We start from the raw sequence: 72,089 nt of genomic DNA, 5'->3' as shown, positions 1-72,089 counted from the left end.
CAATGAATATAAAAATAAGTAGAGAGGGAGTGATATGTGTTTCCTATTCCAGGAAATTAAATTATGAGTTTTTACCACACTTAGCCTACCTGTATGTCCTCTCATCGCTTTACATGTGTAGTCAACTGAAGGCCGTCCAGATATCTTTTTATGCTCAAGATTAGAGCGGTGCAGATAGTACTTTTTCCATGTCTGCATTCCTGGGATCACTGAGATATTGCAGAAGGCCCATCGTCTCAGACACATATTTCTATAAATTTAAAGAGTGGCAGATTTATATTGAAATTTTAAAATCCTTCCTCCAGAGCAGTTTCACTGAATGAGGCAGAAATGAATGACAACCATCATCTGCCGTCATTAGATAAAAAGCAATTGGCTGCAAAGTCTTCAGCTGGATTTCATTCATTTACATATTTTTACAATGTACGGCATTGCAAAAATCTGCTCCTTCCTCCCCATCGCCTCTCATCTAAAATTCTGATTCCAGCCTTCCTCATTTTGAGCTTTCCTACATCCTCTCCAGTCCTTTCTCCTCAATACAGAATTCTGCTGCCAAATAATTTATCTCTTTCATATCTAGCACAAACTCTTGTCTGCAAGTTTAACGCAGTGGCAGAGAACCTCAGGTGGGGGATCAAATGCAGCCCTCCAAGCCTCCCCAGACCTACCCACCCCTCTCCCCAAGCCCGATCCCTCACTGACCCTGCTATGTATCTTGTCCTTCCTTCTCCCAACCCATGTTTTCTGTAGCTATGTACACACTATACATTTAAAGCACATTTTAAGTGTGTCCCCATCCCAAGAATCATGGCTGAAGCTTTGGGAGGGGCAAGCTGTAGTTTCCAAGATTGAGGAGTGTGTGTGTTCTTTGAATGTGCATTAAATGCATGGTGTGTATTACGCATCATTCTCAGCTGTAATGAAGTTCCTCACATCCATTGCTTGCCACCCTTGTTTTGACTTTCCCCCAGATCTCTTTCTGTCTTCTAGCCATGTCCGTTGCGATCACCAGAGGGGACTTGGCTATGTTGTCCTTAACAAACTCTGCTGTTCCATGTTCGCGAATGGTGCTGTGTTCTCAGTAATAAGTAAGCTGAATGCACCAAACCCAAATATTAAAATAGATAAGAAGTGTACTAACCTCCAAAGAGAAGAGGTCTCTGCAGCTTCATTCCATGTCTAAAACGGGAAAGCAGGACAGGTTTTAGAGGAAGTTCTTCAAGATTCAGGTGACTGAGTCACATAGCAGTGCACTTGAGCACAGTGCTTGCAATTTCATTTATTCATTCAGCCAGTCTGTTATTTGTCTTACCTCAAAGTCCCAGGGTGACTTACAATAAAAGTAATAAAATACCCAACACACCACAGTAACAAGCAATAAATATAAAACAGAGCAATGAGGCTTACTAGGCCTCAGACTGCAGCCTTAGGCACGTCTTACTTCAAAGTACTAAGTTGGACATTTAAGCGTTTGTACAAAAAAGAAAAGAAAAAAGAGTTCTGTTTCAAGCAATCATAAAAGTGATATTCATTCAACAGGTGATGTTTTTCCTGTCATGCAAATACAATGATGGGGAAAACTTTTGTCAGCTTAACGTCTGCTTGTCACACAGGTGGCAAGAGGCCCCGAAGCATCGCTAGGGAAGTTTGCAATCCTGGAAGCTTCCCATTAACATCTGCAGAAACAGAAGCGCCAGAAGGACCATCGCTTGGATCAGCGGTTTGCGGTCTTACTGACTGCATTGCCAGCACTGCAGAAACATCGAGGGTGGGGCCGGCTTGAAAACAGAAAGCAAAGTTTCCAGGAAGAGCGCAGGCGCCTGTCTTGTTCGGGGGATTTCCACGGTGGCCAGGGATACTGTTGCGCGCTTTACTGAATCCAGTGTGTTGCTGCAGGATCTTCTCCCCCCTTTTAATAACTACTGTGTCACGACGCTGGACGAGGACACGCTGTCAGAATGGGACGTCCGGAATCCGGATCTCGCCCTCTTAAGTTCGCTCGTTAATAAAAGCAAGGGGGGGCGGGCAAAATTGTACAACGGGGAAGAAGAAGAAGAGGAAGCTGGGGAGAGAAGGCTTGCAGTGATTTGGGACGTTATACATCTATTAAAACAGGAAGATCGCGCTCCACGTATCTGAAGAGGTCGAGAGAAACTTGGAGCAAGCGCGCCTGCTACTGGCGCATTTGGCTTGGAGAGGTCGTTAAGGGAAGCCCTCTTTCCCCACTTCCCGCGATCGAAGTGGAGAAAGATGTTCTCTCCACCAGTGGCGCACGGGCGAATTTGGGGGCACTTGCAACCGGCGCTGCAACGCACCTTATTCACTTGGGCTGCTCTGAGTAGATCCGGTGGCTCCAGGTATGAGAACAGGTGGATGATGCAGTCCAGGGTCAGCGTCTCAGCGCTCATCTTCCCTCCGAGATCCCCCGCCGCGCACAAGCGGAGTCCGGACGCTCCTCTTCCCTCCCCGCCCCTGCCTGGTCAGCCTGGTAGCGAAGGCGGGGCGAGGGCGTCACGTTCTGTCGCTGCTGGCCTGGCGGGGCTGCTTGTCAATACTTAAAAGCTGGCAGGTCTCAACGCTGCTCTGCTGTTTTTGTCCCGGATCAAGAGGCATTTGTTGATTCTGGGCAATAGAACCCCTGGCATCCGCGCGCACGTCAAGGAAGCAAGCATCAGTTTTTTTAAAATCCTTGGAATTTATTGTATAGTGAACGTGCAATGTTAATACTCGAGGAGCTTTATCTCCTACATATACACGAAGCCAGCAAGCCCAACGGGCAGGGATAATGGGAATTGTAGCCCAACATTATCCCAGGGTCCCTATGTCTGCTCTACACACTTCTCTGGGAATAAAGCCAATTTTTAAAAAGTGGGACTGTACATTTCATAGAACTCAGAAGCTCCCAGTCTTTTCTAGATCGCGTTGGATCAACTTCCTATGAATGGTTAATTAGAAGCAAGTCTCACTCTGCAGGGGAGAGACTATACAATTCACTGTAACTGCCTCGCACAATAATAAAAAAGCTTGAACTTAGTTGGTGATTTAAACCAATCAGAGATAAATATGTTGATGTGTTCGTTCAGAGGGTTTTACATTCGTAGACATTCTCTGTTCCAGGTATCTTCAACCTTTTCAGACCTAGGCACTATTTTTAACCCAAACATGCATTTGGGGACTTTATTTCTTAATCTTTTACCACGTGTTTGCTCTTGTGGCGATCCACCTTGGATCAGGCCGCAACCCACTAGTGGGCCCCGCCCCAGCAGCTGAAGACGATCGCTCTACACACTATGCAGAACATCATTGTTTGAGACTCTGTCCTGCCACCTGATGCTCCCAAATCTTCCTGATGCAGCACACTTTACGCTTTTCTATACAGCTACTACGGCGGTAAACAAAAGGCATGAGATACAATTAATGATGCCCAAAATACCGCACTGCAGGGGTTGGATCAGATGAGCTCTTTGGGATCGTTTCCAACTCTACGATTCTAATACAACAAAGCAGCACCATAAAGGACCAAGAAGCAGCTTAGAACCAGCACGGGAGATTTAGCGATCATCTGAACTCTGGGCAATGTCCCGAGTAAACAAGGGGGATCACCCCGCCTCCCCTGCGCTCTTTCGCCCCGCGCGCAGAGAAGCTTGCGAACTGCACCCGGGAACCGGAAGCGTCGCAACACAAGCATTGAGGCGGCGCCTCTGCATTTGCGCCTCTACGCGCCCTCCCTTTCCTCTCCCCGGCAGACAAGGGATTAGCGTCTCTTTCGACTTTTCGAATCACCGAGGCCCGACGAGCATTCTCCGTGTTCGCAGAGCATCATGGGAAGTGTAGTTCTTTGCCGAGTCGTGGCGCTGCTTCCCTCACCGAGATGTTGGGATCCTACATATGGAATTACTGTAAACATTTCGCTCTTGGGGAGCCTTGAGTGTTTGCTTGGGTGCTTCGACGACCTGATCCCCTTTCTCGGTAGCTTTCAGAGCTAGGTGCCAGTAAGCTATTTTAATATAAGGCATCCCTGGCAATGGAGTTACACATGGAACAATTTTGCATCCCCACCTAGTGCTGTATTTCCACTTAGAACTGACACGTGCCAGTGATTTTTTTGTACGGCTCTATATTTAATTACAGGAAAGAGCCATTGTCTTTTTCCTGAATGGCACGCAATCTGCTAACTTTGGCTACAAACTGACGAGAAAAGTAATATTTTAAAGATTTCCCCCCCGTCCAGTTTGGCCCCGGAGGTGGGACACCACACGTGTGTAAATTGCTTAGTGGTGGGTCGTTTCAGAGTCACAGATGCTGGACCTTGTCCTTTTTGCCAAACTCCACACTGGAGAACAATTTAATGTTATCAAAGTTATAATTAACTATCGATTTTATTTTTTTTAGGTTGCAATATAACCCCGCTCACTAGGGAATAAATTTGACTGAACTTAGTGAGAATTACTTCTGAGTAAACACATGTATGATTGCCCTGTAAAGTATGCAACCCTATTCACTGTATTAAAGGCTATAACATTAAAACCTGTGTTATTTTTTCCCTTTCTGTAGTGATATGTGATGGAAACAGGAACAGAATCAAGGTCTTTTATTGCACTTAGTCATCCTCTTTGTCAGTGTAAGTTTTATTTGAGCTATATTTTTGCAAAGTCTTGAAGGTGTGTCTCAGTCTGAATGTTTTGGGGGGCGGGAATCTGAAAGTTCTTGGCATCCCAGCATAAAGTTTCCTTAAATAACTGCAACTCTCTGGAAGTACCTTAGTGCTTATTGTGCATTTCTAAGCCAGTGCTAGACAATAATAAATGAGGCAAATTACATGCCAGGATGTGTTAGTGATAACTGTTTTCCACTAGAGACAGAAACAGTGAAATTTTCCAGCACAACAGCAGTACTATTTTCCCCTCTCCTCCCTCAGTGAGACAACAGTAAACTCTGCCTGGCACAGACAATCAGCTGCACGCCTGAGAATATTCACTGAATCTGATAACATCCTATTAGTAGCCCTTGAAATGACCCAGCAGCTGAAGTGGGGGAGGTTCACCTAGGGAGGTCTAAGCATTTCACTTAATCTTTTCTTGTCTCTGTGTCCAAAAGGAAATCACATGTGTGGCATGAGCCTGACCCAGAAATTATTGCTGGGTGTAGGATATTTTGTGCAAATAAGGAAGGGCAGGGTCTGTAAGATGAATCACCAAAACAGCCATTATCCTGAGGAAAAACCTTTTGTGGGTGGATTTACGGTGATAAGTGCCCTTACAAGGTAACAGCGTGATCTGTCAACTCCCTTGAACTGCTGGAAAGCCAAAATTCATGTGCTACTGTAGATATTAATGGGAGGGTATTTAAAAGTAGAGCAGTTCTCTGGAAGCCCTCATAATTCATATAAAGTTAAGAAGTGATTGCTGCTTGGAATTGTGTACAGAAAGCTAAAAGAGTATTTTTAGGACCTTGCACAGAGCAAAAATAAATAAGAGAGGCACTTGCTATAATGGCAGGAAATAAGCTATTACCACTATTTAACTTTTGGCAAAGCAAAGCTGTTGAGAATTCCTGAATGTGCATGATGGTCTTAGATAAGGTCGAATCTCAAGGATGATTTCTCTTCCACCTGCCCCCGCTGAAAGCATGCGTAGGGGAGTCTTAGGAGTGAAGTAACTTAACAACCAAACACTTGCATTTCAAGTTCTTTAAGGCCAAGTCAGGATTTCAAAGCTGAGGCATGCAATAACTGGGAGATAGGCTGGCAGCATTTTGTTGTTGCTCCCCCCCTCTATTAGATAAAATAACAAATATTGCAATTTATGTGTATCCCCAACAGCATTACAATAATAATGTAAGATCAAGTTGTGAATATAACAAATACAAAGTAAAAGTCCAACAGAATTAGTCAACTGTAGCTACCATTAATGCAATGATTAATATGACTAAGATAAGGTAAGACAGGAGGATATATCAGGGTATTACAGCAGTTCTCATAATTTTCATTAAAAATACTGTGTCGAGTCTTGAAAATTAAATTTCATCCACAAGAATGTAATTTAATTTATCTTGCACTATGTTATTCCAAGAGACGTCATTTTTCTTTCCAGTGCAGTTATTGTCCTGTTGTCTGCCTTCTCCCAGCTTTGTCAGAAAAGGAACAACAGAAATAAGAGGCTAAGCATCTCCAAATTTTTGTATGCTTAAATGCTGATCCTGCTAGAGTTTAGGTCAGCATTTAGGCATACCAAAATTTGAAACTCTGTACCGCTTGTTTCTGGTCTTGTCCTAGGCATAGATGTCAAAATGGGCTATCCTAGCCAGTCACCTGCTTTGGCTTCCATGATGAAGTCAGACGAACAGCTACTACAGTGGTACCTCGGGTTAAGTACTTAATTCATTCTGGAGGTCCGTTCTTAACCTGAAACTGTTCTTAACTTGAAGCACCACTTTAGCTAATGGGGCCTCCAGCTGCTGCTGCGCCGCCGGAGCACAATTTCTGTTCTCTTTTTTAAAAAAAAATAATTTTTACTAACCGACCAATCAAATCAAATCAAATCACATCACATAAATTCCGAATTACAAAGCCGAATTTTAAATTTTTGTTGTTTTTTTAAAAAATATTTATTGAAATTTTCAAAAAATAAAAGAAAACCATAAAAAAAACATAAAAGAAAAACAACAATTAAAAACACTTAAAATTCACATCTTACTTTCAATGACCAATTTCCTTGACTTCCCCACACCTCCCCTTCTTGTATTGCAGTTTAAATTTTAGCTCAGCAAGTTCTTGTCCCCAAACTTTACCATATTTTCTCTATTCATTTTAGTTATCCAATTTTAACTTATAAACCTCAGTCTTTGTACATCAATACTTATTCTTAAAAATCTTTTTCTAAGTTCACCCCATCAATTTAATTAACCAACTTTAACTTAAGAACCTCAATCTTTATACGTCAATACTTATTCTTAAAAGTCTTTTTCTAAGGTCGGCCCCAATTCCCTTCCCTAAAATCCCCATTTTTATGTTAGTGGCAAAACCAAATTAATTAAAACAATATATAGTTATACACCCTTTGGATTCCCAGGACCCCACCACCCCCTTTTCCCGGTTTCGAACCCCATCAAAAAATCCATCAGTCCATCTGCAGTCAGCCTGGCGACCTCACATCCGAGGCTCTCAATTCTCTCTCAGTTCCTCTCTGCCGGTTTTTTTGATAGTCCTTTATATTAAACACCAAATCTCGAAGAAGCTCTGTCCCAATAATGTCCATGTTTCTTCCAGCCAGGCCTCCATATTTAAAAGTGGAGCCAAAATCTTGTTTCTTGCTTCTCTTAAGTCCAAATGTCCCAAAAGCTCCAGTTTCCACTTTAGCCAGGTTTGTATTCCATATATCTTCAGATCTCCACATAGGGAGATCTCTCCATTTCACATTCTTCAATTCAAACCAAATTTCCATCATCCTGATCTTATTTTCCTTTATATCCATCTTGGCCTGCCTCTGGCTCTCCTCAACCATCTGTGGCATTATAGCTCCTCCTTCTTTTTCCTTCAAATCATCATGTTCCTCTTCCATCACATTCTCAGATTTCTCAAATTTCTTTTCTTGTTCGGCTGCTGAAATTTTAAGGTCAACTGCAAGACTTTCTTGTTCATCTGCAAAAACTTGAGTCAAGTCCCTCCCAGGATCAGCAACTTTGTTTACTGTTCCCTTCAGTATTGTGACGTTATTAGTCAAAACATCACTCTGTTTCTGTAACTCTCCCAAGAGAAAAAAAGACCTCTCCAGTTCAGCCAGTATTTTTCCACTTTTATACCACCAGTATTTTTGCCATTTTTGTAATGTCCTAAATCCCCTCTAGAGGGATTCTAGTTTGTTGTTATCTTCCAGTTCCAACCCAAAAGTCAAATTAGTCTTTTCTCTTTATTTTTAACAGTTTGTTACCAAATTGTAGCAAAAATAACCAGCAAAGATAGCAAAAACAAAGTTCTCTTTTCCCCCCCAACTTTGACAGCTAGTTTGACAGCTGTCAAAGTCTTTATTTCTCTTCCGCAGGCTCTCCCATCGATCGCTCCCGGGTCTTGGGGGGGGGGGGGATGAATTCCGTTTTCAATGTTAGCTCTTATCCTCCAGCACAATCACTTAAATTGCCCCAACGTAGAGTTAATTGCTTTTCTCCACAAAGAAGAAATGTATTCTCACAACCTTAGTAATAAAATCCTTGCTTTACGATGTTTACAAGGCGGGTGGGCGGACCTCCTTTTTACACCTCACCCGATCGTGCCTAATTCCCAAAGACAATTTCCCTTTTAAGTCCAATTTCCGTATTACTCACGGGTTGTTACTTTTAGTCCAAATGTTCAAAGAAAGAAGTCAGCGCTCTCCGTCCATGGCATGCGGCTTCACTCAGCAGGAGAAGCAGTCGACTCACAGCACCACGCCACTCTCCGTCCCCCGTTCCGGAGCCTTTAAAAAGGCTCCTTTGCGGGTCGGGGGGGGCGCAAATGGTGCCCGCCGAGTCACCAGGTCCACAGGCTTCAACGCCTGTGGTTTATGAGGGTCCCCGCGTCGCCGCTGCGGCAGGACCCAACCCCTGCTGAGCCGATTCCCTCCGGAGCTCGGAGGGAATCCGCCATTGGGCGATGGCGCTAACCCGGAAGTCCGAATTTTAAATTTTTGTTGGGGGTACCCATATTTCAAGTTCCGAAGGGGATTCCGATCATCTTCTTGCTGCTGCATTAATGTCCACAAATCTGTCCAAATAATGTTCATAATTCTATCCAGTCCTATCTTGCTGTTTCCACATCTCATCTTATTCATATATTTTTCTTTTTTCTTTGTGATCTCTTCTAATAATCTCCTTAAACAGGTAAACACCAGTTGTGATCCTGTGTGAATTTTTCCGTTTGTCCAATCACCATATCGAGATGGTTTCCATATGTCATCACTTCCATAAATAAAAGCACTCACTTCCATAAATAAAAGCACATCATTAAACTTCGCAAATCTGTCGCCTTCTTTAGTCCTCTGTGGAGGCTTGCCCGCAATATGAAAACAGATCCATTCCTCCTCCCAGACATAAATCTTTTGACAGAACTTGCCAAAATGGCGATGCTATTTTTTACTGCGTCATCCCAAAGCTCTTATACTTTCCACGATCTCCTTAAAACATGCTTTTGGTTAGAAATTATCTCCACACAGTCTTAAATCATCCACCTTAAGTCATTTAATCGGCATTACTGACTTGTGGGGGAGATTCTTGGTTAATCACATAGAAAAAAGAAAGGAAAGTCCCCCCCATCCAGTCCCGTTGCCGACATACCGAGCCTTGGTGTGTCTTCTCATGATATATTCCTGTTTATCCGACCCGTCTTCTTTCTCAGAGATCTCTTCAATTAGCAGTCTTTACTCCCCATTCTTCCTTGAAATATGTGCATTTGCTTCATTCCTAATTGTTTCTTTTGAAGTTGCTGCAGCTAGCGGCGCGAGTCAGAGACAGTGTCCAGGAGAGCCGAAGTCCACACAAGGGCTTTCTGCCTAGTGCCCCCACCCCCTCAAATTCGGGGGTGGTATAGGGCACAGCAGGCAAGGGCAGTCCCCCCCATTCCCTTGGGGGGGCAGGGAGACTGCTTACTCCCATCACAGCCTCTTAATTACCTCGTGTGGGTCGGAGAGATGTTATTGTCGGCCATCTTCCAATGCGCCCCTAGTGGCCCCCCACGATTTCTGTTCTCATCCTGAAGCAAAGTCCTTAACCCGAGGTACTATTTCTGGGTTAGCGGAGTCTGTAACCTGAAGCGTATGTAACCCGAGGTACCACTGTATATCAGTGCAAATGCTTGCGTCTTAAAATCCTTCCAACTATTAGCTCCCTTTAAATGCAGAGCATTGTCAGGAGGTAGGTGCATTTTTTGCCACAATGAAGTACCTTGAAAAATCAAATCAATAAAGGCCTCCAGAAGCCCTTGTCGGAGGCTGTCCTCTTTAGATTCTTTCCTGGTTTCCTTCCAATCAGCTTCCCCTGGATGAGTAATTTTGTTGTGTCTGGATCATTCAGTGACTTGTGCAGAGATTGTGGCAGAATTACCTGCCCTTAGCGGGATTGCACCCATAAATGATTCATGCAGGAGCACTGTGGGTAGATTCCTCAGGCATGAGGTAGAAAAGCTTTATTTATTATGATTTAAGAGAAAACTGCCTCTGTGAGAGACAGTGTGAGGTAGGGGTTAGGCACAGGAAGATCCAGGTTCATATCCCTATTCAGCTATACTGACTGTCACCAGACTGACTTCCTTCCTCCTGGTTTGCCTCATGGGATTTTTCAGATGCTAAGAGAGGTGGAAGAAACATATGGGCCACCTTAAACTTCTTGGAAGAAGGACAGGATATATAAATTGGTTAAGCAGCCGAAAGCTGAGGGCAGGAATACTTGGACAGTTTTCTGAATGGAAGGTTGTAGAAAGTGGAGTCCTCCCTGCCCCCTGGCCCCAGAATCAGTATTCGGACCTGTTCATAAATGATCTAGAGTTAGGGGTGAGTAGTAAAGTGGCTAAGTTTGTACTATGGTATATTTTGCTATTTATTTTTAGAGTCACTTTAACAGGTTGGTTATTCGAGGCATCCGGCACATCATAAATACACACACTCCAAATTTTGAATTACCAACATGGTAAAACTCAGGCCAATCAAAACAGCTATTATACTATCAATCTCAGTAGAAATAAAAAAGTTACCCATTATAAAAATGGTGCTCTAAAAACAATACTAGTACTAGTAATAGTTTCCAGAGGATAGCTATGCTTACAGAATGTCTTAGAAGGTTGAAATGTTCTCCCTACTTGCTTTTGAACATTACTGTTTCTAATGCCAGAATTGTACATCCATTTTATTCTTTTAGGTAAGGACTGACCTGCTTCTCCTATGCAGAATGCAGGAAGGGAATGCTGGCAGATGATTGCATGAACGGCATTGGAAGGTGATCAGGTGATAAAAGCCTGATGTTGCCCAAAGCACTTAATATACATAAGAACATAAGAAGAGTCTGCAGATTCAGACATATTCCACCCTGCCCCTGCCCCTGCCCCTCTGCCACATGACCCTGCAGGAGAGCGAGTAGCCAAATGTGTAGATCCGGCCCTGATGTTGTCTAGCCTGTTTGCAAACAAATCAGAGTGAGCGCTCATGAAATAGCCGTAATCTAGCTTCCCTGAAAACAAATCAGGACGAATGCTCAGTAAACATGCTGTTGAGAAGTGCCTTAAGTATCCCCTCCTCAGTGAGAGATGGATTCCAGAGCAAACACTATAGTTTGGTTTAGGCGGGTGTGGTAGTGTAAACCAGAAATCTTTGCAAGCGAAAGCCCAGATTGTTCTTGAGATGTATGGGAAAAAGCAACATTATTTAAAGTGATCAGAGGAGGAATAAATAAATTGAAACACTAGCCCCCAAGTCTCCTCATTCATCCTATCCCGTTTCCCCTTTGTTCTTTTCATTTCCTTTCTCTAAATATTCCAATTTCTTCAGACTTTTTGGTGTCTGCCCAGGATGTGTCTTTGCTGTAAAGAAGTATTGCATAGGCTTCATGAGAAGCTTTTCCTGTGTAATATGTTTCACAGGCATAGTTTCACTGACATGAAGGAAAGCTCTCCAGTGTTGAAGTTAGAGGCTGTCTGCCAGTATTTTGCTGTTTGACAGTCTTGACATGAGGCATCAAAATATGACACCTTTGTATCCTGATAACTAGTTAACCTTCCTTGCTTTCTCTGAACTTAAAATGTTCTCTGAACCACAAAGGGGACATGCCAGTACTTGGTCTATTTTCTAAATATGGCATTAAACTTGACAGCGTTCACAATGATAGGTGTGATGCCTTTCCTTTCATTTACTCCTAAATTATAGTTTGGAAATATGCCTTTTGCAAACAGATGCAAACTAAGTGTCTACACAAGTCACACTTGGCATAAACAAAAATTAGCTTCATAGCTTCGTCCAGAAGTTCCAAGACACACATACTTCGATGACTCAGCAAGACTTGCTTCCATTAAAGCAAGATGCTCATTTTCCTTACATCATGGCATAAGCGTTCAATTATACAAAAATACAGAGTGCTCCTTTTATACCAGACATACGGATAAAAACTTATTTTGATTGTCTCTAGTGGCTGGTAGAGCTAGATCACTTAGAACTCAACTGCATGTGCATCTTTGTACCATATGTCCAAATATTTGGAAGAAAGAATTATATGGGAGCTGGATCTTTGGCCCGGGCCAACAATTTTTCATGGATGAACATCAGCTTATTGGGTGATATCCAAAGATGTCTGCCTACTTGCACAACATGATTTCTGGTTTCACTTCTCATCTCTCCAATCTCCCATGCACCCTCTCCAAAATCAGTGCCAAAGCATTGGGGGACCTTCCAGAGCGGATTTTTTTAGGGGGGAGGGGGATGAAGAAGAAGCAGAAGCCTTGTTATGCCAGCTCATGTTATATTAGATCTCTCATTTTTATTTGCTACACTTATGCCCACTTTTCCTTTTTTTTTAAATGTCCAAAGCAGCTAGCAGCAATAACACAAATGTAATGTGACAATACCTCTAATGATTAAATGGCAGTAAGTATGTACATGTGTGAAGACTTTTGGAATATTTTTTCTGCAAAAAGTATTTACATATACTGCACTATTTGGAATAAGTTTTACAAAACGCTCCCCTTTCTTCTATGGTATTGTGGCAATTTACTTTCTATATCAGGGCTGGGATCCTAGCAGTCAGCTTATCTCCTCATTCCCCCTGGCCCATGTTTCGCAGGTGGGTGCGGCCACCCACCTGTCAGTCACCTGACATCACAATGACATCAGATGACCAGTTTTTGCCTGGGTAGGTTGAACTCAAAGCAGTGCAGGTTAAAGCACAGCAATCTGCAAGCCCCAGCAATCAGCTGATCACCGGACCCTGCAAGGCACCATGCACAATGATAAGACCCAACACCAGGTATTGGGCAGGTGGCTGTGGCATGACCAGATTGGCCTCATGCGCTGATTCGGCCCACAGGCCAGTTTTCCCATCGCTGGTTTACAGTTAGGCCTTTCAAGATACATTTCTGATCAGCTTCCCTCCTGTCACGCTCTGGAGCTCCACCTCTAGATTTCATTCTATCTTCTCATGGATTACTGACCTTTCCCACTTTTCCTTCTGTCCTGCAATGAGGAAAGTTTGGCTTGATCTAGTCTCTTCAGAGCTATGTTACAGAGACATTAACAGACCTGTAAGATTTTTTTAAAATAAAAATGATTTTTAATTTCAAGTAACAAAACATATCCATACAAGGAAAAGACCCATCAGATTTGTTCTTCTCATTTGCATTTCAAAAATCTCAAAACCGGACTGGGCGTTCTTCGGAGAGCACACACGCACTTATGCAAATCACGGTGCAGCTTCCCTGAGTTTTGGTTCTTGCATTTTGCTGGTATAGAATCAAATATGGAATTGAATCTCTGTTTGAAAGTATGTAATTTGGGTTTAGATAGGTATTCGTGGTGAAATGGTTCAAACACTGATATCTTCTCAAATCCTGCCATTGAAAAGACTTTCAAGGGTGGCTGTTGAGGTGTTTTGACAACAAAACAGAGCACCTATGATTAGCTTGATAAAAGGGAGGGCTATTAATGGCATGTATGTCTAGGATCTAGTTACAAAATGGGCTTTTAACATTTGAATTCAAATTGCGAGAGGCTAGCGTTCCTGAAGCCTTGTTTTGGGATGGGGGGGTTGGTGTTGTTGCTATTGCTTGAGTAACCCTTTATACATATGAAAAATGAGACATTAATAACCCTGACCAGAGCCAACCATTGTGTGTGGAGGCATTGTGTAAGTTTCCTTGCTTCGTGCTACCAGTGGATTTGAATCTTGACACTGAAAGCAAAACTGACTCTCAGTGAAAGTGGAGCGGCAGACCGTCTCTTGCAGGCTAGTTTTCCGGTTCTGAAGTGGACTTTGCGGAGACCTCTTTTGTATCTTCCAATATATAACTCATAATTAAACCGCATCATTCAATGCTGACCTAACCGGGCACTAAACTGTTGCCCAGCCTTGCTGCAAAGACAACCCTGATAGACAATTAACAATAGGAATACAAATGTGGAAACAAATGACAAATGGCTTTTTGGGTGTAGCTTCAGCCTGCTATCTTTGTTCAGGAGAAGATTGCTGCTGCTAAATAAAGAGATGGAAAGGCAGCCTTCTCCGGTTAGCATCTGGTGAGAATGAATATCTCACATTGGGAAGAAACTGTTGCTCTCCTTTGCAGCCCATCTGCTTTTTAAGACGAATAAACATATGGGAGGGCAAAACAAATGAATTGCCCTTGTGTTCTACATTGCTGGCTCTTTCAGTGGTCTTGGGCAAAATTTCCTAACAACCTGATCTTCAAAATTTTCTCTCAGCAAATGCTCCCCACCCCCCGCCATAAATAGGTACAAGACCACCACCATGGCAGGGATGGGAAGCATATGGTCATTTGGAGGCTGCTGGGCTCCAAATCCCATCAGCCCCAGTCAGCGTGGCCGATAGTCGGGGATAATGGGAGTTGTAGTCTGGCAGCATCTTAAGGGCCACAGGTTCCCCAGCTGAGTTTTAAGTCCTTGTGATTTCCATGGGTTAAATATGTGTTTAACTTTGAACGGGATCAGACACAGTGAGATTTGCACCACTGTAAGAACCTGAAGCCTCTGACAGTATGACTGGGAGTGGGCACCAAGACTATATAGCAGCAGTCCCGAAAGACCAGCATTGGCTCCCAGTACATTTTTGAGCACAATGCAAAATGTTGGTGCTGACCTTTAACACCCTAAATGGCCTTGGCTCAGTATACCTGAAGGAGCTTCTCCACCCCCATCGTCCAGCCCGGATACTGAGGTCCAGCTCTGAGGACCTTCTGGCGGTTCCCTCCTTGCAAGAAGTGAGGTTACAGGGAACCAGGAAGAGGGCCTTCTCGGTAGTGGCACCTGCCCTGTGGAATGCCCTTCCATCAGATGTCAAGGAAATAAATAAATCTGACTTTTAGAAGACATCTGAAGGCAGCCCTGTTTAGGGAAGTTTTTAATGTTTGAAGTTTTATTCTGTTTTTAGTCCTCTGTTGGGAGCTGCCCAGAGTGGTTGGGGAAACCCAGCCAGATGGGCGGGGTATAGATAATAAACGATGATGATGATGATTGCATCCTCTTCCACTGTTACATGTTCTGGATTATGATTCTAAGTCGTTATTAGATTTCCAGATATTGGGGCCTTGGGCAATACTGACCAGGAAGTTCTCTGGTGCAAGTACCCTTGAAATGAACACATGCTTCTGGAAGGCCATAGCCCAGCGGCAAAGCTTTGTGCTCAAGTCCAGCTTGCAGGCTTCCCATCAGCATCTGGGTGGCTGTGTGAACTAGAGGGGCCAGTAGCATGAATTGACAGGGCTTGTCTTAGGTTTGTATGCATGTTTAATTCAGGTAGGGCTGGACAAAAAAAGGCTCTTGTCTGGAACTCTGGAAAAACACTGGTGGTTATGACGACATTGAGCTAGAAGATGGGCCAATGATTCTACTCAGTATAAAGCAGTTTCCTTTGAGAGTGCCATTTGAATTCCAAAATGCTTTGTGTCCTCCTAATTCTCTCTTGAATCCTTTCCAACAAGGCAACATCCTCTTTGGACTATGATGCCCAGAGATGAACGCATAACTCAAGGTGGGATTCCCACCCCCTTCTCCACGGTGCTAAGCAGAGCAGTGCTACAACCTCCCAAGAGCGGAGTCATCGGGGCAAGACTTTGGGGCAGGCGCACAGAGCCCCATTCACAGCCTGAGCAGGAGGGCCCCGAAATGCAGCAGGCCTGCCTTACTACATCTGGAACTAAGTGGCGTAATACTACTACCTAAAGAGCCCCCTCCAAAGACCATTAAGTCCAGAGTCTAAAATTACCTTATTGCATCGCTGCTTCGCAGGCTGTGGAAACAACCCTTCCATTGATGCAACCTAAAATGGTGGCTCCATTAGCTTTTTGGACCGCAAGATCACGTTTTACTTCATTATCCACCCGGACCTCCCCCTCCCAGCACTGCTATCTAGCCTAGTATTTCCCATCTTATATTTAAGCATTTTCTGCCCTTGTCTTAAGCAGACTATCTTCCCTCCGGTTACTTTTCTGCTTCCTTCTGTGTAAACTACAGCTTTTAAAAATCCTCTTCAAGTGAGCTTTTAACTGGGGGTGGGGGGAGGGAGAGGAAGGACAACAGCCAGATGGACGGTGTATAACTAATAAATTATTATTATTATTACTACTACTGCTATCTAGTTTACCTTTCTATTAACCATGGCTCGAAACAGACAATTAAATGTTTCCCAAAACAGGCACAAAAAACCAGAGTTCTACGTGCTAAGGGTTTATAATTCGAGGCATGAGCTCATCCAACCAACCAATCCACCCTCTTTTCTATGATGACGGCGTTCACCCAAAGGTCAATTCGACCATTATTAGTTCATCCCCCGTTTACTGCCGTGGATCTCGCCTACCACTAGATGGCGCATTGACAAAGAAAACAGAGCAAACTTTCGGGCGCCTGATCTGCCCCTTCCTGGACTACCTGGCCAGTTTTTGTTTTGTTTTAATCCCACGTGGGATTTCTCTTCGGTGGCGGAAGGCGTGATCGCCCCACACCTCACACTCTCCGGCAAAATGTGGGGTTTGGATTGTCGCCTGAAATAAATTTGTATTGGGAGAGGGGGAGGGGGTAGAATAAATTTATACCCTCCGGCGCGCATAAGATATATAAATATATATTGGACAGCGTTTAATGCACGTGGGACGAGCGGGTCGTGGTCGCCCACTGTCCCCTTCCGAAGGAGGTGGCTCCTTTCCGAGGAGACGGGAGCGCGGGGCGGGCGGGGGACCGACCTGCCGTTTCATAAGCCTCCTGTTTTGGAATGTGGATTTCTACTGTAGTAAACAGCTCGTATTGCCCTCGAGGGATACAGCACCGCGCTCGGGCGTTTTGTCAGATCAGTGGAATTAAAAGTATTTGCAAATTGCTTTTCTACTCATAACTCTGTCAAATGTGCTAAGTGATATTTCGGATCACCTGTTTGTGCAGGGCACATGAGACAACAGCAGCAGCGCTCTTTTTTTCATGCCTTTTACGTTTATTATGATTGTTCTAGTATCACCGGCACCATCACGGTGATGATTATTATTGAAACCCAAAGCTGCTGCCGCCGCGCCGTTTCCAGCACCGCCACCACACCCCTGCTGTTATCAGTGGACGAGTCCTCCCTTGTGCGAGTGTGATAAGGGGATCATAATAAAACCGTCACCCCACCCCCGGCCCCCCAGCAGTGTCAAGTCCCGCTGTTAGGATCACACAAAAGCCCTCTGCAACAAAGCTGGCGTGTGTGTAAGGGGGAAATCCCACGAGGCAGGTGCTCAAGGCACCAACTGGGCGAAGGCTGCCAGGCCATGGGTGGGGGGCAAGGGAGAGGGGCAAGATCCAGGGTGAAGGCGGAGGAGAGATCCCGCAGCACATGGAATCCGGAGCAGAAGGTGCCCTCGCTCGGAATCGTCTCTCCCTCCAGACCTTCGCTCGGCACTTTCTCTCGACCGGGAAGGGGAGAGGTGGAGGATGAAGCAACCAAGCAACTCAAAAGCACCCAGCAACAATCCCCCCCGCCCGCTTGCCTCCCCCGGGCCTTGCCACACACAACGCCCCCCCACCCCCGTTGAAGCTGCAGGGCACCTGCCTGAGCACGGGGTGAGCAGCTCGGCCTCCTCCCGCCCCTCTTTCGTCCCGGAATAAATCGATCCGAAAGAAGTGGCGGCGCGAGCGAGGAGGGGCGCGGGGTGGAAGGCAAGCCAAGCATATAGGCAAAAGTGGCGAGGCAACAATGGTCTTTTTCTTTCGGGGGCTGCTGTCTGAGAGTCTAGCCTCGCCGTCAATAGCGGCCGATAGGATCTAAATTGTCCTGGGCTCGAGGCTTTCGCTACTGGTGCTGAACAAAACAGAGATCTATTTCCTCGGCAGCCTCTTGCTGCCCCTGCCGCCGATGGAGCGTCCGCTCCCTCCCTCCCTCCCTCCTCGCTATCCCGTTTAGCTGGGAGATGTTGCTCCGGTGGGGCGGAGAGGCGAGGGTGGTGGCTTCTGCGTCTGGGGCAGTCGGCTCATCCCGAGGCAGACACAAAACACAAACACGCCGGGGGGCTGGATGGAAGGAAAGGAAGTTGGGTGGGCACCTCAGAAAACCCCTCTGGAGAATAAGAGGGGAATCAGCTGAATAGCTCAGTTGGCTAGAGCGTGGCACTGATAACACTGGGGTTGCAGGTTCGATCCCCGCAAGGGACAGTTGCATATTCCTGCGTTGCAGGGGGTTGGACTAGATGATCCTCAGGGTCCCTTCCAACTGGGTGATTCTGTGAGTCTTATTTAGGGATCGGTGTGTCAAGCACCCTGTCAGACCCAAGGGGAACGTAGGCTCCGATCCTGCCCCCTCCGTCCCCCTTGACTTGGGAACCAGCCCCACGGAACTGCGCGGGACCTGCTTTGGGCTAGACAGGTGTGGGGCACCGAGGTGTGTGCTGCGAGCCAAGCGCGCTCCTGCGCGCACGACCCCTCCCCACGCGCGCCCGCAGGAAAGTTCCGCTCCCTCCCTGAGAGCGCGCGAAATCATCGATCAGGTTTGGGGACGGGGGAGGCGGAAAAAAACCACACACGCCGACCTGAACGGGCAGAGAGGAAAAACAGGAGCAACGAGGGAAGCGGAGCGTCAGAACAGGGAGACGAGGGAACCGAGTCAGAGGCGGCGGCTGCCCTGGCGAGCCTCTCCGTCAAGGGAGCCTTCCCAATCGAACCAAGTGGGAATTGATCAGGAATTGATCCTGCGCTCCGGACTGCCATTCAAATCGCGGGAGGTTTGCCTGCTGTAAACCCTCCTTCTATCAGCGGGGTGGGGGAGAAGCCAGTCAGCTCCTGGGGGGATTTCTTCGCCTCCTCCTTCTCTCTTTTGGCAAACAGGTGATCTCTTTCTGCGTGCGATTCTTTATTCCCACCCCCTCCTCCCGCCGTCCCGTTTCGCCCCATCCCAAACCGTACACTTCTTTCCCTTCCCACCCCCCACCCGGGCTGGACTACTCCCTCCTTTGGAGAACACGCCCAAGTAGGCTGAAGAAGAGAGAGAGAAAGAGAGATACACACACAGAGAGAGATAGTAACATTGAACCTGAGGGGAAATCCTCCAGAGCTGCTGCGCGCTGCGAGAGGGAGAGAGATTATTGGAGCCTATACATGTGGTGTGGGGTGTTCTCTCCCCCCACCTCTCCCCTTCTTCTCTCCCCCCAGCGCGCTCTAAAGTGTTACGTGTGACAGGCATACAAATCCGGGATAGAGAAGGAGTGAAGGGAGAGAGAGAGAGAGAGAGACCCAGCGGAGAGGGCGATGGTGATTGTCTCTTGGGATTTACAAACACCCACCGCTCGCTCCGGGTGGCTCCGATCTCAGGAGGGCTGGACTGTTTTGTCTGCACTACTTTGACCTGGCGTTGCACTGTCTGAGGCACCGAGAAGTTAACCAGCGCGCAAAGAGTGTGAGGGAGGAATTACTACTACTATTACTACTGCTGCTGCTGCTGCTGCTTTTATTATTATTATTATAAGGGGGGGAAAAGAAATAATTTCGCATGTTGATCTGAAACCCAACAACCAACGAGGAATATGAACAGGAAAACCAGGCGCTGGATATTCCACATCTTTCTGAGCCTAGGGATTGTCTATATCAAAATTGGGTAAGTCGCCGCCCCCCCGTCTTCCCCCCTTAAATGCAAACACATCGTGCCAAACCTGCCCGGACCTGTTAGCATTCAACTGGCGGGGGGGGGGAAGGTTGTGTCTGCAAGCGGTTATTCCCTTTTATTTAAAGCCAGGGTAAGAATATGATTTCTGCTGCTGTTGTTCCCACATTATATTCTAAGTGTGTGGCTCGCGGGGGGGGGGGCGTGTTGGGGAGAGAGAAAACACTTGCTGTGGATGTGCGAGAGGCATGACCAGAATGGCAAGAGGCGGCGGGGAGATCTCCGCTGCTGCCGAGGGCTGGATCTCCGCTGCCCGCTGAAATCCATCCAGGCTTTGCTTTCTAATGCGCGGCGAGGAGCGCTTGAATGAGCTCAGGCGAGACAGGCAGAGAGAGCGCGCGCTACCTGCTTCAACCTCCCTCTTTTCTTGGGCAGACCCAGCCTTTCTCAGAGCAAATTTATTTAAAGTGTTTATATTTGGGGTGGGGGCTAGGGTGAGTTGGCTGGGTTCAAAAACTCCGCCTGATCCCGGATCGATGGGTTACGTGGGGAAAGGAAGCAAACGCGCTCTGCACATGCTCGGCAGCACAATATCTTCCAGGGCTGGAAGACAAGTTCCAGAGCTAACTTTGCGAACTTCGTCCGCGTTTTGGGATTCCCTTGAGCTCCTAAATCCCTCCGGCCCAGGACAAACTCCGGTCCCACAAACTCTTTGTTCAGCCCTTTCTCGGGACCACTGGCTTGTGGGATCTCAGACACCCCAACTCCTCCGTCAACACCATCGTCAGCGCAAAAAGTCGGCGCTGCTGCAGCCAGCCGCTTGGTACCGCGTAGAAAGTGATGCCTAGGACGACGCGCGATCCTAAGCAGACGGACCTGCAGACGGGTCTCATTCATTACATCGGAACTTGCTTCCGAATGATGAGGGCTCTTAGCGCGCAGGTTGACGCAGGGCAGTCGCGTTCCCCCAATCCGGACAGCGCGCCTGAGATATGGTATTTGTATTCAAAGAACCACGGAAATGACGTACAGTTCAGATCTGGCTTATGAGCTGGTGAGAGTTAGCCCATTACTGGATTCTCAGGTAGGTTTGGCCCTACTTGGAAACTAGTAGGTGCTTTATACCCGTGAGTGTCTAACTGCACGTGAGTGCGCGCGTGCGCGCGCCAAGCTACACACGACCAGGCTCCCCAACGCAGCGCTCACGGGCACTTTGCGAGATGATGTTGGAAGGCGTGTGCGAGCAAGGCCGCTCGGGTGGGGAGCTTAGTTTCTAGACAGAAACGCACCGTTTCAAACGGTGAAAGCTTCTTGATCCCGAGTCTGTGCGCTTTAATTTATATATCAGGAAGTTGGATTGCGCTCTGGGAAAAGCCCACGTGCTCCTCCTTATCCCTGTTTAACACTCTTATCTCCCGAGATCTCGATCTAATTATTGACCCAAATCGCTCCTTTGACTCTTTTCACCCGCAGGCTCCCCGGGGGACTGCTGGGGCGGGCAAGGCAAGCCGAGCCGCGTCGGGCTTGTCTTGGCCACGGGCTGGTTGAGCAAAATGATGTTTTCGGTTCTGCTCGAGTATGTGCCGCAACCTGCCAGTTGACATTAGCAAACAGCACCCGGAAGGGTTGGAGCGAAAATGCTACGTGAAAATGCCTGGGAGAGAGAAAAGGGAGACGGGCAGGTTCGCTCTGGTTCGACGCCCCTTACTTAACCCGTGTGTGTATGTGTTGGTTTTGGGGGGCTGGAGGCGGAAGGAGAGGGAATCGTACTAACCAAACTGCTGAGCGTTTAGCTTGGTGAAAAGTTAACACTGTGTAGCATCAGCTGCTGCCACGTTTTGAAGGGCAGATCAGGGGCTGAAGAGGGCTTTAAAGGCATCCACGTAGTACTTAGAAGCTGGAAAGACCTGCCACATCTAGCTCCCCCAGAAGGCGTGTTTAAACGATCGACTGTGACACAGACCTGGTGCTGCTGCTGCCGAGCTCCTTCCAGCCTCCACCTTCTCTCTCTCCTTTTCTCGTCCTAGGGGCTTCTCCTCCGTCGTGGCTCTGGGGGCCAGCATCATCTGCAACAAGATCCCGGGCCTAGCTCCTCGACAGAGGGCGATCTGTCAGAGCAGGCCTGATGCCATCATAGTGATCGGAGAAGGCTCCCAAATGGGCATCAACGAGTGCCAGTTTCAGTTTCGCAATGGACGGTGGAATTGCTCCGCCCTGGGCGAAAGGACGGTCTTTGGAAAAGAGCTGAAAGTGGGTATGTTACCGCTTTACTATAAAAGCTGTGGCAAGGTGGAGCCTCGAGTCCACCGAAGAGTTACCAAAAGAAATGTGTGTGTGTGATAGGCAAAGGGTGTGATGGCATCTGCAGGAGGCTGCTTAGGAGAACTGGCTTCAGCAGGGATATGCAAAGCCCTGATGTAGACTCATCCTCACTAGGTATGTAGCCGTTACTCCACTCATAGGCCTACTCCCCTGTGGGAGGCAGTATGCCTCTGCCTACCAGTTGCTGCAAATCACAAGTGGGGAGAGAGGGTGCTGTTGCACTCAGGTCCTGCTTGCAGAGGTGGATTTAGGGGAACGCGGCCGGTTCGCTTGCACCGGATGTGGAGCTTCTGGGGCGCTCCAGGGGATGCCACAACTATGATTTAGAATGGAGCATGAGAGGCGGGGAGGGGCACTGAATTTTGGCGCTGCTGAAATCTTGAGACCCCAAGGTCCACCACTGCTGCTTGAAGGCTTCTCATATGCCTTTGGTTGGCCACAATGAGAACAGGATGTCAGACAGCAGTGGATTGCATGGTGGGGCAATGCCAAATACTTGACCTCTAGTCAGCTGCATCATTGCTGTTTACTGGGTGGTAGAGGGCAAGGCAGTGGTGAGGTCAGCAGGGTGCAAATGGAGCAGCAGAGCCAATCCAGCCCTCCTATTGGTGCATTTGCACTGCACCAAACTCCCTGCCGCCTCACCCCTCCCACTCTAAATCCCAGTAAGCAGCAGTGAGTGACCTACTGGAGGTCAGGTGAGTAATAGCACCTCACCCTCTGTCTGTCTGTGGTTGTTGGATTATATAAAACTCTGGCCTGATCGAGTGGGGCTTTCGTTATGTTTTTATGTTATCCACGCCCCCCCCAACCCCCACGCATACCACAACTGTTTCTACTGTAAGGCTGCAACCCTCAATACACTTCCTAAGAAATGTCTAATTGAAATCCAGATTTGTTTAGGGTTGGGTTTCAAGTCTAAACCCAGTTACTAGGGAATAGGTTTCCCTGGACTCAGTGGGGCTTCTGAGTTAAGATGCCCAACAGCATGCTATTTAGGCCTTTCAACCCATAGCACAAGAATATGCTCTTAAGTCTGTTTCACAGTTTATTGTGCAATGTGCAAATATGGTGCTTGTGGGATGGAAAGCCATTTTTAAAAGCTGAGGTGGTTTCCAGTGTGTGTCTAGGTTTTACAATCATGTTTCAGAGCAGTTTAAGGTGGCGGTAGGAAAGGTGTAAGCTCTGGATGTGAAAACGCAAGAAAACACTCTTGCACGTGACCTGTCAGAGAACCTCCCATGCACTACTGTATATGGGAGAATGTTGATGAAATGTGGGGGATAACTCTTTTAAAATCAAACGTTCATTCTAGCCAATACAGCTTTTACATTTGCATTACCAAAACTGGTTTAAGAGTGAGGTGTGGAAATGCTCTAAACCCCATGATCATGTAAAGTGGATTAACTGCTTTTTGACACTCTTTAAAACAACTTGTTTTAGTCGGAGGCAAGGTGGTTATAGAGTGACAAAAGTGTGGATTGTCTTGGCAGAACTGATTTTGGTCTAATTAGCACATTGTACAGTAGTGTGGTCTAAGACAGGTCCTACACATCTGAGAAGCTCACTTAGCTTCTTAACTATTCCACTTTTCTGGGTTTACAAAGACATCTGTTCCTATTCTTCCAGCTCAGAAGTCTTTTAGATTAGCATTTGATGGTGACTAGGAATGGTGTCTTCTGTGGCAGTGATTCCTGAACCATGGTTCAGCAGTCTGGACCTACTAATGAGCTGTGGAAACCATAGCTGTCAATGTTTCCCTTTTTTAAAGAGAAATTCCCTTATTCCAAATAGGATTCCTCACAAGAAGAGGGAAAAGTTCACAGCTATGGTGGAAACATGGTATGTGGGTTCACTGTATCTGGAAGGGGTTATGTTTCCAGTGTCAAAACTAGGTTCAGGTCAGATTATTAGAGCTTCACTGTTATATTTAGGCTTGGAATAAAGAGGAAGAGCCTAGATAACCACAATTTGGGAACCATAGCGTGTGGCTTAAAAAACACAGAGCCACTGTCATTGTTTTTAATCAATGAACGACAATAATAATATCGTCATTGATGATTGATTACATCAGTTTCCCTGCAGTTATGTTTTTTTTCTTACTGATTTTTCCATATTGAATCATAGAACTGTAGAGTTGGAAGGGACCCTGAGGGTCATCTAGTCCTACCCCCTGCAATGCAGGGAACTTTGTTCCCAATGTGGGGCTTGAACTCACGACCCTGAGATTAAGAATCTCATGCTCTACTGACTGAGCTATCCAGAAACGTGAACGAGATCAGAATGATATACACATTCCATGCTGAGCTCTCAGATGTGGGGTATCTGTGTTTTATTGTTTGATTATTGCGCCACGGATAATAGCAGTTTGTTTTGGACTGTGGTCAATCACTTTTGCGTTGCATTTGAAATTCAGCTGTTTTATTCATTGTTAGTTTATTTACTCAAAAATGTCCTAGCAATTCACTTATCAAATGCACACATATGGTATATAAGGATGTGCCTTGGTGGCTATTGTGTTTGGATAAATGAGTAATCAAAATCGGAGAAATAAATAATACAAACTGAATGTCTTCCACAACAATTAACATTCAAAACAAAAACAAATTAACGTTATTAATATGTTATCTTATTTTTGTGCTTGTATAACAAAGCTCCCTTGGGGGTGCATCTGAGGTAAGGAGTTATTTGTCAGAAGTTGTGTTGCTTTCTCTCCAAATGCGCAATGTAATAACTATCTTGCTATCCATGATTTTCATCCACTTTTCTCTCACATAAGTGTAATAGACAGCAAGCCCAACAATATTGACTGGGAGCCCCTATAAGCACATGGTTAAATATTGACTTTGTTTTTATAGTGATTTTATAGCCACCACCCACGCAGTTTAGTCTTGTGAAAAATGTGATTTCATGATGGCTTCGCTCTGGATGAAACTTTCAGCGTTTAGTCTGTAGTACCAAGCCATTTCTGAACACAATGAGACATATTAAGGGCAGAGTTCCAGACCTGTGATTGTGAGGTACTTTTAATCCGCCATCAAAACTGTAGCACATAATGACACAAATTCCGCTTTCAGAGGCGGCATGCGGGCACCTATGACTCGGGACCTATGGATTGCTGGAATGGAGCCAGTCAAAGTGCAAAGATTCTTGAGGAGAAAGAGCATTGACAGAGTCCTGCGGCAGCCTAAGGGGCTTGTGAATGAGGAGGCTGGTAGGCTCAAGGGACATCTGGACTCTTTATTTGTCAGGAGTGGTTATCCAACCCCATTTAATCTTAATCCACCAGTGTTTAGCTGTGAATCAAAGCCAATGCAGTCGAGAGAGCAACCTTGAACATTTATAGTCTACCTTTTCCTCCAAGGACCTCAGCGGGGTACACATGGTCCTCCCCGCTCCCCATTTCATCCTCAGAACAACCTTGTGAGATAAGTTAGGCTGAGAGGAAGTGACTGGCGTAAAGGTTGCCCGGTGAGATTCATGGCTAAGTGGGGATTTGAACCCAGGTATCCCAGGCCCTTCTCCAACACTTCAATCCAGGCATAGGCAAACTCAGCCCTCCAGATGTTTTGGGACTACAGTTCCCATCATCCCTGACCACTGATCCTGTTAGCTAGGGATCATGGGAGTTGTAGTCCCAAAACATCTGGAGGGCCGAGGTTGAGGAAGCCTGCTTTAATCACTCCATTGGCTGATGTCCTGATGCTTTTCCCCTCCAAGTTCAGTTTAGTCAGATAGCAAGATATTTCTTCTTAAAATGCTCCAAATGTCAATGGAATGGTGGGATCTTCAGAATCCCTGCAACTCAGGCACTTTCAAGTTGTTTATTCAACAGCAGATATGCAGAATATGAGGAGGGAGAATATTGGGAAATGGAGGGAGAACATTGTCACCTCAGCTTCAGTGGTGTTGGTCTAACCTTATTGTCATATTTTAAGGACAATTATCTTCAGAATAATAGTAATAAGCGGGTTAGTTATGCTGGCCACATGACCTAGAAAGCTGTCTGTGGACAAACACCGGCTCCCTCGGCCTGAATGCAGAGATGAGCACCATACTCTATAGTCTAATTTGGCTGGACCTAACCGTCCACGGATCCTTTTCCGGTTTTTTTAAACAACAACAACAAATTATTTGTATGCTGCCCACCTGACTGGGTCACCCCAGCCACACTGGACGGCTTCCAATAAATCAAAACACAGGGGCAATGGGCAGAAGATTATTGTCCCTTGTACTTCAGACCATGCGTGCTTATTCATATGTCTGTGGTTAGCTCACTGGTTCTAAACAGAGAGTGACATTTATTTTATAAAATTTATACACAGCTTTTTTGTAAAATAAACAAACAAAAACAAACAAACCTTGAAGATAATACAGTAAAATAGAGGAAAAAAACACAACCCTACTTTAAAATATGGAGGACTTTAAACACTAAAAACAGATTATATAAACAATTGAATGGATCTCTGTTTTAAGGAAGCCTTGGCAGGGACCTTAAAGGTAATCTGGAGTAGGCCCTTTCAAGAAATTGACAGCATTCTCCTCCTCCTCCTCCTCCTCCTTGCAAACCTGAGCCTCTTCAAGAGCAGGTCAGGTTGTCTGCCATCCCCAAGATCTGTCCTCACACCCACTGACATCTGACAAGATGACCTGTTGGAACTAGGAGTGTGCTGTGCTATGAGTTTGCCTGGGACACACAAGCACAGGTGCACACAAGTGTGTGCACAAAGTCATACATACAAATAGTATTTGTACCTGCTGGCCCTTAAAATTTCTCCTTGCTTCATTCATTCTGCCATTCTTATCTGTTCCCAGTTTATCCTCTCAGCAGTTTCACAGACATGCTTTTAGAAGAGGCATATATACTCAGTAAGCTTTCCTATCTCTTTAAGAATGGCACGTAATGTACAGCATGCCACTGCCCACCTCCGTTGCTGTTGCTCCCACCCAATGCATCTTTACTCAGAAGCCAGTCCAGCCAGTTCAGCAGGGCTCATTCTCATAGGATTTCTGCTTTGGACACATCCAAAAAACACCACTTGCAGATCTGACTTTCCAGTGGTTTTCTGTGCTGAGCTACAAAAGCCACTTCTGCCTCCGGGGGGTTTTGAAACGAAACATGCTGGGAGTTCAGAGAATGCTGCTGCTGAAGAGGCAGAGGCTGGGGAAACCCAGGTCCACAGATTGGTCTGTCGGGCTCACGCTTGCTTGGAAGTCCACCTAAATTGGATAGGAATCCTGTGACTTGACTCGAGTTGAATCCGGGCCAAGCGAAAGCAAATGCACTGGGCAGCTCTTCTGACTTACTATTGTTTATTCAATTTATATCCCACCCTTCCTCTTGAAGGAGGCCAGGGCAGCGTGGAAGGAAGTAGCTTCGTTGAGGTTGGAGATGGAAATGGGAATAGTTTTTAAGAGATTTGGAAGTAGTTTGAGAAAGGCTTCACTTCCCATGGTACACACACACACACACACACACACACACACACACACACACACTTTTTGTCGTAATGTCGCTTCTGGTCAAACAGGGTTGGCTGGTGTTTGAAACAACATAAAAATGTTGCAAAACCTGTTTGCAAATGGTGAAAGTGCAGGGTATCCCAAGCACGCAGGCGCCTATGGGCAGACCACCCCTATGCATGCAGACCCATGAGCAGGGGGTCCTCTTTTTGAATTACCTTAAACTCTTCCACAGCATGCCACCTTCCAAACCTATTGCATCTGTCTCCAGCTTAGTTGCTGAACGGGATCTTCTGGCACACTCAAGCTCAAAATCCCGGGCTGTTCTTGGGCATCCAAGCCATGCAGGTGCCAGGATCACAATTCATTAACTCCCTCCGAGTTCACAACACTTAGCAGCACTTTCTCAGATTCAAACCTGGCAACTGTCCTCGTTTGTGCCTTACCCTGACGCTGAAGAGTTGGATGGCTGCCCTTGAAGGCTTGTTTGAAAGTTGAGTCATTGCTTACAGAGGCCCTCCAGGCAGGCACGCTTGGAGCAACAATGCAGCAGGCAGACTAGGTAGCTGGCGAGGGTGTCAAAATTAAAGGGATCTCTTCCTTGATGGCATCAGTGGGCAAGCAGGATCCCTTATGCAACCTCAAACATGGATGGCTTTCAGGAGAAACTGAGAGTGTTCTCCAAAACCCACTGAAGATTATAAAGGGATCTGAGGTACTCATCAGTTTGTTCTTGTTCTGTCATATCTGAAATGGCAAAAAGCATTGAGCTTGCTCTACTGATTGACGGCGGAGCATGAAGCATATTATACCAGTGTTGTGATGCCTGCATTAGCCTACTGGGCATAATTCAACGTGCTTCCTTGATTATAATCAAGAGAATCCTACAGCAGTGTTTCAAGGCTACGTTCTTATGTCCCATCGTAGGTCGCAGGATAATTTTGTTTGATCCCCTTTTTAAAGTGAACTGACTTCATTTGTACCTCTCAGACTAATACACAGTTAATGCAATTATCCTTTGGAGTGCACAGGTTTTTGAATTTACTGAACCAGGTTGGAGGGACCTGTGCCCCTCCTGATGTTGCTAGACGCCATCATCCCCGCCAACAGGCCAGGTTTGCAGAGGCTGGTGGGAAATGGAGCTCAGCAACATCTGGAGAGCTGCAGGTTTCTGACTCCTGTATGATAACAGTACTATACCAAAATGCTTTTAATAATAGTACTTTAGATGCAAAAACATTTAGAAATGAGATAAAATACACATTTTAAATATGTATCTTTTAAATACAGATGGCCATATGGATTCAGACTTTGTTTAGGCAGACTGATGTAAACATGGGAAGGAAGGGTGCATGAACACACGTGAAACTGAAATATTTATTTATTAATTGAATTGGTATCCTGCCCTTCTCCCAAAGGAGCCCAATTCAAAAAGTTAAAATAGTACAATTAAAAATAAAAACATTTAAAAAACATTGGGGGGGGGAACCTAAAACATTTAGGTAAAGGTAAAGGACCCCTGGACAGTTAAGTCCAGTCAAAGGTGACTATGGGGTTGTGGCGCTCATCTCGCTTTCAGGCCGAGGGAGCTGACGTTTGTCCACAGACAGCTTTCCGGGTCATGTGGTCAGCATGACTAAACTGCTTCTGGTGCAACGAAATACCGTGACGTAAGCTAGAGCACACGGAAACGCCATTTACCTTTCCACCACAGCGATACCTATTTATTTGCTTGCACTGGTGTGCTTTCGAACTGCTAGGTTGGCAGGAGCTGAGACAGAGCAACGGGAGCTCACTCAGTCGTGGGGATTCGAACCGCTGACCTTCTGACCGGCAAGCCCAAGAGGCTCAGTGGTTTAGACCACAGCGTCACCCGCATCAAAAACATTCACAAAGATTTAGAATACCTAAAAACATTTAACACATTTACTTGGCCTGCCAAGGGTTCAGATTTGACCCACAAAGTAATTTCTCCCAAACCACACCCCCATCCCCACACCTGATGCCACATGTGATGTCAGGTGTGAGGCAGGTAGAGATGCAATTGCCAATGCACATCTGGGAGTCTTAAAGTGCAGTCCCAATTCTGCACTGGCAAGGGAAAGTAAACTTTGGTTCAAGGGCCCATGAGGAGGATTTCCCCCCACAAAGTGTGTGTGTGTGTTGCAATTGAGAAAGGAAGGATTCAATTTATCTGCAATTTTTCTCACAGATGTTCCATTGAAATGCATGGGAGTTTCACATGAGCATGGTGTCTTTTGCAGCTTCCATTCATTGCTGTAAGACTTGCAGATAACTTCCCAGTACAGAAGTGGTCCCAATGCCTCTAATATGCTCAACTGTGGACTAGTTTGTATACATTAGGGATGGACAAATCTGTCAGTTTCTCATTTTCCCAATCTTAAATTCAGTTCTCCACATTTCCATCCCAATTTGTTATAAAAATATATCCTCATAAAACTGTATCCGCACTTTAGTGCAAGTTGCTCCTACAAACATATTTTTATATGCAATTTCGCTTAACAAACATTTTCCAAGCAATTTCTCCTAATGTAATGCACGTTTGCATGCTATTTTTTACCGAAGTATGCATTTTGATGCACATTTTACCCCAGGGTATGCATTTTTGTACACGTTACTTGGCTGGTGAATTGCATTGCAAAATTCAGAGATGGGCAAATTTCAAAGGATGACTGTGTTTTGGTCCCCATATTGTTTGTGATTACTTATGTTCATCCTTAAATGCAAACTGAATCAAATTTTCCCCATCCCTAAATTAAAGTCAAAGGGGTTTTTTTATTTAAAAAGTGTGCTTGTGTCAGTTTCAGCATTTGCTGTATTGCTTTAGTTCCTCCAGTTCTGACCTTATCAGTGCCACTTAACTATGATTAAAAAAAGAACTATGAACATTACCTAATGTGTGTAGATTGATTGTTTTTCTTAGTCTAGCTGTTTCAGGAGGCTACAGGAAACCAGCGGTCTACCACTCCAATTTTCAATAAAGCCATTAGAGAAGCACAAATGTTCAGTGATTTCACTGAGACTCTAAAGTAACCCAAGATGAAATCAGACAAACAACAATGAAAAGATTTTACTGCATTGTATCGCTGTAATACCATTATTCTGTTCTATTACTGCAACAAATGTGTAGGTATCCTAATCACATTGAATAATATTTTGCTCTTGAGTTTGGGAAGATGCACCAACATAACCTGTATGCTAATAGAAGCTGTGTGTATATATATCGTCAAAGGCAGGTCACCTTGAATACAAATGGTACATATTTCCTAAACATATTTCCTTGAAAGTAAGCTCTACTGGCTTCATTGCAATCTATTTTATAATATGAGCAGATTTGAGAGAGGAAAGAGAGAGAAATGTTCCTCATTTCTTGTTGCTGGAACAATTCTGATACTCCCAATGGAAGTTGTAAGTTCAGTGTAGATAAAAAGAAAACACACATAATTAAATTAAAGGATTCACTAGAAATGGTAAACTCTAGAAGTTTAAAGTGTTTTAAAAGGGGAAGGGGGAAGGATTGGATAAATTAAGGGAGAATAGCCCTGTTAACAGTTACTAGTCATGCTACTTAAATGGAACGCCCTTTTTCTGAACTCATGTACTACTGGGAAGCAGTTGCTGGCAACACAGAAGGTGGAAAGAGCATCACTTTTATGTTTTCCCTTGCTTATGAACATCCAGAAATATCAGGTCAGCTCCTTCTGGAAATGCTGGAGTAAGACTGCAAGGAAGCAACCTCTGTTGAACTCAATAGGGCTTAGTTGCAATTATATATCTATAGGACTGCACTGTAAATGGGGCTTCAGTACCAGCCCAGTTGCACAAGAGGGCAAAGTAATCTACTTTGAATACGGAAACACTGCTGATTTAGCTATGATCATAGCAAAATGTGTATTGCATATGAATGGGTGGGTCAGTTTATTTCTCACCAGTGTCCATTTCGCATGTATTCAGTCATAAATCCGTTTCCCATCCATCTATGAAAATTACATTTTTTTAACCAATTCAGTTCAAACAAACGAAATGAGCATAACTGATAAGATACATCAGTTTGATACCTTTTAACATAGCCTTCCAGATAAGTCCATCCCTAGATCTAAACACTTTTCCCAAAAGAGCAAATTGAAAGAGTGAAGATCATTACATTACATTTCACCAGATGATGATAGGCTGTGATCCAGGATGTTGCATGGACACACAGATTTCAGTTTTAGCTATCCACTTTCTTCAGTACTTGAATTCAAAGCCATCTATAGCCACAGTGCATCAGCTAAACTGGATTTGGACTCAGTCTAAAAATCTCTTTGGAATTCAAGGACATTATGCATTATAGGAGCATTACCTTACAATCAATGGTATTCTTGCTTAGATCTTGAGCATCCTTCATTGAAACCAAATTATAGGGTTGGGTCCCAAAGAGAACCACACCAGAAGACTAAAGCATGATTACATTCATTCTTGAATGTACTGGGACCAGCATACATCAAATATCCTTTTCTAAGTCCCATGCTGATCTCCTCGAGAACAGCTTCTGAATTATTCTGTATAACATAGGAAGCTACCTTATTCTAGGTGGTAGCATTTGTCCATTTAGTCCATTTGCTCATCTAGTCCCTTCCAACTCTACAATTCTATGAGTCTACTCTGAATAGTAGCTGTTCTTTGGGATCTCAGATTGGAGCCTTATTCATCATCTGCTTCCTGATCCTTTTTTAAACTGAAGTTGATGCCAGGGATTAAATGTGGGACCTTCTGCATGCAAAGCATATTCTCTACCTTTCCTGGGCAGAGCATCTCCTTTGCCCTGATACTAACCTTTCAGATGCAGGTAAGATTTTAGGATCTGCTTTGCTTAGCCTGATTTAAAAAATGTGTGTATCTTGTAATCCATACTTATCAAAATATATGAGAAGACCAGTACACATTCGTTGAACTAACAATGGATTAGATGTACTCCTGTTGTAAAGGACTCTGTGGGGTTTAAAGAAGCCATACCAACTTGGTACAGGCAAGGATCTGGCCCAATTCATTAAAAGTCAATTTTAATGATATTATATCTTGAAATTTATACACTGAAATCCTTTCAGCGGAATACTAGATGATAATCCCATTACAATTTGAATGGACATGGACAACTAATTTTATTAGCATGCCTGACTGATGATGTGATCAAATGACTCATTTATTAAGAAAATCATAATTGTGCTTGTCACTCAGCATGGCAGAATTGCATGCCACTTTGGATGACTCACAAAATTGGCTTACCCACCAAAAGCTGATTGACTGGTATGAGAAACACTATTCCATATCTAAGGACGCCTGCATAAAAGGAATTGTTGTCTCATTGACCCAAATACATGTTCCAGGGACATGTCAGGGGAGGCCATGGATCCACACCCCAAACAGGCCCTCCAAGTAGCCCTGCTGCTGATATGGTTAATTCCCTCCCATTGCAGTCAATGGGAGGAGCAGAGATGGTTGGGGGGGGAATAGGAAAAGGCAGATGTGTCCCACTTTATACCTGCCCCTTAGCTAATCATCAGAGCTTAGGATGTGGCAGTAGTTCTGAAAGGATTCTCCCCTGCCCAACACCCACACACCCACAATAGGATTTATAGGTGCTGGGTTCTGCCCAGCTTTGGGGCCTGCTGCCATGGCTGTGGGGAGGCCCACTGGGCCCCTCATAGTGAGGCCTGACGGGGTCTGGCCCCTCAAGATTGGGGGTGCTTAGCTAAATTGCAATATATTTTGGGAATTGGTGCCTATGATAGTATTGCTTTTCCCACCTCCTTTCCGCCTGTTACTACTGTTTTAGTTAATAATAATAATAATAATAATAATAATAATAATGTAATAACAATAACAACAACAACAATAATAATCATAATACTATATTATTTATACCCCGCCCACCTGCTGGGTTTCCCCAGTCACCCTGGGCAGCTCCCAACAGAATATTAAAAACACGATAAAACATCAAACATTAAAAACTTCCCTAGACAGGGCTGCCTTCAGATGTCTTCTAAAAGTCAGATAGTTGTTTATTTCCTTGACATCTGATGGGAGGGTGTTCCCCAGGGTGGGTGCCACCACCAAGAAGGCCCTCTGTCTGGTTTCCTTAGTATCCCCCAGTTTACAAGTTTTCTGCTGCATTGTATTCTATTGTCATAGTTATCAAATTTTTAACGTTGTTTTCTTTTATGTTTTAAGACATAACTGCCTTATGCACACCATGAATAAAATAGTACAGTGGTACCTCGGGTTACATACGCTTCAGGTTACAGACTCCGCTAACCCAGAAATATTACCTGGGGTTAAGAACTTTGCTTCAGGATGAGAACAGAAATCGTGCTCCGGCGGCATGGCCGCAGCAGGAGACCCCATTAGCTAAAGTGGTGCTTCAGGTTAAGAACAATTTCAGGTTAAGAACGGACCTCCGGAACGAATTAAGTATTTAACCCGAGGTACCACTGTACATTATTAGAAACCTCCATTGGGCCAATAGCCCTGGCATTGCCAAAGTCTAAGGTGGCTGCATGACCACTTCAGTGAACCTAATTTCAGAGACCAGATGCTGAGCTAGAAAGAGCTAGAATGGCACTTGCTCCATACAACACTTTCAGTTTTAATTGGGGCTGTAGAATTTCCGCATATGTTGAGGTGTACTCAGGAAAGCACCTGATCGTTAAGGTATGATGCTGCGTTGTGACATGCTTTACTTTGACATGGGGTTTAAATGAGCAGAAGTGTAAAATGAGCTTTAGGCCAATACTGAAAGAATCTCAGTCAGAGATGCTCAGTGATTCAGTGAGTTGGGTTAGGATGTTAATGTCTCTGTGCTCATGCCACATTCTTTTCCAGTAGCCAACAACATCATAACTTGTTCGTTAGTGAAAACAATATCTTCTGAGTCTAAAATTCTTTGCAAAAATGAAGCTATTTGTAAAACCCAAAGTAAACTGAATTAGAGCAGGTCTGCAAGACGATCATTCCTTCTTCATGGGAAACCCTGAAAATTGTAATTAAGAGTTTCTAATAATCACCTCAACAAACTACAATTCCCATGATTCTTTGGGAATAAAAAATAGTCTATGCTTGTACTTTGGATATGCCCCTAACATCCCCATTTACATCAGGGCAATGTAACATTCATCTGATATTGTCTGTAAAGCAATATTTGGTCCTGGATTACTGTAAAGGAACTTTCAAAGATATGAAGGGAAATATTCCTAATGACTGCTTTTGATATTCATTTTAGATGGGCTTGCAACTGCCTTCCCTTCATTTCAATATGTTTCCTATCCTTATTTGGAACATAGTTTTTAAAAAAGAAGTAGATTTTTAACAGAGTCCCTCCACCCACCTGCCAACCAAGGCCCTTATCTTTTGTGACCGTCCCCTTAGCTACCGTTTTCAGAGGGCTATGAGTAGTGCATGATTTGGCTAAATTTGATATGAGTTTCCAGGCAAGGCATATAGATTTTATTAAGGAACCCCGTATTTTACCTCCATTTGTGCATTGTAATACGGGCAAGGACAGATTAGGAAGAACCAAATATGTCTTGTATCCATCACAAAACTGAGACCCAGTCAGCACTCCATCCAATGAGACTGCAGAAGTTTGCCGCAGGATGGCAAAACTGTCTCCTATATAGCGTGTCCTCCCTAAAAGAGGGCACATGTTGTGGTGAGACCTGGAGTCTGACCTCTTCGTTGTGGGTGGGTCTATTGGACAGCCACAACACCTGATTGGTAGGTCCCTTTTTGCTGGGTTTAAACTCGCCAATGGGAAGCTGTCTAGACAGGCCGAGGGACCTATATATACGTATGCACGTGACCCAGAGCTTCCTCTTTCGGCTCGTACATCAGAACACCCGCCCACCTCTTCCTATATTTAGGGCATTTTGCGACTGACCTTGCTATGCCGTTGTGTGTCGTCTGTCGTTGGGACAGGGGCACGGCAGGAATTTTCTCCACTTGGCTGATTGGCTGTGACCATTTGGGTTTTGCCTGCCGCGTAGCAAATCGTCACAACTTGTAAGGTTGCGGATGGGCACTGGTTCAGGTGATAGGGATGGGAGAACGGTCTCACCATCCCTATGTGAAGTATATTTCGTTAAAGGAATCCAGGGACTCAACTTAGTTTGGCCAACCCCCGAAAAGGGGTTGTGCCTGTGCCTGAGTCCAGGGAGCATCTGGGGAGTGAACAGAGTCTGCTCCCAGCCTTTTCACCTTCCTCAGGTCTTCACCCTTGGCTGACTATGGTAGAGCTCTGGGTCAGCGCTACCTGCAAGGGTGTAGGGAGCTAGTCGAAGCAGAGCGTATGCAACCACTCACTTTTCTGTTATCAATAAAGTTGTGGCCTAAATTCTGCCAAAAACCAAAACTAAAATTTGAGTCAAATGTGTGTTTATTTAGGGGGGAGGTCTCTGGGTCTGAACACGCAAATAACATGCACCATGCAGACTTTCTTCTCCACACAGTGTCAATGAGTCTTCAACATGATGGTCAAACAATTGAGAGCCAATGCAGATGCTACTGGAGCTGTAGCACCTTTTCTCTTAAAATACCTGTTCATAAGAGTGATCTACTCTCATGGTGTGAGAGCATTAGTGTGTGAGACTACTGGTCCTCTTCTGTGAACAGGAAAAGCCACAAGTTGCCATTTTCCTGTTCATGACAGGGAAAGGAAAATATTGTGTGAATTTGCTCTTCCCAAGTAAGGCTCCTCACTTAGATGGAACATGTGTGTGATCAGTTTTTTTACAGGGATTAGGAACATCTGTACTGGGTTAATGAACTACTGCCTCTTCAGGAAATGAGTGATAATTTTGTTTTGACTTCACGGGGATCAATATATGTATGTAAATCATTTGTGTACATGGCATTTTATAACTGTAAAGACACAGAGACAGAGTTATTGGGAGTCCCCCCCCCCCTTTGGAGGCAGCTAGAAAAGTATTCTTGCAAAAACAGAAGCCAGGTTGGAAATCTGGCACTGAGTATTTATAAACCAGCACGATGCTTTATGCCAGAGAGTCAATCTTTCTAGGCAGTGACTGTCATAGTAAGATAAAAAACATTGCCCCAAGGTCACTTTTGCAGGAATTCTCATTTCATACCTGCCTTCAAATGTATCTTGTGAGTACATGTTTGGGAGAAGAAACAAAAAGATTACATTACAGTATGTTAGAGGGGTAGGATATCTTAACGTTTGCTAAAGTTCTGCTTATAACTTTCTCTAAAAGAGAACAAAAAAAAATTATGTCACAATGTCATATAAAAGTTTGGTACACAAGAAAAAAAGCAATCCCTCTGCATTGAAAAAAGATGTTTACGTGCAGTGAAATAATGATTTTGTGATTATACATGTTTGGGGAATGTAGAGTGCATCCTTTTTTAAAAAACAAAACAAAACACACCACTAAAGTATTTGGGCTGAAATCCAGCACAAAATTAGGTGCATTTACAGCATAATCCTAAACCTACCGTACTTACTCAGAAGTTAGTCTCACTGTGTTGAATGGAGCTTCCTCCCTAATAAGTGCTTTTAGAAGTGCACATTAAAATGAATGGCAGGGGTGTCAACTTGAATAAAATATTGTTGGGCCCAAGTAAGGCCTGCCCCACATAATCTATCACATGATGCAGTGCACTCACACCATGAACTATGTGGGTGCCCTCAAATATTTTATTGTGGAGGCAGAAGCCCCCACAGCCCCTAAGCATTGGCTCCCATGATGAATGGACTAAAGTATGTGTAAACCTGTGTTCAGTTACTTAGTTATTTTTTTACCTCCCTTCACCAAACATGTTCACAGGCCAATTTACAAAAAAATGTGGTAATAGAAAACACAATAAACTAAAAATAAAATGCCTTCCATAGTTCTAGTTACAGGTAGGTAGCTGTGTTGGTCTGCTGTAGTTGAAACAAAATAAAAAAATTCCTTCCAGTAGCGCCTTAGAGATCTTCTTCAGATCTGAAGAAGTGTGCATGCACACAAAAGCTCATACCAATAACAAACTTAGTTGGTCCCTACGGTGCTACTGGGGACACGGGTGGCACTGTGGGTTAAACCACAGAGCCTAGGGCTTGCCGATCAGAAGGTCGGCGGTTCGAATCCCTGCGACGGGGTGAGCTCCCATTGCTTGGTCCCAGCTCCTGCCAACCTAGCAGTTTGAAAGCACGTCAAAGTTCAAGTAGATAAATAGGTACCGCTCTGGTGGGAAGGTAAACGGCGTTTCTGTGTGCTGCTCTGGTTTGCCAGAAGTGGCTTAGTCATGCTGGCCACAGGACCCAGAAGCTGTATGCCGGTTCCCTCGGCCAATAAAGCGAGCTGAGCGCCGCAACTCCAGAGTCGGTCACGACTGGACCTAATGGTCAGGGGTCCCTTTACCTTTACCTTAAGGTGCTACTGGAAGGAATTTTTTAATTTTGTTAAAAATGAAATGTGATTCTCATAAATTACATTAATAACATAGCATCATCATTAAAATGACTTAACCCACCAACCTCTAAAAGCCTGACAAAAAGCGAGTTGTCATCTGGCATTTAAAAGATGTATGGAAGTGAGAGCTGGACCATAAAGAAGGCTGATCGCCGAAGAATTGATGCTTTTGAATTATGGTGCTGGAGGAGACTCTTGAGAGTCCCATGGACTGCAAGAAGATCAAACCTCTCCATTCTGAAGGAAATCAGCCCTGAGTGCTCACTGGAAGGACAGATTGTGAAGCTGAGACTCCAGTACTTTGGCCACCTCATGAGAAGAGAAGACTCCCTGGAGAAGACCCTGATGTTGGGAAAGATGGAGGGCACAAGGAGAAGGGGGCGACAGAGGACGAGATGGTTGGATAGTGTTTTCGAGGTTACCAGCATGAGTTTGACCAAACTGCGGGAGGCAGTGGAGGACAGAGGTGCCTGGCGTTCTCTGGTCCATGGGGTCACGAAGAGTCGGACACGACTAAACAAAACTTGAGTCATGGTGACCTTCAGTGGGGAGATCATGCCATGGACTCTGAGCCACTACCAAAAAGGCCCTTTCACAAGCCCCTGCCAGAAAGCCTCAGGAGTGCCTCTTAATAATCTTAATATGTGGACAAATTGATATGAGACAAGGCTCCTTCTGCCCTGCAGGAGGTTGGACTAGATGCCTCTCAGGCTCCCTTCCAACTCTACCATTTTATGCTTCTATGATGTTTTAGCTTTCTAAGTTGGGTAGAAAGTTCAGTACTAAACACAACTTTCAGCTGGGCTTGTGAGTTATGGAAGGTTTTTTGTTATTCCTTGCATTTCCTCTCTCACTTGCTTTGCTCCTCTTTCTGAAACATAACAAAGCAGGCAAAAAATCCATTCATGCATTCCGGTCCATGAAGTTGGCAACTGTTTCATAGCTAACACGTTTCAAAGGCAGTATGCTTTGGGCGGCAATTTTCTACCTGATTCCACAAGTTGAAGAATAGTCTCCTCCCCAGGCCCAATCGAATAACACCAGTGAAATGTGGTGGGTGTTCTGCATCTTGCAGGATCGAGCTATTTATCAGAGCAATGGGTATCCTATATAACTTTCAAGGCCACCATTTTTCATTGCAAGGGTTTTGTTTAATGGTCATGTCTGTAGTGAATGATGGAATAGAAGGAGGCAGAGCCAGCTAATCGGGGGGAAAAGATGGGTCCTCGTCTCCAATTTGCTGCCTATGAATTATGACTTCTATAGAGATGTGAAATAATGCAGCTTATGGCACATAATTGGCAAGCTCTGCTGTATTTTCCATCTTTATATTTTCACAATCAACATATAATTCAACACATGTCTCTTCAGATAACTCCCTCCCTGACCTCTTGGCTTTAAATAGCAGAAAATGCAATGTATGTTTTCCAGGGAGATTAATACAAATTTGTCTTTTTTATTTCCTAGAATACCTAATTTATGGCACAGCTGGTTTGGTGGTTCTAAACATTTTCGGAGCCCAATGTCCACTATGATAGGAGTTGTTCTATAGAGGAAACTCCCTCCTTTCTCTTTACTTCCTTGAGACTACTGGGTGCAGGGCTGAAGTGAGGATTTTTAACAGTCAAACCTATGTATATTTACCTCATAGAATTGTATAATTGGAAGCGGCCATCATGGCCAACCCTCTGCAGTGCAGGGATCCTTCACCCAATGTGGGGCTCAAACTCATGACCTGGGATTAAGAGTCTCATGCTCTACAGACTGAACAATCATAAGTAACTCTCAGAATTCAATGTGATTTATCCCCAAAGTCTCATTGATGTCCATGGGGTGTATATGAAAGCAAATATGAATACTGTTTGTAAATCTCTTGTCCAAAGTAACAATGAGTTTTATTAGGGCATAGGAATTTTCTATAAATATTTTAACCTACATTTATGAAAAATATAAAACTCTTTGAAAGAAAGCTGCTCCTTATTCCATCCATCCCAATATATTTATCGTATTCCCTCCCCTCGCCCCCGCTGATAAAGTATTGCATGCTTTTTCAAGAGAGGGTGTGTACCACTGCTCTTACACAGTGTTAGAAACATCACATGCATGGCACCCAGTATGAATGATTGATGTCATTTATTTTCACCCATTCACATCAGTCAGCTTTTTGTGACAGTAGCACTGCTACTCCAGTTGTCTTTGTACAGATGCAGAACACGAACCAATAACAAGCAATTGGCCACAAAGCAGGCTTTCCTACTCTATGGATTGAATGTGGTATGGATTGCTCTCCTATTCTCCTATTGATTTTAGTAACCATCAGAACCAGCCAAATCTTAACCAGCCAAAATTAATAGTTCCATGATTGAATTAATAGAAATTGACTCTTGTTGAGTGCAGCATAAGATACCTTGTTTTGTGCTTTCTGGTAGGACTTCACATTTCCAACTAATCCTGTAAACACAATGACTGAAAGCAGTTTGTAACCAATCTTCAACCCCTGTTCAGGCAGGCGCAACAATCCCCTCTTTAAGTATCACCATTTACTTACTATTCATTATTCTAACTTAGCTTTCTGGGCTGTATTCTTCAAGGCTTCTTTTTTCTTTTGCATTGTACAGATTCACATGAAAATGGAAGAAGGGGAAGGGAAGCTGCTCATGTAGCCGCCTCGAGCATTCAGATAAAGTGGGATACAAATCTTTTAAGAACAGGGGAGTAACAGCTATGGTGAAACTGATCATCTGTCTTAAGGAAAAGCAGACAATCGGATAACAAGTTCTTAGGGGGAAATGATGTTTGGCATGTACTAATGCGGCATTTTTGAATAATATTAGCTCATGCATTAATTTACTTCGTTATCAATACAAAAGGTGGTAGCCAACTTAATTATTGTGCACCTGGAACAACTTCCCTTTGCATCCCTGCATTGCCGCCACATTTGCTCTGGAGGGTTGGGGGGAAAACCAGAGGTTTTGGGGGTGCACACAGGAGAGGAAAAGTTTTCTTGTGCTTACAGAAATTGTTCTGTGCATGCAGTGGTTTAGTTTGCTTCCGCCCATACACACAAATAAGTATACAAGGTTGAATGAATATATAGACATAAAAATGCAGACAAGTTCAAGTTATTGAGACTGCAATCCTATGCACACTTACTTGAAACCAAGGCCCATGGAATACAGTGGAGCCTGCAAGTTCACTCTGTACCTATTTTAATAAATAAAATGTATTGCATGGATTCTTAAATATTTGTTGCCGTAACTTTGAGTGGTGCTTAATTCTCCCCAGTCAGCCATGAAATTAACGAGATGACTTTGTGTCAGTCACTATTTCTCAGTGTAACTTTAGCTGCGTTATACCCCCACATGTCAGTTGACAAATCTGGTAAGAAATGAGCAGTTGTTGCCCAGAGCAGCCATGGGAGAACTAGAGAGGGGGAAAGAGTCATGCCCGCATGACCGGTTGACACCATTGTTGGCCTTGGCCAGTCATTAGGGCTGCTGGGACATGCCTGCGACTTTCTGAATTCTGTGGGCCAATCAGGGCTCTTGCTCTGGCAGTAGACCTGTCAGAGCCAGATTTCTGTTGGGTCCACTTCCAGAGCATAAAAGCCAGCCACTCTGCGAATAGGGAGCGTGGTCGAAAATCAGACATCCGACCCACCCTGTACAGTGGTACCTCAGGTTAAGTACTTAATTTGTTCCGGAGGTCCGTACTTAACCTGAAACTGTTCTTAACCTGAAGCACCACTTTAGCTAATGGGGCCTCCCACTGCTGCCACGCTGCCGGAGCCCAATTTCTGTTCTCATCCTGAAGCAAAGTTCTTAACCTGAAGCACTATTTCTGGGTTAGCGGAGTCTGTAACCTGAAGCGTATGTAACCTGAAGCGTATGTAACCTGAGGTACCACTGTATATGCTGGCTCTGCCTGGAGGTAAGTGGGCTATACATATGTATAGCCTTACTGTGGAATTAATTGGTCACCGTATTCAGAGCCAGGGAGGAATTTGCCTGCAGACGAATTGGGCCTGTCTGGGGTTTTTGCCTTCCTCATAGGAACTGCCACAACTTTGGTGGAAAGGTGGCATTGGGTTGGATCCTTAGTCTAAGCAGGGTGTGTGTATGTTTCACCCCTCAGTCCAGGATCAAATGCAGGGTATGCTGGTAAAGGGGTCCAGGGTTTGGGTTCTGTCCTAAAGCCCAGATGGGGGCTAATAGGCCATAGAAGTGGCAACCTGGCAGGTTTATCCCATTGATCTGCATCATGGGGGGGGTCCTTAACCCCAGGATTGACCCTGATGGAGTATCAGCCAGCAACCAGGTTGGCTGATTCAGGATATATACCCAGTGCCCATGCCAAAGCCCACTGACATCTGTAATCAATAAAAAAGTTGCGGCCACTTCAATGCCAAGATGGTGTTTTGTCTTTCTTTGCTGTTCCTGCTCCACCTACCCCCTCCTTGGTAGCCTCTGGCCTGCTGCATATGGGCAAAGAAAACATAAGAAAATTAGATCAAAAACCTATATAGTTCAGCATTCTGCTGTCCTCAACTTGCCAACCAGATGCTTCCTGGGAAGACTACAAGCAGGGCCCAAGGGCAATGGGTTTCTCTTAATATTGCCCTCTAACAGTGGGCATGTGGCACATGCTGTCTCTGGAATTGGAGATTCAATTTAGCTGTCATGACTAATAGCTAGTGATAGACCTAATCCTCATGAATTTGTTTAATTCCTCTTTAAAGCTGTCCATGGCAGTGACTCACTTCTTGAGGAGCGAATTCCATATGTTAATTATTTGAAATATGAAAAGTGCTCAATTGTCTGTTCTGAATGTACTACTAACTTATATTCCTAGTTTTCATTTCTTCCACAGTTGTTTCTTTTAACATGACTTGTATTGATAATGGAAGTACTTGATCGTATTTTGGGATGGCCATATCTCATAGATAATCGTCTTGGTGGCAGGTGGAAGCAGCAATGTATAAGTAACAGAGTACCTTCTTGGTGACATTTTATCACACTGGGATTCCTTTCCTCATGATGGTCCACCAAAACATGAATCTGAGCATTTTTAGGGCATATCTGGTGGCCACAGATTAAACAAGGATTGTTTTAGCAGTATTTAAATGATGATATAGTATGAAGAATGTTAACAAAGATTCATGAAATCTTACTAGTTGGTGAGCCCTTGCGGTTTTTCTTACAATTCTTTCACCTAATTGTATCCAATGGCTGGCATTGGAACTTATGCACAAAATGTGCTCTGGATCAGAACTGTTATTTCAGGGCAAAACGAATTTTCAAGGGTAAAATGAATCTCTAAGATACAACAGAGCCTTAAAATAACCCAATAAGAAAAGGGAATTACAAGCACCGATGCCAGACTATTTTCTACTTCATTTAAATTCTAAAGAACAAATACTATCATGCTCAGGATCATGAGTCATCAGTGAAAACCACAATGTTTTTAAATTTAATGAGGCAAGAGGATGATGTTTCATCAATATGGCATCAAGCTTTTTATAACTCTGGGGTGGTAAATTGCTTTGGACTTTTGTCTGTTTTCTGCCCTTCCCTCTGTCCTTCAACACTGGCGAAGATTCACTAGCAGTTTTCAGCAAAGAAGAAGGAAAAAGGCTTATGGTTTGATTAGTGCCATTTAGTACCATTTAACACAATCTGAGTCAATTCTAATCTCAGGATATTGCTTTTATGTCACACAGGAATCCCTAGATTTCTTAGCATTTTTCACGTTTATGGGGTTTACAAATAAAAGTAAAATAAAGTAGTATTCCTTTGTTCGTCCTCTGCAGCAAGAACAACAGGGTTGTTCTGCAGCACCTGAAAGATAAAATAAACTACCGTATTTTTTGCTAAATAAGACACGCCAGACCACAATACGCACCTAGTTTTTGGAGGAGGAAAACAAGAAAAAAAATATTCTGAATCTCAGAAACCAGAACAGCAAGAGGGATCGCTGCGCAGTGAAAGCAGCAATCCCTCTTGCTGTTCTGGCTTCTGGGATAGCTGCACAGCCTGCATTCGCTCCATAAGACGCACACACATTTCCCCTTACTTTTTAGGAGGGAAAAAGTGAGTCTTATAGAGCAAAAAATACGGTAAGTAGCTAGTGGCCGACCACAAAGCCATCTAAGGCTGCCGTTTGAACCATGTCTATGCAGAAGTAAGTCCCACTGAATTCAGAGGGCATTACTCCAAGTAAACAGAATTAGGTTTGTAGCCTTTCTCGGTAAGCTGATTTCACTGTTCAGTATAAACTTGTAATTCTATATAGCTTCCCTTACTCAGACATCAGGGAGGGCAAGTTTAACACCTATCTGATATTTTGCTCTTCGTGTGCTGGATAGTTGGAATTACTTCTGCCACTTAACCACATACGAGTCCTTTTTAAAACTGCAGCATTAGCCTTTCCTTAAGCATTTGGTTGGCCACTGTAAGAACAGGGGCCTGGCCTGATCCAGTAGGACTCTTCTTAATGTTCTTATGAAAAGAAAAAGAATGAGCAGTGCATTCAACTGGTTTTTAAAATCCATTGTAAGAAGAGGATTAAGGCTGCAATCCTAACCTCACTTACCTGAATTCAAGATTCAGGTAGGTAGCCCCATTGGTCTGACGTAGTCGAAATAAATTAAAAAATTAAAAGATTGTCCAGTAGCACCTTAGAGACCAACTAAGTTTGTTCTGGGTATAAGCTTTCATGTGCATACTGGACAATTTTTTAATTTACCTGAATTCAGTGGGGCTTACTTCTAGTTAGGACTGCAGCCCTCATGCAAATATAGTCTAGCTCAGAGGTGCCAGCTTACACCAAAGATGGAGGAACCTTGGTGTTACACGTGTGTGATGTCATGCGTGTGTGGAACGCACACATGCGATGTCACGTACGTGACGTCGTGTGGTTGGGAGGAGGAGAGCATGGAGCTGAGCACAGCATGGCCTCAATGGCTGACAGCTCCTCTCTCGAGCTTGGCCTCTGTGATGAATGATTCACTTTGAAAAGTGTAGTCAAAATGGGAAGGTTCAGAAACTCAAGCAAGACCAGTTTCTATAAAAACATACAAGAAACTTTATTAAAACAAAACTCTGCAAAAAGGAAAAGCTTCAAATGATTACACAGATTAAGACTGCTCAGAGGCTTAAAAAATAACAAAACTATCTTATCCTAGCTAGCTGACTGAAACACTTACGCAAAATACCTTCTAAGATCCGAACAGGCGCCGACTGTCCATGCTGAGAGCTCCTTATGCTTGCCCCAACCAAACTTTTAAGGGAACTCTGACTATGGGCGTTCACCCCTTTTGCCCAACAATATTGGCACCTGCTCCCGTTACGTGTCTTTGATTACCGTTCGACACTGGCCTTGAGGCCTTAATGAGAGGCTCAGTATTCTAGGAATTCTAACAAATTCCCACACAACCTGCAAGCTAATCTTAAAGGGACTATATCACCACAGCCTCCTCCGCTCCCTCAACATTGGCTCCTGGAGCCAGTGCCCCTGGTCTAGCTAATAAAAGACACCAAACAGCACTTCAGAAAAAAGGAAAAACCACGAGGCACCTACTGGATTTGTACCTATTTACATATTGACCCCATGGCGTTCTCTGGTCCATGGGGTCACGAAGAGTCGGACACGACTGAACGACTAAACAACAACAACATATTGTAATATAGGATGTGGGTGGCACTGTGGGTTAAACCACAGAGCCTAGGATTTGCCAATCAGAAGGTTGGCGGTTCGAATCCCCACGACAGGGTGAGCTCCCGTTGCTCGCTCCCTGCTCCTGCCAACCTAGCAGTTCGAAAGCACGTCAAAGTGCAAGTAGATAAATAGGTACCGCTCTGGCGGGAAGGTAAATGGTGTTTCCGTGCACTGCTCTGATTTGCCAGGCCACATGACCTGGAAGCTGTACGCTGGCTCCCTTAGCCAATAAAGTGAGATGAGCGCCGCAACCCCAGAGTTGGCCACGACTGGACCTAACTGTCAGGGGTCCCTTTACCTTTACCTTTTGCATATTGTAATGTATGCACTATTATTTAAGCAGCTGGCATGTGGCCCATTTAAGAGGAAAAGCTATGACCCAGGAGGCCAGTTCCTGGAGAGCTGACTCAGAGGTGTGGCCTCACTGAAGGAGTTAGTTACTGCTTTGTGCAAATTTGATTTACCATTAACTCAGCTTGTAGAGAGTTCATATATAATGTGTGCATGTTAAAAAAAAGAAAAACTTTTGTTGCAAAGAAGTCATTCATAGCGAGAATTTATGCCAAGATGGGGGCTGACCATCAAAGTCCCTCCTGCTCTCTCTTCTCACGATTCTTATCTTTAAGACAGACTTGGACCAGAGAGCCCTTTAAATAGAGGACTGTCCTCTGACAACACTTTAAATAGAGGACTGCTATCTCTAACACAGGGGTCAGCAAACTTTTTCAGCAGGGGGCCGGTCCACTGTCCCTCAGATCTTGTGGGGGGCCGGACTATATTTTGGGGAAAAAAATGAACGAATTCCTGTGCCCCATAAATAACTCAGAGATGCATTCCAAATAAAAGGATACATTCTACTCATGGAAAAACATGCTGATTCCTGGACCGTCCGTGGGCCGGATTGAGAAGGTGATTGGGCAGGATCCGGCCCCCGGGCCTTAGGTTGCCTACCCATGCTCTAACATAAGACACAGAGCTGTTCTGAGCTCTGGAAGATGAGGGCATGTTGATCTTCTCACAAAATCGTGACATGTGAAATTGACAGTTCAGAAGCGAATACACACACACACACACACACACACACACACACAGAGTCTTGCAGGCTAAAACCACTTCAACATTCAAAGGCTAGATTTATAACATAGAAAGGGTTTGGTAAAACCCTCTAGTTTCATACTCCAGGACACATATCTCTAACTGACATGAGGCAGCCATAAATATTCAGACACAAAGGTAGGCAGCTTTCCCTTTTCATGCTCATGTTAGCTGAACTGCAGGTATAAAAACAAGGCTGTTTTGCAAGAATCCCAGGTAACAAAAGTTGAAGGGCTTAAATTTGGTACAAAGAATTAATTTAATAGAAACCTGTACAATGCAAAGTTATATTTCAGGGCCTGCAGTGTTTCATAAGAAATAAATATGCAGATACCCTCTGTACCTTCTCTGGCATGGTAACTGTATTTGCTTATTTTGCTGCAGCAGACACATAATGGTTTAGTAGCACCTTGAAGACTCTCTCATTTTGTTATGGTATAAGCTTTTTTGTAGACTCAAAAAAAAATGCATTTGTGGCACAAGACCCTTTGTCAATTTCATCTGTATCACCTGTAGCACATGCATTCTGGAAGGTTCCAATGACACTGAGGGATACAGGTCAAAGGGAACTGAATGGGATAGAAAAACTGAAGACTATAGCCCAGGTGGCACAACTTGGCAACTAATTATATGTGAGGAACAAATGAGATAAAATAATAATAGATCAAGCCATGGCTGTGTGGTTGATTTAACCAGGTGAATGGATGTATGGAGAGTGAACAAGGAGAAGAAGTCTTGGTAGAAAAGATGAACAGTTTGGTCTTGGACATATTGAGATGTCCATGAAACACTCAAGTGACTATTTCAGGAAGACTGGAAGGGGAAATGGTCCAAGTACAGCTGGGACTCACCAGTATACATACAGGGGTATTAAAAGCTGTTCTAATTTCGTGAAAGCCAAGGAGAGAAGGGGGAGAAGCACACAGCCCATAATACCAAGTGATCCCAACAGAGACAGGAGAGCTTTCCCCCAATAGAAAAGTTGAATAAACAGTCAGACAGGTAGGAGGAAAAGGAGTTAAGAATGAAGTCTTGAAAAGTTAAGGCACAGAGGCAAGCAGGAGAGTTTGGTCAACTAAGTCTGGGTAACTGGGCAATTGCCTGCTTTGGATGGGGTCATTCTCCCCCTGAAGGAGCATATTTGTAGTCTGGGCATGCTCCCAGCTCTGTCACTGGAGGCCCAGGAGACCTCAGTGTCTGGGAGTGCCTTTTACCTGCTTTGGTTGGCAAGACAGCTATGGGCATTTCTGAACTGCGGTAGCCTAACAATTGTCATCCATGTACTGGTAACCTCCAGATTGGATTACTGCAATGTTCTGTATGTGGGGCTGTCTTTGAGCTGATCTGGAAGCTGCAAAAATGTTGCAGCTTGATTGCTCACTGCTCACTTGGCTTAGGCCACTGCTGATGGAACTGCACTGGCTGCCAATTAGCTGCTGGGTTCTGTTCAAGGTGCTGGTATTGGAGTATAAAACCCAATCAGCTTGGTACCAGGATGCATAAAATATAGTCTAACCCTATGCATACCCAGCTGATCACTGCGTTCTGCAGGAAAGGGCATCTTGCAGATGCAGTGGTACCTCGGGTTACATACGCTTCAGGTTACATACGCTTCAGGTTACAGACTCCGCTAACCCACAAATAGTGCTTCAGGTTAAGAACTTTGCTTCAGGATGAGAACAGAAATCGCACGGTGGCGCAGCAGCAGCGGGAGGCCCCATTAGCTAAAGTGGTACCTCAGGTTAAGAACAGTTTCAGGTTAAGAACGGACCTCCAGAACGAATTAAGTTCGTAATTAGAGATACTACTGTACTATCATAAAAGGTCTGTTTCACATAATATCCGGATCAGGCCTCCCTCCAATTGCACATCAGATAGGTACCTCTTCTATTGCCTTTCAGCACCTGCTAAAAATGCTAGTTGTTGTTGTTGTTATTATTATTATTATTATTATTATTATTATATTTATTGAATTTATATACCACCCTATATCCAGAGGTCTCAGGGCGGTTCACAGAAAAGATCAACATAAAAACCACAATATATATAATCAAAATAAAAACAACAACCAAGCCTTCTAAAGTCTTTATCCCAACTGGTATCTGTCCTGGATCTGTGTTGATTTTAAGTATGTGTTGTTTTAAATGAATTTTATATGTATAATTTTTTTTAATTGGTTCTGTACGCAATTGTTTTGATATATGGAACTGTTTCATAGGTGCCATTACCTTGCAAATTTCTTCAAGGTGCCTCATTCACCAATGGATTCATTAATAACAATAGTAATAGTAACTATAACTACCATAGGTGCCAGCTCCTGGGGGCCGAGGCTCTTTGGGTCCCCGAACGCAGCGTTGGGCACAGAATGATGTCATGTCAGGCCCCCTTCAATGTTCTTCTGAAGATGGCACCCCTGGTAGAGACCTTTAAGTATGGCAATAAGTAGATAATCTGAGATCTTAGCAAGGGCAATGTTGATGGTGAGAAGATGGCAGAAAAGAAGAGTGGAGTTGGAATCATGAGTTGGGAGGGAGCACAGTCGAGAGGGCATGTGGAAGGGCTAGATGAGGATAGCAGGAGAGTCATCTCACCAAGAGATACTGGGCAGAAGAAGGAAAGGCATGACCATTCAAACCTATGCATGTGTACTTGGAAGCAAGTCCCAGACTCCACTGTTAATGAAGCTACCTACAAGAGTAGATGCTTCAGAGGATAATATCCATGCTGTTGAAACTATAGAGAGGAATTAAATGAACATGATTGGCTTCTAGTACTACCAGTCTTAAGGAGAAGCTGTTTGTTTCTTAGGCATTTGTGCTTACATTGAATACTTAGTGCAGTCAGATGCCACACCTTTAAAAATAAAATCCTATGTTGCCTCATGTGATTCCAAAAAGACAGTTTTAATATTTGTTGTTGTTATTTGTTTCTGATTGTTTTTACTATGTGATTTGATAGGTGGCATGTATATAGGGTTGCATCCTATGAAATCATAATCAGACTGGTGTAAATTCACTGATTTCAATAGATCTACTCTGTGTATGACATGGTAGGATTACAACCCTTAGTATGTAGGATTCTACTATTCTTTTCAAAGGACAGAATCTATCTGTCCCTAATCGGATTCAAGCATACATTCTACTTTGTCAGTTTGCTCTGAAGGTATCAGCTGATGCTTCTAATGGAGCTTCCATCATTTAATTTTCATTTGATTATTTTCATCTAAGAGTTTACATGGATTAAGGACATTCTTCTATAGTTAGATAACAAATCTTGTAGATATACATACAGAATAAATGCTGCTATACTTTTGCTATATTATACTTTTGCTGCAGAAACAAAGTCATGTCATGATTGCAGGAAGCCACAATTACGCATATGCTACTATTGCTTGTGCTGCTTTCAGCTGCGATTCAGAAATCAAATGATTCTTGCATTAGTCTTCAGTTTCATCCCCTCAATAGTGCTTTATCATCACAAGCATTAGAACTGGCTTATCCCAATTTTGCTAGAGAGCTTAAGATGTTTGGCCTACTTATCTCTGAAGTACTATTACTTCCACTTCAATGTTTTCTAATGATGTCGGAGAGTCAAATAGGAGTACAATATTCCGCTGGGTGGGACATAATTAGTTGAGAAGCTGTGTCTTGCCAAATGCAAGGTGGTTCTTTATTTTGGAATTCAGAAGTAATATAAGACACGAGTGAGAAGAATATTTTATTCCTAAACAGCAAGCAATATATACATACCGGGACATGTACTTCTATCTGCCACTTGGAAGCCCTCAAAGAAGTGATGAAGTGACTCCCCCAGGTAGCTTTAGATTGCACGGCCCTGGTATGTATATATTGTTTGCTGTTTAGGAATAAAATATTCTTCTCACTCACTTGTGTTTTACATTGGTACTTTGAGTTACAAACGCCTCAGGTTACAAATGCCCCAGGTTACAAACGCTTCAGTTTACAAACTCTGCTAACCTGGAAGAGTTACCTCGAGTTGAGAACCTTGCCCCAGGATGAGAACGGAAATCGTGTGCCACAGAGGAAGCAAGAGGCCCCATTAGTGAAAGCATGCCTCTACTTAAGAACAGTTCCAGGTTAAGAACCGACCTCCAGAACAAATTAAGTTCGTAACTAGAGATACCACTGTATATTGCTTCTGAATTCCAAACAAAGAACCACCTTGCATTTGGCAAGACAAGCTGCTCGCATCTTTTGTGGTGGGATGTGGGAAGGACAGGATATAATAAACAGGATTTACCATCAAATACATTTTGATGTTTGTCCAATGCTCCGAAGAAGTTAAGGTCACAGCCCATGTAAGTGGTAAAGTCTTGAGCTTCTAAATTGTAATCTGCAAAGTCTGCAATACATCCTGCTAAAATGAAATATGCTGGTACAAATTCATACATTCGGAGCTGTTTAAATTATAAATTATTCTCATGACAAAGGAGCCCCTTGGAAAGGTTACTGTTACTAAAGTACTATAGAACTCTTATGTTTACATGCAGTTATATAAATGATAAAAAAACTACAACTAAACATTAAAAAAGGATAGTATACAATTCTATTAATACATATTTGCAGCTAAGTGGCCATGATGGTACCTATTAACTGAATTTGTTGATGTCATCCTTGAATCCATTATGCTGCTAGCTATTTGTGGCATATGATAAGGAAGTAGATGTTTTCAGTAGAAGAACCGCTAAGAGACAAGCATTAATATATAGATCACTTGTGGTGAGTGATTCTGCTGAGAATAAAGTGCCTGAGTTTTTCTTTTTGGTTTGGTGCTTCTTTTAAACAGAAACATCGGAAATATGCTTGTTCTACAAATCACAATGTACAAGAACCAGAGATTTGGGATTGTATCTTGAAGTAGCTATGAAGATTTACTTATCTAAGGTCAGAATTTGAAAAGAATTTCAAGTACCAACCATAGCACATTTGTGCCAAAACATTTTAGGTCCTTAAAGTTTGCAATAACTTAGAATGGGGAAGATAGCTTGCTCAGCCATAAAGGCCATGCATCAGAAATGGCAAGAGAGCTGGACTTAGGGCTGCCATATGTCTGGATTTTCCTGGACATTACTGGGATTTCAAAGGTGGATTTGACGCCTGGGGGGAATTTTTGAAATGTGGCTCTTTGTCCTGGATCTTAGGCAAGTCAATTGAAAATTCGTGGGTTTTTTGGCATTTTGGGGGGTTTCCTAAAAAAAAGACTCAACAATTTTGGGGCCTTCCTATAAAAAGCTCAACTACTTCTGGGATGTCCTGGTTTTAACTTTTTGAAATATGGCAACCTTGGCTGGATTAAACTGTATATCTTGGCTGCATGTAAATATCCAATGTTAGTCATATTCAGAGGAGAGCCATTGAAATCAAATGACTTAACTATTGCTTTCACTGGAGCTACTCTGAGAATGTCTTAGTTGGATATCAATCCACAATTTGAATCCATTTTGTGTATTAGCCAGGTTTCATATTAATACTGATAAACATCTCACCATAATATTCTTATTCAGAAGTTACTGTCTTAGAAGTTGAAAAAAAAGTTATTTATCTAGTGACATCCAATCTGCATCACCTTACAGTGTGCATCACCCTGACATGAGAGGCTTCAAAGCCAGCACAGAACTCCCTGGGGCTGATGGGAGCTGTGGTCTAAAACAGCTGGAAGGCACTATTATGATGGAGGCCAGACATAGTTCTAAATGGAAATTGAGAGCACTATATTTTAGAAGCATCCTCTTCCAGTTGAAACATCAAAGTGCCCCATAATCTTGGCAAGGTCCTTGAGGGAGATGAGTTGGAAGCCATGATCCAAACTGAAACGTTTGTCAGTATCTTATAGTACTTGAAGCAGGAATTCAGAGATGTTTGATTTACTCCAGTGCATGTTTATGTATCACACAATTTGGTGGAATCCCTGCCTTTGACCAACAAGGGCTATTTATGATGATTTCTTATCAGATTTTGTCCGAATATAGAACTCATACTTTCACTAAATTCACAATTGTTTTGACTGTGTGCGCATGCTTGAACGGGGTAACTCACAAACATGGGCTGTGGGTCCCAGGCTAAGTCCAGCCTAGCCAGTGCTCCATTTCATATGCTGCTGTAAGATCAACTGGTGTGCTTCCTCCACAGCTTCTCTGTAAGGTGGGATGGGTGATGGGAGAGCAATATGGCAACTGGGCTATGGCTGCTGTGGTATTACACACCCAGATCCCTGTGCAGCTCCTTCACACTCAGGGCTGTCTTACCCATAGGCGCTAGGGGTGCGTCAGGGGTGCCAGGCCAAGAGTCTAGGGCCGAGATTTGGAGTCCAGGGATTGGGAAGAGCTGAAAACTGCTGCCAAGCGGAGCAGAGCGTGTCAGAATGCTGAGGCAGCCAGTCGGCTCCTCCCTCCTGTGCGCCTGGGATTGGTGGGCCTTCGAGAGGCCCGCCCAGCGCAAGCTGCTCACACAAGGCACCCGGCTGCGATCAGTCGCCGCTGCCTTGGGCTCAACTGCTGTTGCGCTGGGCTCTGCTTGCCCATTCCCCCCCCACAGGCACCTGGCCCTGGCCTTGCTCTGCTGCTGCTGCCGCTTCGGCCTCCTCTGTTGTTGTTGAGGCGGCCAGCCAGGCCAGCTCTGCTGTGCTCGCCTCGCCAGCCCGCCCGCCCTAAAAAAAGGTCTGGGCAACCTGGGGGGGGGGGGGGCGCCAGGTGGATCTTTGCACCCCGGCACCACATATGCTTAAGACAGCCCTGTTCACATTAACCGAAGTGCAGGCTCAGGCCACTATACTTGCATAGCGCAAGCCACAGGAGCAAAAAGAAAGCTTAGGCTGTTGGTCCTGCTCCAGCCGCAGTTTACCAGGTTATAGCCCCTGACCTATCCTGGATACTGCCCAGATACTAGCATTTTTGAAACCAAAAGTTGGCTGTCCTTAACTTTTCACCCAATATGACCTCAGGGACCCTTGGCTGAAGAATATACTCTCCTAGTCTATATTTTGGTATAGCAGCCCATGGCTCCAATCTGGTCCTGGAAATGTCTCCAAGGTTAAAACAAAGAAAATAATAACACCCACAACCCCAAATATACTGTACACCAAGCTTTACTGTTGTGAACTCACTCAAGAAATCCTTGGGACCTGTAGTTTTGTGAGATCCCCAAGTTCAAACAAATACAATTCCCAGACTAGTTTGGCTGTGAAAACTAGATTTTCCTTTTTGTGTGCAGACACACATTTTTAACTTAACACACTTCTGTGATGTTAGTGATCGCTGCCAAAGCCTTTATAATCACTATGACAAGATGAAGCACAGAACAGGGGCCATTTAATAACCCTGCTTCATTATTTAAAATTCAGCTTGGATTATTTCCACGGAAAGTTTGTCCTAGACCTGCCTAGTGCACACCTGTGTGGCGGAGAACTCTGTGCTCTTCACAACCAGCACTTGGCAAATAGCATGCAAGTGGTGATCCACACTCTGGATTTCTGTGGGATGAACTTCATCACCATGACCAACGTTAAGTCAACACCATCAAGGTTTCCTGAATACACATAGCACAGCACTTCCGTTGGCCATGTGTTGGCCTGATCCGAAGCTGTGTGCTTGGGTTTTTGAAAGCCATGGTGAACTCAAGGTTGCACTCTGATACAGCAGTCTTACCTGCATCATTAAGCACTGATTGATTCGCTTTGGGTTTGGTAACTTTACCTTTATGGACATGGCAAAATGCACTGCCTTCACTACAGCATGTGTATTGATTCTGTTGGGAGTGCCTGAACATCAACAAAAGACCAGGACTTTGAAATGTCAAGAAATGCTTATGCCTGCATATTTACAGCATGTCTAATAATAACCTTGAAGCATTTCCACTGCATGGACTTGCACAGTTTCTTCCACCCCCACCCCACCCCCTACCCTCTTCTTCCAAATGTTCTATCCTTTACTGAGAAATGTCTCCTAATTTCAGGTAGTAGAGAAGCAGCCTTCACCTACGCCATCATTGCTGCTGGAGTAGCGCATGCAATCACTGCTGCCTGCACCCAGGGGAACCTGAGCGACTGCGGCTGCGACAAGGAAAAACAGGGACAGTACCACAAAGACGAAGGATGGAAATGGGGAGGCTGCTCTGCAGACATCCGATACGGAATAGGATTCGCCAAAGTGTTTGTGGACGCGAGGGAGATTAAGCAGAATGCAAGGACGCTCATGAATTTGCACAACAACGAGGCGGGGCGAAAGGTAGGCACCTTTGCTCGCCTCTGAATAGGGCCATCTCAGGTCTACAGCAACATTTACCATATGTGCATATCCTTTGAAGCCAATGTCACTTGCTGGTCCACAAGGTATGCAAACTTGCACTTCACAAGACCAGCAGCCAGTCAAAGGTTTACCGCATCTTGATGCTTTACAGTCATAAAATAGGAAGAAAGAACAAAATGGAGCAAACTGTGTTTTAGCATTTAAAAGTTTCTAGATTGCATATGGCCACCTCATTATTTATTTGGGGGATTTGGGGTATACAAAGGTCCACCCTTGCTTTTTATAGAAAGCAAGTAGATATACAAATAAACAGAGGGAAATGATGAATGCTGTAATCTAGATTGCCTGGCAACTCCCACCATGTGGCAGCTTCTTTGGCTAGCCTTTACAATACAGGTGTGGTAAGAACTCAATTCTTACTCTGCTTTGGTGACATTTGAATCTAGCAGATCACATAGAACCAATTAATTGCATGCTTACTTCCTGTCCTAATACTGCTTTCTTTCCTGGGGGTGAGTGAGAGACAAATCTGTTGCAGGAATCCTTCTTGGTTTACCTTTTCTAGAAGGAGTAAGTTCCATATTTTTGCAATGCCATTTGCTTGCAGAAATGTCTACCTCTGCATCATTAGAAAAAAGACAGGCAACTTGGTATGATGGGACTGAAGGGGGTTTCCTTTTTGGAGAAGTTCAGTAATCCAGGATGCCTCTCCTGAATGACCTCCAACATTTCTCCAATGAAAATAGGCATGTCCTATTCCACAATAATAACATTTTTATTATTATTTATACCCCACCCATCTGATGGGGTTGCCCCAGCCACTCTGGGTGGATATATGCACATGATAAAACATTAAACATTAAAAAACCTCCATATAAAGGACTACATTCAGATGTCTTCTAAAGGTTGTATAGTTATTTATCTCCTTGGTTTGGGGGTTGCATAACTCCATACCTCTGACATTTCTCTGATGAAATTAGGGATGTCCTAAGGAAAACTGGTACACTCCAGGATCAAATCAGAAACCAGGATGGCTTCTGTAAATTCAGGACTGTCCCTGGAATATAGGGACACTTGGAGGATCTGACATGGTGCCATTCATATGCTGTTGGACTATGTCTATCATCTTCCATGCTGGCTGGGACTGATGGGAATTGGAGTCCAACAACACCAGAGGACACCAAATTAGTTGTCCCTTAAAAAAACAACACCACAGTCAGCATATGTTGCCTGAGCTATATTACAGCTGACAAGGAGTTGGATTTGCTGTTTACAAAATGTTTGATTTCAGAAAACAATTTTACTAATGATGGATATTGCTGCTTAACCAATTCTGTACATAATAGCTCTGATAAATCTCAGAGAGCTAAAATACTATTCGGGAAAGCCTTACCCTCATTTGACTCTTTTGTCACTGACAGTATTTACTTTGTGCTTTTTTTCTGGCCTCATCTGGAAGGGATTCAAAACTGAATGGATGAGGCTGCAGTGCAAATAGCTTTCAATCACTAATGCTGCTAATGTGTTAAAATAAAGGGTTGGGACCCTCAGTTTGCAATTCTGCAGCTACGTAGTTCAGCTACTCCTGAGTGGGCATGTATAGGATTCAACTCCCAAAAGCTCATGAATCAAGTAGTGCTAAGATGTTTGTTTTATCAATTGCTGCTGTTGTAAATGGTCACTGTGTTATTTTGCACACATTTCAGTTTTAATGTATTTGCTACAGGACTCCCCCCCCCCATTTCATTTCCATCTGACCTCACATTTCTGTCTCTCTACACCCATGTGTATGTTAGAGATGCTATGAGTAGAGTGGTTAATGTGCATAACAACTGGTCATTGTGCACATACACCACATCTCATGGATCACGTACACGTAACACACACATTTCCTGTTCAATATAACTGCTTAGTCTACAATAGGCCTTGAGTAATGTGCATATGTCAACAGGTTTTTGTACATTCTCCAGGCAAGATCCATCATCAGCAACAGGCCTTAGGGAATGTGCATCTGTTGACTGCATTTTACAGATTCACTGGGAAACATGCACATTCTCAGGTTAGTATCTGTACTTGCCCAGAAACCTCTTGTTTGTTTCTGTCTCTAGTTCAGAAGTGGGCAACCCACTGCTCCCAGGGCAAAGTCCAATCTTATGTAAATTGTAATGTCCTTCTGGCAAGTCAGTTAAGTGGCAGGAAAAAGAGGATGTGGCTGCAGCTTCCATTCTTCCAGTCCCATCTCACTCTTGTAGCACCCTGTTTTGGGTTTTTCTGCAGGCTATCACAGGGATCCCACCAGTGGTACTTCCACCCAGCTGCATGTTCAGCAGGTGGAACAGGGTCTGTGCTGGCAGAGCAACACTAGTGTCCCTTTGCCCACCTCCATCCAATCCACACACAGAGATACACCCAGCACAAAGGGGGCTTGAATTATAGGCTTATTTCTGTGGCCCAAACACCTTGGTCTGACCTTTGTATTCAGAGCTGATATCCCTGAAAGCTGGTTCCAAAGGCAAAATATGAATGCATTTTAAGCGTTTTCATTTACCATATTTGTGGTTCCCCTGGTTTAAAGTAGTTTTAATAACTGCTCCTGAACATTGGATCAGGAACCTGGTTTTGAACTCTTTGAAGTGTGAAGATTCATCATAGTCTGCCTGTGTTGTTCGTTAAGCTGAAGGTTTGTTGCACCAATTAAACATAATTAAATCTAGCAATTAAACCATACTACTATATGGCACCTGGGTAATTCCCCCTGCCACCCCAATTGGCAAGAAAACAATGCCTTAAAAATAGCGTGCAGATTTCCTTGTGTGGTTGGCACAAATTACTTAATAAAGTAAACACTGGGGATGAAGGAGATGTGCATGGTATTTCAAGCTTTGTACATTAATGATTGTGTTCCACCTGGTTTCTGAAATATGGGAGCAAAAATATCACAGTACTCAGAATGACTTTGAATGCGATGCTGCTGGCAGTGACAGGAAGTGTTTCCCCCATCTCTGTTTCATCTGAACTATCTTCTTCTTCTTTGGCGATCACTCGTAGACAAGTAAGATTGTCTTCCATGAACACAGTTTTAACAGTGAGTCAGTAAGTGACTGTGGAGGCCAATTCTGGATCCATACATCATTCTGAACTATAGCTTTAGCATCTTCCACACACTCTCACCCAATGGCTGTCCCTGCATGTATGTCTCAGGGTAGGATCATGCAACAATCATATTTTGGATGACAGGACAATACATTTCAAGGCACTTGAGATCTTCAGTATCCTACCTCCACCAATGATGTCATATTCAAATCTGCAAATGCAGCTAAAATATAGTTGCAAATTGAATTTAAAAGGCCTTATATATGGTGCATACTTCAGTTTCTCTGTGAGAATGTTGATGTGCCTCCTTTTTGCTCTAGGTTTTATTCTGTGATTCGTGGAGTTTAACATATGTTTGCTGAAGAATATTTATGTAGACAAGTAGAATTTCATTTCCCAGAAATGAATGAGAAGGCTCCACATGCACTCAACCTTGGCGCTACCCAGGGCATTCAGAGTCAGAGATAATAATAGGGTAAAAAAAGAGTCACACACATATAGCATATATAGCAGAACTTTTCTTTCTATTGATAAATGTGCAGTCACTAGTGGACATAGTTAACAAGTGCATTGGCAATGCACCAGTGAAGACAATTTCACTTCTTGTCATGCATTTGCTAATCTATTGTGGTGGTGGCAGTGGAGTTGTGTAAACAGACCTATTGTTGTTTCTGTTAGCTAGTGCAAGTTTTAGTGTAGCATTGTGAATCTGCAGATTAGCTGATGGGACTATTCCCATAGATTCCCATTCCATTTTGGAAATGGGTCATTTCAGAGATCCTTCAATGAACTAGCTCTTCAAACAAGAAATGGGGGGTCGGGGGAACTTCGGCTCAGGGTGTCACATTTGAATATGATGTATGCCCAACCCATTCTCATGGAAAAGTGTTCAAATCACAGAATCCATTCCAAAGGCATCCTGGAGATGTAAAACATCATGGCAGAACTGGCTCTTAGGCACTCCGTATGCACCCAACAATCTGATCACGAAAGCTTTCATTTTATTGAGGGTATTATCTGAAGAGATAGGGTGTGTGGTGACTTTGGCCACCTGCCATTTCTCCAGAAGGCAAAGAAACTGTTTTGATGTGGAGATATTTTCCTGCATGCCTTGGGTAGAACTGCTGAACTGTTTGGAGTTGTTGGCAATCTATTGGTGTTGTAGTCCAACACTGGACTGGATGGTATTACTGAAGGTCTACAGAGAAGTGGAGAAATTAATAGAAGTGCTGAATGATGCTATTTCATGTGGTATAAATATATCCTCACATAATTTAAGCGTTTGCTAGGGGACACCTAATACGTGGAGTTGATCTCATACTTGCAAATATAATAAAAATACTCAGTATAACCTTTATTATAACCCACCAAAAGACCAATATCCTAGGACATCTACCAAATTCTTGATTATTAGACAAAACAATCTGATGTAGGCTGGCAGGATAAAGTCCACAGCAGAGGACTGGACTTGCACAGACTACAGTAGATGGTGAGGTGGACGCTTTTGTTTTTATTATTATTTCCCCCTTTTCCCTTGCTGGTTCTGGAGATGTAGGGAGCTTTGGAGTCCGTGGAACTCTAAGGCTGGATCAGTAAATGTGGAACTTTCTGACTCCACACTGGGCAGACCTTAATCCTTGGACCTTTCCATCCAACTGTGGGCCTCCATTTCTGGCCATGGAAATGGAGATCTGCAGTATCCAACATTGTCCTAGCTGCCCTTCCCAAAAGCTTAGGATTGCTCCCTTGTAACATATTTGACTTAGGACACATATGGAATTGTGTTCTACATCAACACTGATATTTGGGAGTACTTCATCAGAGTGACTCTAATATCATAAGATGCCTTTAATGCACTTTTAATATAATTTCATAGATGCTGAGGAATGATTAGCACACTTTAGCACAAAACCTCGTTGGAATGTAATGGGAAGCTAGGATTTACATTAAAGAGAAAGTAGCTAGTTAATTGAGTGAGGGCAGGTGGAGCATGTGAACACAAAGCTCATCACGAACACCAAAACCTGCATTATAAGCAAACTCCAAGATAGCAGAATGACTGTGGACTATATCCAGCAGCCATACTTGGGGCATACAAACTGAAATCAATAGACTTAAGTCATGTATGTTGGTTGATTTCGGTGGATCTTCTCTGAGAAAGTTGGATATCACCTCATGATTCTCTGCTGCTCTTTGCTACGCTTTGTGTTTTTAAAAATGTAATCATGTTTTTAATTAGTTGCCATTTTTCTGATTTTTAAAAAATCTCTTTTATAATTTTATATAGTTTTATTATTATTATTTTCCTGATGTAACATGAATTCATTATTTTCTGTATTTTATTTTTTTTAAATGTCAGCCTCCTTGGGTTGGGGTTTTTTATGCGAACATTTAAATGGCAGTGGAGTAGAATGATGGGTGATGAAGAGGTTCTCTGCCACAAGGTGCTTGTTTGAAAGTCATGCTGTGGTTGAGAAATGTTCATGCATTAGCTTTAGCAAATTCAACTTCCTTTTTACTGAGGCCATGTGAGTGTAGCGGGGAAAGCCTGTCATTTATTAGAGAAAAACAGAAATGCATTTTCAGACGGTGTTACTGTAGAATAAGATAGGGTGTAAGAAAGAGCCAATACCTTTCAAGGAACAACATTTTGGTTCTGAGTGGAAAGCAAATTATTGAATTGTGCTCCCGCTTTCTCTTTCGTGACATTGAAATTCACTGAATGGCATTTTGCATCAGCATTACATCATATTAAATATAACACCGTGTTATGAGTCATTGTTATAAATCATGACACAGGCTGCATTAGAAGGCTTCTGCAACCAAGGGCATATCAAGGTGGCTTTTTATTTGATGTGTCTCTTCAACAGAGGGACATAGGTGTGCTGACTTAGTAATCCTATCATGTCCTGCACAGGGAGCACTTTGCTTTTCCTTCAGCACTCCAGTAGAAATCTCTGGTATAAAAGAGTTCGGAGCAAATACAACAAAGAATGAAGTCTTACATAGCTGATCGAGATGAGATCATAAGTTACAAAATGAGCACACCGAAATAGGAACTGATTTGAAAGGAGATGAAAAAGGCAAGGTCAATGGAAGAATCTTGATTTCTAAACAATTGTGTGAGAGTGGCTGAACATGGAAGCAGCCTCCTACTGTATTAGACCATTGATCCACAAAGCTCATTATTAACTGTTCAACTGACAGAGATGCTCATCAGGATTTCAAATAGAGGTCTTTTCTAGCCATCCCTAGAGATGTCATAAATTGAACCTAGGACCTTTTGCATGCAAGTCATGAACCCTGCCACTAAGCTACAGGCCTTCCTCTATTCTCTTTGGATATTTTTGCTCGTGAAAATTTGAATTTTGGTATATCACTCCCAGGCTCCTCCTCCTCCTCCTCTTCCATTTCTTTTTCCAATTTATATTCCACCCTTCTTTCCCCTAGATCCATGCTAAATAATATCTGCCCATTGCCTCCACCCTTGAATTAGAACTTGAACATGTTTTGTCGTGGAATTATAGAAGGGGCCATGAGGGTCATCTAGTCCAACCCCCTGCAATGCAGGAATCTTTTGCCCCACGTTGGGCTCAAGCCCATGACACTGAGACTAAGAGTCTCATGCTCCACTGACCAAGTCATGTTACATTTCTCTGCTCTATAAACCTGTGGGTCAAGATGAGGACTCCTGTGCAATTCAGCTTCACAAGTCTTAGTAGCAGCAGCAGCAGCAGCAGCAGAACAAATCAAGATAAAAAGGACAAGGTAAACCTCATGCTTTTTTTCTGGTGGTGCTCAAGGGGATGTAAGTACTGGCAACCTTTTTTCTCAAAGAAAAGCACAGGTTAAAAATGTGGCACTTACTGTAACAACTTCATGGTGAGTACCAGCACCGTTTTTATAGAAAAAAAAGCACTGGGTAAACCTAAAGTTCAAATAAATGGATTGACTTTCAAAGAATTTCAAAATGGCTCTACAGGTAGAACAATGGCTGCCCCTGCATTTTCAAGTTCCACTCCTAGAACTCGAAATACTTGTACTGGTTTTGCAAGTGGGTGTAATGCAGCTATTATTTTGTCCTTCTAGGAATACTGGTCAATCCTTATTTGCTAGTCATTGCACGTTACCTCCACCAACACTGGTATTTTTGTCCTCCATCTTTCCTCATTAGAATTGTGCTTCTAATTTCCGTGGCAAACTGCTAGGGTGTTTGTGTATACCGTTTTAACAATGGGGAAAGTGAACGAGAGACAGCGTGTGGTCTCTTTGCTGATGTGTTGTGTATTTGTGGAAATGGCACCTCAAGGAGAAAGATTTTTCTTCTTCTGCATGTGCCATTCTTAGTTGGGCCTTGAAGTCAAGAAGCTTTGTCTAGAAAAAAAATCTGATGTACAACCATGGTAACCAAAAATATGTGCTATAGCACTCAGCTATCTCAAGTCATGCCAGCAGAAAAAGAAAAAGAAAAAGAAAAGAAGCTTTCAATGCCCTCACGTGTCTGGAACTTTTGAAAATTACCATAGACTCCAGGAAGTCTAGAAGAACATCCTACTGTTGAATAATTAAAAACTGACTGAGGCTGCTCTGATACCTCTGGAATCAAGTGATATTATGGTATCAGCAGCAAAGCCACCTAGGCCTTGAAGCTCAGGTGTTAATCTCGCCATTTAAAATTGTTTTTCTCCACTTTGCTGTTGTTTGATTAACATTGCTGATCTTTGCTTTCAAACCTTTTGAGATTTATGGCTACATTCCAAAGGAGCTGTAGGCATGTGTATGTTGGAGAACTGCTTGCATAGCCAGAGGTTTATTTGAAGTCTCCCATCTAGCCACTTATATTGCTGAGGAGAAAAACCAAATGTCAAAGAAGCTACTGGCTATGTTATCCCCTAGACATATAGATCCACGACCTTTGTCTTTTTAAGGACTCTCCATAAAAAATGGAATTAGGATGCTATTTCAGTTTTGCAGTTGCAAATGGAATTTTCTCAGAAGAATCACAGCAATTAAAGTCTCCTCAACATTTAAGTCTTAAAACATACACTTTCCCCCAATTATATTTATTCAGAAGTTAGTCCCATTGATTTCTTTGAGGTTCATTTCCAAGGAAGCAGCTCGTGATATATCCTTGGGAAGACATCCATATAATGGTGTGTTTGTCCAACATAAAATATATCCAATGAAAAGGATTTACAACTTCTTCAGTAATTTATTCTCATAGGCTTTCTATTCTGATTGGTCCAAAAATTGCTCTTGATAAGCCTATTGGCTTTTACTTTAGCCTTGGTGGGTATTTAATAGCAGACAACTCTTCACCTTTTTCTAGGAGTTGTTTACATAGCTGAAAACTATTAGCAATATGTGATGATTCATCTATGATAGATGTATATTGGTGTCGGTGGAAGAAGATGACTTAAATACAAACTATCAAAGCAGTAGCTTTTAACTACAGAAAGCAGCTTAAAGATAAATCAAGCTTAAGTAACAAACAGTAGCAATCATATATTAAGAACTTGAAAGCTGATTTTGGAAAATGAAGAAACAAATCTATTCCTATTAAAAGTTAAATGCTAAACTTCAATTTCTAATTTATGCTGTATCCATAAATGTAATGGGTTGGATCCAGACTTGCTCCTTCAATTAACAGAGGAAACTGGGAACCAGCAGAGGTTCCTCACAGAAAGGGAGTGGTTTTGATAGTTCCTGCTCCATGCCACAGCATCACTTTCCATGTTGTCCTAGACTCTAAGAACCCTCAACTCTTGAGAAGCTTTGCAGGATACACAGGGGGCTGCAGGGGGTGGAGGAATTGGCAAAAATACCTTCTCACCCTTCCCCAAGTATAAGCAGAACAGTACTGAGTGCATTTTTTGATTCAAATCTACTAAAGACATACATCTTTGCCCTGGTCATTGACACCTGATATTGACACCTATCTATATCCCTCAATATTATTCTGATTGTAAATGGTTTCAACTGATTTCAATCTTGCATGTTTATATTGTTGTAACCTGCACTGGGACCTTATGGTGAAGAGTAGGTAAGAAATCCAGTTAACAACAAATACAAACAACACATTAAAATATCCCTTTACTTGTTTTCTCTTGTCAAATGACACAGGCAAATAGCAAAAGGGGGGGGGGACCCGTAGGCTTCTTATAACAAATTATTGCAAATTCCCAATGCCCCTGACCGTAGTCATGGGCAATGGGAACTTTTAGAAAACATCTGAAAGCAGCGCTGTTCTAACATTTTATTATTATTTTGCTGGAAGCCACCCAGAGTGGCTGGGCAAACCCAGCCAGATGGGTGGGGTATAAACAATAAAATTATTATTATTATTAATAGGCGTACAACTAATTCTCTGTGAATTGGTTTTAGAGGCTTTATTATGTATTATGTTTTGTTGTATTTTATTTTCCATGTGATGGTTGTGGTGAAATACAGAATAAAAACACCTTAATAAATCAATCAATCAATCAATCAATCAAGTAGGATGAAGTCCAGTTGAAAACCATAGGCCATTAGTCATACCTAAATTTAGGAGAACAGGGATAATTGTGTCAAAGGTGTCCTGAAATCCTGGATGGCCAGTTTCAACAAAATATTTGATGGTTCTTTCCTCTTTGGGGAAAGTGGTAATGTTAGCCAAGTATGTCATCATCACCACTTTTTAGGGGATTTTTTATTCTGATGTATAGCTCTGCCCTTTCAGCTTCAAACACCCTTAAATTGCACAGAGAAGGCAAAATATGGCTGCATGGCTTCCTCGCTGTTGAGCAGGCTGGGATTTCTTTTGCACCACTCCCATTTTGGCCGAAGTGGCTCTTACCTGTCAACAAAACCTGATGTTAACAGACAGGCCCTAAAGTACGTGGATTTGCTTTCAATTGAGGGGAATTTGCATGTACAGTACAATCATGTCTTGCGTGCAATTAATTTGCCCCATTTCAGCCTTACGTGGTTGAAAGCTGGCTGGTTGAAATCCCACAAATCAATTGCACGCAAAGTGGAGATCTTGAAAGCTCCTATGCTCTGGGTTTTCCCAGTGTGGAAAACACTTTTAAAGTCTCTGACTTGCTTACTGGGCTTGGGGAGGCTGTTGAGAAATCTTGTGGAAGCTCAGATGGCCCTACGAGATCTTGCGAGTGCCTCCCAAAACTTAAAAGCTCTCTGGCTTGTTTGGAAGGTAAGGGGCAGTTCCAAGGGGGTGGTTTGGGTATACACATTTTTGCATGTGTGCACCATCCCCAGAATGTATTTTTCCTTAGTGGAAGTGTAGTACAGTAGAGAGTGCAACAGAAGAAAAGAAATCAAGGGTTTAAACTCTTGATTGTATGTTCTGAATGGTGATTAGAAATAGTCTGGAATTGCTATGCATTGTATAGAATACCATAGTTCAATTTTGACTACTTTTGACTACACAGTGCACACACCCAAATTTTTGATGCTAATTAGTTGAGGGGGGAGAAGAGATGGATAGATTAACAAGTGCCGTCAATTCATCCCAGAGGCTTAGAGAAAATGTGGGCAAGGTTAAAAAGACTGCTTATATCAGCATTTAGAATAGCCTAAACCTTTTGCTTTCAAACCACAGGTTTGCTGCTGGAACTGTGTGTGTGTGTGTGTGTGTGTGTGTGTGTGTGTGTGTGTGTAAGCAAGCTTGCAATCTGAAGACTGCACATCTTGCTGTGTTTATTATTATATGCTGGTATAATTTGAACTATTACCTGTGGCAAACTAGTCAAGCCTTTCAGGCTCTTCTGGGACCAGGAAGATCGCAATAATAGGGTGCTGGGTTTGGATTTGGGTCAAAATGCAGCTTAACATTCCTGTTCAGTCATGAAGGTCACTTGGTAACCTTAAGCAAGTCAGTGTCTCTCAGACTAGCCTGTGTCAAAGGGTGGCAGGAAGGCACTTTGTTCACTGAAAGATACAATAGAAAAGCATAACAATAACGAGCCTTGAAGCATTTTAAAGACCAACACATTTATTATGGGCCAAGCGTTCGTGGACTCTGGATGACAAACATTTATGCCATATTAAATGTGTCTTTAGGGTGCCACAATACTCTGTTGCTTTTGCTGCAACAGACTAACAAAGCTAACCCAGTGGTGGTGATGGTAACAAAAACAACAGAAATAGTGTAAATTGGGTTTCAGAAGTCTTTGAGTATATTTTGGCTATTGCTAACTGGGACTGGGACCTGCCTGGAAACCAGTAATCTATGTTAGCTCTTTACTCTTGTCATATTGCCAAGACTTTGAAAAAAGAGGACAGGCACCTGAGAGGAACTTGTGGAATGTGACAAGAATACTAATATGCCAAGGTTTGTTAAAGTTGTTGTATTGTTTGTCAGACAATATTAACAATGAAGTGGTTGGAGGGGTGTGTGGAAAGAGGAGAGGAATGTTTTCACCGAAGACATCAGGACTTCAAAACTGGAGGGGTAAATGAAAAGGGGAACTAGTGCTAGACCAGGAAGCATGTGTTTTTGAAACAATTGCAGTGAGCTTTGAGGACACACAGAAGTTAGATGTGAGCAGTTGCCATCTACAAAGGAACTAACTACACTTGCCTGCTGGTAGATCTCCAGCGTGCCAGGCAATAATCTCTCCCATTCCTACTTACTTAGTTGAGCTCCTCTAACTGGAAATCCCTAGATGCAAAATCTGCTTCTAACTCATAACCTGTCCCTAAAAAAAGATAGTCTGACTCGCACTTTGATATGAATGAAAACTTGGGCATGGCAACATGTGCCCAGCCCCGCTTTTAGACGAGAAAGGTCTCAAAGCTGGTTCCAGCTGGCATCAAGATACATCACAGAGAACAGCAAGCTCAACACATGTCACAAGTCCTTTCAGCTGTTGATCCATTGCAGCAGCTTACTCAGCTCTTTCCAATGGAGCTGTTTATTCCCTCTGTGGTCACTGTCTGTTCATGGGCTGAATTGGAACTTGGGCGCTGTAAAAGTGTAGACTGCTCTGAACAAAGTCACACAGCTAGCTAGAATTCAAAACAACAGCATTTAAATTTCAGGGTAAGTTATACCACCTGAAACAGAGAGATTTAATTTTCAGAGGATGTAACTATGCTGGACTATTGTAGTAAAAACAAGAGGGAGTCTTATAGCACCTGGAAGACTTATTATGTAAGGCATTGTGGAGTAGATGCATAAAGTGCTATCCTCAGTTGGCAGGTTTATTTAAGCACAAACACGTGAAAAGAAAAAAAATGTAGGCCATGAAATGCAAAAAGTACAGTCTGTGACAATTGTAAAATAGATGTACAGTCATACCCCGGGTTTCAGATGCTTCAGGTTGCGCGTTTTCGGGTTACGGACACACCGAAACCCGGAAGTACCGGAATGGGTTACTTCTGGGTTTCGGTGCTCATGCATGCTCAGAGGCACTAAATCGCGCTTTGCGCATGCGCAAAAGCACCGAATCGCAACCCACGCATGCGCAGATGCGGCGCTGTGGGTTGCGGACACAGTGGGGTGCAAACGTGCCTCCCGCACGGATCACGTTCGCGACACGAGCGTACACTGCATGTCAAATTGCTCCTGTCTCCCATTTCTTTTTGCTGAGCTTTTGAAGCATATTGCAATTCTTGACCGAGCCAGAAACCCAGCCAGATGGGTGGGGTATAAATAATAAGATTATTTATTTATTTATTGTTATTTAAAAGCTGCTTGAAGGTGTGATGAGGCTCTTTGTTGTTTCTGTAGGGATCCCTGTCCCTACAAGGGGTCTCTAGATTAGGGCAACACATTCTGAACATTGGTCAAGACACCAGTTGGTAGACTTTGTAGCATGACTACATAAGGTGTAAAGCTAGAAAAACAAGGGCAAATAAACTTGTACAGAGTTGTCCTCAACACCATCTATAAAAAATGGATGTTATCCATCTGTAGGATTCCTGTAATGCTCTAATTAGACTGGCCCACTATATTGCAAGTGGTTTTAAAGACTTAACCCCTCCTTTGATTAAGCAGAGGTGTGGTTGACCAATGTTTCCTTTATCAACAAAAGCTGTGTTTGCTGCATTTTTAGATTAAATGGCTCCATAAGCAGCATTGTGTGTTTTAAGCCTGGCCTGGTTTTTACCATTTGTTCTTCATTGTAATTATGAAGATAAAGAACTTTTGAAATTAGAGCTTAGTATTGCATGTTATGAAACAGATTTAAGTGCACCACCCTTCTTCTCCATCCTCTCTTGTGGTTTTAAATATAACACCCTCTCCTCCTTTTACTCTAGATCCTTGAAGAGAACATGAAGTTGGAATGCAAGTGCCACGGTGTGTCGGGATCATGTACTACTAAGACATGCTGGACAACTCTTCCTAAATTCAGGGAGCTGGGCTACATCCTTAAGGACAAATACAACGAAGCCGTTCAGGTTGAACCAGTGAGGGCAAGTCGTAATAAACGCCCAACTTTTCTTAAGATAAAGAAACCACTCTCCTACCGTAAACCCATGGATACAGATTTAGTGTACATAGAGAAATCGCCTAACTACTGTGAAGAGGACCCTGTCACTGGAAGTGTGGGAACACAGGGCAGAATGTGCAACAAAACAGCCCAGCAGACCAATGGCTGTGACCTGATGTGTTGCGGTCGAGGTTATAATACTCATCAGTATTCAAGAGTGTGGCAGTGCAACTGTAAATTTCATTGGTGCTGTTATGTTAAATGTAATACGTGCAGTGAAAGAACAGAAGTGTACACCTGTAAATGAAAGTGTGGCTTGGGAGGGGGATCCTACAGCCTTGGAATAAACACATTTTTTTTTGCACATAAGCTCAGTGCACCTACACACGACTGTAGCAAAGACCCACACTGTTTCCAAAAGGAAAACCAGCAAATGGATCCCATCTTCCCCTCTTAATATATCAGCGCTTAAGTGGAGACCCATCAAAGACTTAGAGAAATAGTCCAAAAACAACATCAGACTTTTTAAAAAAGGAAACAGAAACAAACAAGTCACCTAATACAAAAAAAAAATAAGTGGGGGGGAAATGTTCTCAGATATTCTGCGCCTTCAGAACATAATTTATTGACTGCCTTAAGGGAAAAAGCCCATGTCCAGACCAAGGCAAGGGGCTCTTTGGGACTGGATGAGGGAGAGATTGAAAGGCACCATGCATAAAGAGAGGGCTGGGGCAACAAACAATTCTTAAACATGGTCTTTGCACAGGATGGGGTGACAATGCGCCAGTGTGAATTTCAACTTAAAGAGAGTGGATTAAGCAGATTTAGGGATTTCTACACTTGTGAAAAGCTTCTGCTGGTCCTTCTGTCTTTCCGTTTTTTTCAGACAATGTGCTACTGCAAGTAGGATTGTTGATGTTTTCCATATAAACACTGGTTTATCTGCCTTTTTGTCGTGCTGCAGATATTTTAGCACAGGGATTTGGGACATCTGGGCATAATAATAATAGCAATATTTAACAATTTATCCAGATAAAGCTAATATTAATTTATTTAATTAAAAAGAACTCTACCGACATTTTTGAAAACCATTCTGCATTTAGATAGCCTGCTTTTTTTGTGGAATAATTTTGTAGATATGGAAAGGAGGGGACACCCTTGAGCTGTATATATTATTGTTTACTCAGATATTTCTACTAGTTGGAATTGCAGGATGTTTTTTTCCTGCAATAATAGATGTTAAGTACAAAAGCAGGCATCTTTTATAATTTGTTTGGCTGTTTGCTGCTAGTTGTCTGGAATCTCAAACTGATATTCATCTTCACCTAGATAGATACCAGTGCATAACCTGTCCAGTTTTTTTAAATTTTATTTTAAGGAGCATTACATAAATCCAGTTGGAAATAATGCATCACACATAAATGCAAAACTCCAGACAAGTTTCCATCTTTGGAAAATGAACCATAGGATAAAAGAGTATATTTTGTAAGAGACTATTTTTATATGAATATTTTATTTATACTATGTCTGCTTGTATAATTCTATAACCTGTACTTTTTCTCAAAACAGGCACACAATTTGTAATTGTTAGGCTATTTAACAGATAAAGGCTGATTACTTTGTTGACCTGAAAGTAGCAAGCTGGATGCATTCAGTTGTTACTGGTGGATGTACAAAATACAGAATGAATTTTCTCTCCGGATGTATGTACAACGTGGCTCTTTTCCTGCAATTCAATTTGCAGAATATGCAGAACAAGAACAGGGTATGTAGCATCAGTTTTGTCACATGGTTTGAATTCATGGTTGGTATTAACTGGATGCTCCTTTATCCCATTCAGAAAAAAATCTGAATTAGCTTCCCAGATGCATCAGTCATTAAACTGTGGCGTTATGACTAGCAAATGTGCTGTGTGTGCTGTCAGTTAAACCTCTATATTGTGCTACTGTCAAATTTGATTTTATCAGTGCAAGACTGTAGACTATGACTGTAAAAACTAGCATGACACGCATAGACTGATTCTCATAGATAAGACACAAAGCTTACGGGTTTTGTCCAACTAGTTTTTGGCATTTGCCCTACTCTTTCCCTCTCGGAAGGTTCTTAGTGAAAAAGATCAAGTCACATTTTAGACAAACTTTCAATCAGGCCCCCACTACTTTTTGTGTGTGTTCAGTTCCTGCACTGTGGCATTTCCTTTCTTATCCCTAAGATTTTCTTCTGCAATTATGTTTAATTAAATTGTTTTGCTTTTGGGGAATTGTTGTGATCATTCCACCAGGATCACGGAAAAGTCGTTCCCCCGAATATGTAATTGACTTTTGCTATTTCACATCCTGATTCCAAGATGAAACTAATGGGACCCCTTTCCACATTATATCCAGAGAAACTTTCATGGAAGAAACTCATACAAGGAAATGTAAAAAAATGTACATGAAATCTGTTGCATGATATAAGCCAGGGCTGTCCAACTCCCAAGAGACTGCGATCTACTCCCACTATAAAAACCCTGGCAGTGATCTACCCATTGGATTGACCAGAGTTGTTCAGCTCTTTTTTGAAAAAGCTTAATCAAAGTTGTTGAGCCTTTTTTGGGGGGGGGCATCAGGGTCCCACGATTGGCCAGGATCAACCAGGGACATCCCTGATGTAAGCTATTTCCCATAGGTATAGGAAGGTTGCTTATGTGAAGTCTTGGACATCCACAATTTTTTGTCTTGTCCATGTAGCCCTCTGGGTTGTAAGGCTCCAAAGAGCCCCATGCCTAAGGAACTTGTGTCTATGCATGGAGGGGCTGCTCATTTCTCTTCGTGGTTGCAGCCCCCTCAAGCCACACCAGATGTGCTCTGGTGTGTGCCCTATCTTTCAAGATGTGATGGAAAAGACTGCCATTTAAACCCTGGGCAGTGTGTTTCAGACTGATGTATTGGAAATACAGGACCTAGTTGTTAGAGACATAAACATGACTTTATTGTGCCCCACCTAAGGCTTTAGGAAGGGGTAGAACATAAAACCATTTTTTAATCAATTGCATCCTTAAAGCTGCTATTCCAATCACTATTCCAACCTTTAATTTAAAACCAATGAGATTTACTTCTAAATGAATGTGTCTACAGCTGTGTGTCCTGTGTCTAGTGTGTCCCCCACTGCTGGTTTGGGAACCGGTGTACATATAACGTTAGCCATAACCCATATCTATCCCGTGTCTGCCCTGCTGTTTCTTATGAAATATTGTGCTTTGATCTGGGGAGTGGGTGGTGTTGTGATCTAAACCACTGAGCCTCTTGGGCTTGCTGATTGGAAGGTTGGCGATTCAGATCTGTATGATGGCCTCCCATTGCTCTGTCCCGGCTCCTGCCAACCTAGCAGTTCAAAAGCACACCAGTGCAAGTAGATAGATAGGTACTGCTGTGATGGGAAGGTAAACAGTGTTTC

At 43.3% G+C, this 72,089-nt stretch overlaps 2 protein-coding genes across 3 annotated transcripts in view; one reads left to right on the top strand and one right to left on the bottom strand.

Annotated features, from left to right (window-relative positions):
• Window positions 1–2,537, bottom strand: part of FBXW12 (F-box and WD repeat domain containing 12) — an 8,975-nt gene extending 6,438 nt beyond the window's left edge. The window contains exons 1-3 of the mRNA XM_053377755.1: window positions 2,316–2,537; window positions 1,142–1,179; window positions 90–250 (exon numbers count right to left, since the gene is read on the bottom strand). Of these exons, the coding sequence (XP_053233730.1) occupies window positions 90–250; window positions 1,142–1,179; window positions 2,316–2,408 (292 nt within the window). The 5' untranslated portion in view covers window positions 2,409–2,537. The remainder of the gene's footprint in view (window positions 1–89; window positions 251–1,141; window positions 1,180–2,315) is intronic.
• Window positions 2,538–18,830: 16,293 nt separating this feature from the next.
• Window positions 18,831–70,354, top strand: WNT7A (Wnt family member 7A). 2 transcript variants are annotated; one of them, XM_053377753.1, is made up of 4 exons: window positions 18,831–19,791; window positions 21,825–22,051; window positions 54,833–55,104; window positions 68,482–70,354. In XM_053377753.1, exons 1-4 carry the CDS (start codon window positions 19,721–19,723, stop codon window positions 68,959–68,961), a joined length of 1,050 nt encoding a protein of 349 aa, XP_053233728.1. In that variant the 5' UTR covers window positions 18,831–19,720; the 3' UTR covers window positions 68,962–70,354. The 2 variants fall into 2 exon arrangements, with proteins under 2 accessions (XP_053233728.1, XP_053233729.1); XM_053377754.1 differs by lacking the exon at window positions 18,831–19,791 and adding an exon at window positions 20,151–20,881.
• Window positions 70,355–72,089: the final 1,735 nt, after the last annotated feature.

This window comes from Podarcis raffonei, chromosome 2 (genome assembly GCF_027172205.1).
Source record: "Podarcis raffonei isolate rPodRaf1 chromosome 2, rPodRaf1.pri, whole genome shotgun sequence".
Classification (NCBI taxonomy): Eukaryota; Metazoa; Chordata; class Lepidosauria; order Squamata; family Lacertidae; genus Podarcis; species Podarcis raffonei.
The sequence above is the reverse complement of the archived record's forward strand: the minus strand, read 5'-3'. Positions and strand labels throughout refer to the sequence as shown.

What these genes read in the sequence shown, in the direction of transcription:
- WNT7A (XM_053377753.1), top strand. Translation starts at nt 19,721, where the DNA reads ATGAACAGGAAAACCAGGCGCTGGATATTCCACATCTTTCTGAGCCTA. An exon ending in TGGAAAAGAGCTGAAAGTGG is followed by an intron (nt 22,052 to 54,832) that starts GTATGTTACCGC and finishes TCCTAATTTCAG; the next exon opens with GTAGTAGAGAAGCAGCCTTC. An exon ending in ACAACGAGGCGGGGCGAAAG is followed by an intron (nt 55,105 to 68,481) that starts GTAGGCACCTTT and finishes CTTTTACTCTAG; the next exon opens with ATCCTTGAAGAGAACATGAA.